Here is a 72,089-nt window from a genome sequence, read left to right on the forward strand (position 1 = left end):
ATGTGTTATCACCAGAATTTGACCGAGTCAGAGGTGGGCCGCGATCAAGATGGGCTTGAAGATTATACATTGAAGAATATACGTGAATCGGCCTTGAATACGAGTTTGGGCTAGTTTGCCTTTGTATCTGTAACATAGTAGGATACGTGTCGGTTAGTTAGAGTTTGGCCCGTGCCCGGTTGGGACTATTCCCACGATTAGAAAGTCTACGGACTATAAATATGTATCTAGGGTTTATGAAATAAACAACCAACGTTCACCACCAACCAATCTCGGCGCATCACCAACTCCCCCGACTCGAGGGTTTGTTCCGGGTAAGCATCATGCTGCCTAGATCGCTCCTTGCGATCTAGGCAGTACAAGTTTTACTCGCTATCCATGCGTTGCTCGTGCTGAAGCCTTTTTGATGGCGAGCAACGTAGTTATCTTAGACGTGTTAGGGTTAGCATTGTTCTTCATATCATATGCTATCGTCGTGCAACCCTGAGACGTCTAGCCGCCCTTACACCTATCCTAGGTGTAGGGGCGGCACCCCGCTTGATCGTTATTCAGTAGATCCGATCCGTTATGATTGCTCCTTGTTCTGGTATCTGCATAGTTAGGCCTTACAAACAGGTTGAAGGATCCAGTGGCGCGTAGGGTGTAGTTTGCTAGCCCTAGACAGGATGTTCTGAGGATCAACCTCGTGTTGGTTTTTAGGCCTTGTCTAGGGTCGGTTTACGATCACCGTGCGTGGCCGCGAGGCTCAATCACGAGTAGGATGTTCCGATTATGCGGTGAAAACCCTAAATCGTAGTAGGTCGTTTTAGCTTTATTTCGATCAAGCAGGACCACCATATATTCGTGCACCTCGTACGAATCATGGGTGGATCGGCTCTTTGAGCCGATTCACAGGACAACCTGAGAGCCGATCGAGGCTCGTATTTAATGTTTACGTGTATGCCATGCAGGAGACTAAGCGAGGCATCATCCATCACCTTCCTGACCAGGTATACGGTCAGGTGGCACGCCCTTGCACCAGCATCGGCGCGTGCGTACCAGAAGCCTTGCGGGCCGTCGCTCGGAGGGACCAGGGCCAGCCGCAGCCCTAGGTTGTTCCCGGCTCTACTGTGTTGCCCGTCGCTGCTCGCCGGTGGGTTTCTGACGCCAACACATTCTGGCACGCCCGGTGGGACAATCTTCGACATCAACCCCATCGCCATCTACATCTGAGATGGCGGAAGGCACGCCAGTCACGTACGACGATCTGCCAGAGGAGCTCGAGAAGAAGTATGACGATGTCAAAGCTCTCCTCGAGGCCGACCCCTTCCCCGCCGTCAACACGGTGGAGTGCACCTACCCTAAGGGGTGCCAGCCAAGTTTTGCGTTGAGAATCAACATGGTCGAGCCTGGGCACCACTCTGGGAAGGACAAAAGCGAGGGCAACCGCTCTCGTAGCGAGGACGAGGAGGAAGCCGTTCTACATGATCGGCCCCGACAATCCCAAAAGGTTCCGGTTGAAATCAAGACAAAGGCCGATTCCAACGATCGGCCCGCGTTATCTTTGCCACACGTCCCCCCTGTACTTAGTATCGACCTTACAGGCGACGGGAAGCTAGGGTATGGGTTTACATCGGCTTGCGAGCTCGAGGAAGTCGGCATGGATCTTGTCGGCAGAGCCGATGTTTCAAGTATAGTTTTGTGGATAACTGCAGAGCCGATATCTGCAGTAACCTGACAGATTCGGCTCGGGGGGCACATAATTAGACAGACAGATGAATTAGACAGACAGATGCTGTGAACATGTGCGATACATGGGCAATAAAATATTAAGGGGGCCGATATAAAAACAAAAGGGTAACAAGTACAGCCGATGCAAGGTAAAGAGCCGACTCACAGTCATCGACCCTAGAGGTACAAGTTCAACAAAGCATTCGACAGTTTATACAGACAGGCTCTACTGAAGAAACGCGCTGAGGGCGTGAAGGGCGTCGGCTCGGATGTGATCCACCTCGGCGATCTCGGCCTCGTCGTCCTCGTCTTTGCCCATCACCAGCTGACTGCTCAGGGCACGAATTTCGGCCAGATCGGTCTTCGGATCGGCTGTGAGGCCCTTAGCTTCCTCTTGAGAGCGGGCAATTAGGGCTTCCTTGTCTTGGATAAGCTGCTTGGTCACCCTGACCTTCTCTTCGAGGTTCTCCAGTTCCTTACGCAGGGTCTCGAGTTCGGCACTATTGGCAGAAGCGTCAGTTTTGGCGTCTAAAGTAGCTTTCTTCTCGTTGAGCCGTTGACACTTGTCCGCAATTTCAGCTCTCAATGGAAGCTGGGTGTGGCGAAGATTGATCCTTTGACGAGCCGACTGCACCCTTGATTTAAAGACCGACAGAGTCACAGCTGGCCAAAGCTTCACTTGCAGTATCATAGGGAGATAGGGCTGGATATCTTCGAGGACACCTTTAACTTCCTCAGAATTTTCAACCAGGATCTCAATTGAAGAAGAGAGCAAATCCTTGAGACGCTGGAGGGGACCACGGACCGTGCTAGGACTGGGCTCTTCACTTGCCTTGGAAGTGGTTGGTTCAATAGATTCAGGATCGAACGTCAGCAAGCTTGAAGGATCACAACCCTGGCAAGACAAGCAGAAACGGTGTTATATACAGCGAAGAGAGTGATAGAGCCCAGGAAGTAGGACGTACCTCTCCCAATGTAGGAGGAGCAGCCGATGTTGGGGTAATCGGCTTTGCCGGGGACTGAGCTAGGTTGGCCACTTGGCCAGCCGCGATCGTCGAGGTGGCTAGGTCTAGCGGGGCAGACGGCATCAGTACCTCCTCGACGTCGCTGCTAGAGGTATCATTGGTCTGCAGAAGGAAATAGTTAGCCGATCCAAGCGCCACTGGGTTAGCAAGGAATATAAACCGGGGAGATGATTACATTTGAGACCTCCTGGCTTGAGAGAGAAACTCGTGAGTCTTTGCGAGCCCTTTTGACGCATCGACGCTTCACGCGTGACCCTGATTTGGTTAGGACTTGGGGAGGAGGAGACTCAGGAATCGACCTTTTCTTCGAAGCCGGCGTTGGCGAGGCCGTCTGGCTCTGTGTGGTGGACCTCTCGGAATTACTCGAGCTCGAATCCCTCCGGCTGGGTTCTGCTTCCCCGCCGGAGTTCTCTTTGGTGGAAGTCTGTAGAAGAAAATACAGGCATGTTGCGAAAAACTGAGAAGGCAGATAACTGGAAAACAGATAAATGCGGACAGGACAAGCCAACTTACGTGTGAACTTTCTTGGACAGGGGCTTTGCGCTTCAGGGTCTTCCTGGCAGCCACCTTCCTCACTCCCGTCCTCGCCTGAGTCGAGGCTCGGGGGGCAACTGGCCCCGAAGATGCTTTACTCTTGGGAGCCGATTGCGGCGAAATTGGCTGACTCTGCATTATGACTTTCTTCAGGGGAGGCGAGCTCTGACAGAAGAGAACCACTGGAGCCGGAGGAAGGAATGCGAAGGGGGAACCATCGTCTTGCGTGGGATCCGGGCCGTCTTGTTGCTGCCAGGGAATGGAGTCAGGATACAGATAATTACCATGGGCCATTATGAAATTTATGGGAAATGGTACCTGGTCTGCAGGAACGTCATATTCGGCATCAAGCTGTCTCAGCAGCGGTCCTAGAGCTCTTCTAAAGGCATGGGTCTTCCACATGAGCCACCAAGTCTCAAAACCATCGGTAGTGAAGGTGAAACGGAGGTTGTGGGGAATCGGGATGGCCAGATCGTCGAAGAAAGTATAGCACCTTTGGCCAGTGAGGATGTCAGGCAGTTCAGCTCTGCTTGCTGTCAGGTGGTGTAGGAAGAAGTGTGGAGGCACTTGCCCAAGACCAAGCTGTCGGGCTACTACTACCGGTTGGTAAGATTGATAACCAGGCTTGATAATCCGGTTTGAGGTACTCATGCCAACTGGGAGAAAGCAAGGGCGAAGCATGATAGAGTACAAATGCCGAGTGCTAGCATCATCGGCAAAGTTATCCAATCGGAAGGAGACTGGGTTCTCAAAGTTCTCCGATTCAGTATAAGGAAAGAATAGAGGGTTGTCCAAACCTTGGAAGAAAATCTTGAACCACCCTGCTGCTTCTTTTGGGATTAGCCTGCTGCCTGGGAGACCATACAAAGCTTGGCCATAGCTGGTGCAGCGGATCTCCTTTCCATTAACATCCGGGAAGGTGCAGGTGGCCAAAGGTGGGAAGTCTGGGATCTGGTTCTGAAAGTACAGCTGAGCCCATAACTGAATAAACCACCAGGGACCTCCAGTTTTAACTGTCCTCTGAGAGAACAGCTTGACAGACATCAATTGAAGAGATCGATAGACCTCTCCAAGAAACAGTTTGCCGAGACCAAGTTGGGTGCCTTTGGCAAGTTCATAGGCCAGGGAGAGGTAGTTCTTGGTAGGGGCGAGTGATGGGCCACAGAATATGAAGTGCTCCAACCAGAAGTTCAGGAAGGCTGTGTGTTCTCTCTCTATCACAGGGCCTTTGGTTTTCATATAACGATGGAGGTAGGCACCCCAGCTAGTACATTCTTTTTTAGAGGAAAGGGTGAAAGGAACTTTCGGCAGCTTGAACGCAGAAGGGCTTGGGGATGCAATGTCTAGGCCTGTGATCATGGCTACATCCAGCAGAGTTGGCGTCATAGGGCCATGGCCAAACATAAAGCAGTTCAGTGCATCAGACCAGAAGTAGCCGATGGTCTTCAGGATGTTTTCATTCTTTTCAAGGGGAGACAATGATAATGACAAGGCATCGGCTATCCCTATGGCTTCCCAGGTGGCATAGTGGGTTTTGGATACTCTGTTGTACCATGCCACCCAACCCTCAGGAGGATTAGGCCAGGCTCGCAGGCAGTCGGCCCAGGAAGACAGATCTAAGTTCTGGTTCACGAAGGGGATTCTGTTAGCCTCGCATGAAATTAAGAGAGCGGGACTCTCGGAAGAACGTGGACCAAGGCACATGGAATTTACGAGAGAAGGATGTGGCAGTAGGATGTCTGAGACCTAAGATCAATAACGGAACAGAACATTAATTCAGGTGTTTGCCATTAATCCTAACGTTGATTCGAATAACGAGAGGGGGTTAAAGATTACCTTCAGACCGGAGACCATGGCGTTAGTATTGGAGGATTCCTCCATTGGAGGCGCTGTGGAGCTGGGGTAGCGCGGTCGAGATCTGGGATGCGGGTGGCCGTAAGGTGGAGTTGCTCAGGCGGCGATTTGGGGATCTGAGTTTGCTTCTCAGATGGAGGTCGCAGGTTACCGTTTGGTAGGGCAGCTGGGTTGGCCTTATTCGTGTTTTTATGGTAGAGATCGATGCGATGCCATCGGCTCTTTTGGGGGCTCGTTTGACTTTGACTGTCGGCAAAGAGTTGATTGGAATACTCTTTCCTTAATAAAAGGAGGGTTTTTTACAATGAAGAGCCGATTGCTCGAGTACTACTCTACTAATTCTTGCTGCCCTCACTATCGGCATCGTAGCTGCCGCCGGCGCTACTTCCGGAGAATTCTTGGTCACTGCTGCCCCAGCCCTCGGCCGGGGCTTTATCCTCCTCGTCATCTCTTCGTCGTCATCCGACTAGGCCCAGCCACGGAAGCACTTCGCCGGCGGTTCGTCGGAGGAAGTGATTGGGAGGAAAGGGCTGATGAAGCTGAGAAGGCCAGGCATCATGGTGAAAGATGCTGCAACGATTTTGTTCTGCCATGACATGACCCGACGAAGGAAGGACAGAGTGATTTTGGAATTATCAATTCCAAAACCAGGGGGGCATGTGTTATCACCAGAATTTGACCGAGTCAGAGGTGGGCCGCGATCAGGATGGGCTTGAAGATTATACATTGAAGAATATGCGTGGATCGGCCTTGAATACGAGTTTGGGCTAGTTTGCCCTTGTATCTGTAACATAGTAGGATACGTGTCGGTTAGTTAGAGTTTGGCCCGTGCCCGGTTGGGATTATTCCCACGTTAGAGAGTCTACGGACTATAAATATGTATCTAGGGTTTACGAAATAAACAACAACCAACGTTCACCACAAACCAATCTCGGCGCATCGCCAACTCCCCCGACTCGAGGGTTTCTTCCGGGTAAGCATCATGCTGCCTAGGTCGCTCCTTGCGATCTAGGCAGTACAAGTTTTACTCGCTATCCATGCGTTGCTCGTGCTGAAGCCTTTTTGATGGCGAGCAACGTAGTTATCTTAGACGTGTTAGGGTTAGCATTGTTCTTCATATCATATGCTATCGTCGTGCAACCCTGAGACGTCTAGCCGCCCTTACACCTATCCTAGGTGTAGGGGCGGCACCCCGCTTGATCGTTATTCAGTAGATCCGATCCGTTATGATTGCTCCTTGTTCTGCAAGGATTAGTTTAATATCTGCATAGTTAGGCCTTACAAACGGGTTGAAGGATCCAGTGGCGCGTAGGGTGTAGTTTGCTAGCCCTAGACAGGATGTTCCGAGGATCAACCTCGTGTTGGTTTTTAGACCTTGTCTAGGGTCGGTTTACGATCACCGTGCGTGGCCGCGAGGCTCAATCACGAGTAGGATGTTCCGATTATGCGGTGAAAACCCTAAATCGTAGTAGGTTGTTTTAGCTTTATTTCAATCAAGCAGGACCACCATATATTCGTGCACCTCGTACGAATCATGGGTGGATCGGCTCTTTGAGCCGATTCACAGGACAACCTGAGAGCCGATCGAGGCTCGTATTTAATGTTTACGTGTATGCCATGCAGGAGACTAAGCGAGGCATCATCCATCACCTTCCTGACCAGGTATACGGTCAGGTGGCAGGCCCTTGCACCAGCATCGGCGCGTGCGTACCAGAAGCCTTGCGGGCTGTCGCTCGGAGGGACCAGGGCCAGCCGCAGCCCTAGGTTGTTCCCGGCTCTACTGTGTTGCCCGTCGCTGCTCGCCGGTGGGTTTCTGACGCCAACAGAAAGATGGCACAATGCTTACGGCCCAGCGCCGGTTTCCTCCACCAGTGACGGTTCCTCCGCCACCGGCAACATATACCGCGGTCACGTAATCCGCGAGCCAATCTTCCGGCTTGGTGGTGCCATCATAAGTTTTAGTGTCACGGGGCAACGTGAAGTTGCGAACCGGTGGCTCTTCTTTCATGATTCTTGGGCCAAAGCACTTTGGGCCTGGAGGACCTTCTGCCTCCACTATCTCAGACAAATACACCCTATCCAGACGGTGCCTCGCATCCCGATCTTGTAGGCATCTTTCGCCTAACCGACCCCCCAATGGGTTCCGGTAAGCTACAACTTTCTCAGCTCCTGAGCCAGCCTCTTCGTATCTTTCCGGTACCGCGGCTCTTGCCTGCCGGTACCTTGGTGGAGGCATTTCCTCTTCCACGTACACTGCTTTTGCAGCGCGGAAGTTTTGCCCACTTCCTTCTCTGCCGGCATAATCTTTTGCGGCGTAGCCGTTTCCGGCATGGGCACCTGTTTCCCCTTGATTTTTTCTACCGGCCTCGTACCGCCCGGCTTGTTATTTTCCGGCACCGGCTTGCTGTTTTCCGGCAAGGACCGGGTCGTACACAGTCATTTGCTGCGCATTCGCTTTTTCTTTTCTTTTGTCCGGATGGGGGGACGATGCCTGCCCATGGGACTTGCTACCGGCATTCCTTGCGGAACGCAGAGATTTTGATGCCACAACCTTGTTTATTTTAGCCTGCTGCTCAGCATTCTGCACCTCAATCATGTCAAGCAGCTTTTTAACGCGATCTTGCTGCTTTGCCAAAGCATCTCCGGTAAGCGATTCACACAGCTCTACTGCAGCCCTAGCAGCTTTTAAGGTTTTATCCGGGTTACTGTACTTGGGTTTCTCTACGATGCTAACAGATGCAGAGGCACTCTTCCCGGTAAGAATCTCTTTGCGCAAATCCTGATCTAGATTGCGACCTCTAAGCCTGTTTTCCGATTGCCTAGCCGATGAGCGCTAACAGAAGCAAAGCCATGGGCAGCGTTGTACTCACGTAGGGTTAGGTTCAGCTCGCGCTGCGCCCGGATGATGTCCTTGCCGTTCTCGAGCAGCTTCTGGCGTTGTGCCTCCAGCTCCGCCTGAGCCGCTGCCGGGTCGATGTTCTGCGCGATGGGCGTGGCGAGGACGCTCATCGCCGCCTGAAGTGGAGTTTCCGGTGGCGCCGCGGAGGTACCGGCAACCACCTGGTCACGCTCGGTTGGCGGTTTGGCCGTGCGCGTGGACTTTGTCGTTGCAACCGCTTCTGTCGCAGCTCCTTTGCCGGCGTCGCCCGCGCCAACGACCAGCACCTCGACGCTGCCGGCAGCGCGGCCGCTGGAAAGCGCAGATCTTGGGGGGTCCGGAGCTACCAGCACCGGCGAGAGGCGCTGGCGCTCAGGGACGGTGCCGTAGTAGACGCGGAAGCTCCCGAGCTCGACGGTGTGCTTCTTCTTGGGGTACTTACCGCCGCTGGTGAAGTAGCCGGTGTTGTCGTTGATGTAGTCCAGGCCGAGGACGCGGTCGACGAGCGCGGTGACGACACGCTCGCCGTCGATGGTGAGGAGGCCCGCCCGAATATGTACTCCAGCAAGCGCAGCTGCTGGCCCCACGGTGGGCGCCAACTGTCGTCGTGGTGAACGAGCAGATGCCATGGGATGGCTTAAGTTGGGGCCGAATGTGCGCTAGAGAATTCGGGGGAGGGTTTGTGATTAGACTGGATGAACTTCCGGATGCTTTCCTCAAGAACACAACAAAAGGAAGCGATACAAGAAGAAGAACACAAGGAAGAACTCTGCTCTAGATCTTTCTCTTTATTGCTCTTAGCAAGTTACAGGTTTGTGGTTACAGCATAACGGCTTACACATGATCGTGCCCGTAATGGGGCTACCTCCTCTCCTTATATAGGGGAGAGGTGGCTTACAGGGCAAGAAACCCTAATGGCATCTAATGGCATCTGATGGCATCTAATGGCATCTTTGACTAGACAAACTACTTTTACAAAGTTACTTTAATCATAAACGGCGGCGCCGGTATCTTTAATCAGGGAGGCTGACGTCCTGCGGCTGCTTTTGGCGTCATCCTCCTCCTTTGGCGTCAAGGCTTCGCTTAAAGCTACTTTGCTTAGCTCATCCTTGTCTTCTAGCTCTGGGAGAATCTCTGACCGGCCTTGCCGGCACGCTCTCCTTACCGGTAGCCCGGTGTCTTCTTTATCCGGTTCCGGTATACCCCTCTTGGGGATACCGGCTTAGCTTTACTTAGCCAAATTCTTAGTTTCGGCCTCCGGTATCAACATTAAACCGGTATCTTGATGGCTCAAACCATCCGGTTTGGCATGCCTTTGGCATACCGAGGGTCATCCCCCCAACACAACGTATCAAGATCTTTTTGGCGTTGTTGCTGGGGAATAATTAAGACACCTCATCAAGCCCATCGACCATCATCGCTGGAGTGGCCATCGGTTAGGGTTTGGTGGCCGCCAGGTCCATACGGGCTATCGGCGGAGGCTAGGAAGGTGTCGCTAGGTCGCGGAGGCAAATGTAGCAGGTTTGATCAGGAGTCTCTCCTCTTATTTTATCTAGGGAGTAATCAGCCGTGCCGGGAGAGATGGATTGGTTCCATGCACGGGCCCACCTGTGCTCTCTTCCCTATTTTACACATTGTGTGTCACTTAGGTTCCCTATTGTAGTCGCATGCCACACTATATTATTACATCCAAATTTAAAATTTGAAATCGCCATAACTTTTTAACCACAATTTCAATTTGTGAACCATTTGAATATATAAGTTCCTAAAGGAGCTACAAAACAAGACTAATATAAAATATCTTGATAATTTCTGAAAATCGACTTCTAAAACTTAATAAAACCTAGTAAAACTTGGTGATATTTTTCTTGGAAACAGTTTGTTTCACTCAGTTTCAAACTTGTTTCATCATACTTAGGAAATATTTGGCAATTGTCTTAGATTTCAATTTTTGTGTATCACGTTTTATTGAGTTTCATTGTGTATCATAGTGTTTCAGAATTCAAATTTTGATTAAAAAAAAGTTTGCTTGTTTAAAAGATATTGTTGAAAGAAATTAGATTGTCTTGTTAATCTGATATGTATTCCAATAAATATGACGCTTTCAAATTCAACACTAGAAATTAAATCAATGTACTAAAAAAAGTGAGAGAGTACCAGAAGTGTGGGTAGGCTACATGCAAAAAATTCCTACAATGTGTCAATCTCAAAGCAGATAGTACAATAGAATGGACGGCAGATGCGTGCAACAAATGCCGCTAGCTCTCCTCTGTCTATTTGCTGACCACATGCATAGTTTGTGCTTGCACATGCAGGCCTACTGGGCTACTGGTGTATGTCCGTTTTTTCACAATCTTTTCGTTCTGAAAACCCTTGTTGGTTGTTGCGAGAATGATCGGCTTGTTTCCCGGCCTCACATTTTTCGTCCTCCTCCTATCCAACTTCCAACAAACAGAGAAAACCTCCCTGGGAAAAAAGAGAGATGTCATGCTTCCACTGATTGATGCTCCACACTCCAGTCACAAATTGATACTTCAGTCACAAACAGTCAGTTGAGCATTAATTCATTGCTCCGAATAGAACATGACACTTGATAGCCACATGTGTTGCCAAGTAGTTGCGGGGTTACTCACACAGATCTCGCCGGAACGCTCTGACATTTCAGTTCGGTAATCCTACTCCTACAGACAGACCGCATAACAAAGCTGCGGCACTAGAGGATTTAAATTGGCATCGGCAGTGGCTAGATTGTCTGCAAGAATCCCTAAAGCTTCTTAGCACACGCGCGACGTGCTCCCACCCGGGAAAAGGAGTAAAGATGGGCAGCAACGGCGCTCTCCTCTTCCGGCAGCATCAGCAGCCGGCATGGTTCGTCTCCTTCACCATCCTCGGCGCAGTCTACGTCTTTGCCGTCTTCTCCCGTCTCCTCGCCCACCTCGCGCTCCTGCTGCGCCGCCCCACGAACCTCCGTCGCCGCTACGGCGCCTGGGCCGTGGTCACCGGCCCGACGTCGGGCATCGGCCGCTCCGTCGCCCTGGAGCTCGCCCGCCGCGGCCTCAACCTCGTCCTCGTCGGCCGCGACCCCGCCAAGCTCCACGACATCTCCGAGACAATCTCCGCCACCCATGGCGTTGACGCCAAAACCGTCGTGCTCGACCTCGCCCTAGTCGCCACCCCTCAAGGCGACGCGGCGCTGCGGCAGCTCTGGGAGGCTGTGGAGGGGCTGGACGTCGGGGTGCTGGTGAACAACGCTGGCCTGGCCAAGCCGTGCGCGGTGTACCTGCATGAGGCGGACGTGGATGCATGGGTCAGGATGATCCGGGTGAACCTGTGGGCGCTCACGGAGGTGACGGCCGCGGTGCTGCCGGGGATGGTGGAGAGGGGCAGGGGCGCCGTCGTCAACATCGGCTCCGGGTCCAGTGAGGCCATCCCGTCGTTCCCGCTCTACTCCGTCTACGCTGCCTCCAAACGGTACGACCGCTCTGTCATGTTCGCTAGAGTAGACATGTCGGGGTAAATCTTGCGCGCGCTAAACGTTTCTGTTCTTGATTCTCTATGATTTTGATTTGCTTTTCTTCCATATATTTCTCCGTGGTAAATACATGAATAGATACATCAGAGAGGGTTTAAAACTTCAGATTCCATTTCCAGGTACGTTGCTCAGTTCTCCCGGAGCCTTTACATCGAGTACAGAAGCAAAGGGATCGATGTGCAATGCCAGGTAACTTCATGTTTCTATGTTTCATACTTCCATTGTTTTGACCTTTACGACCAACTAGTTATCACGAGAAGGAAGAGTAAAATAGAGGAGTCATCCTTTTTTGCAGTACATACATGATTCATATAGTTTCAACATTTGTAAATAAATGGTTGATCGTGCTTGCCACACGATAAATAGAGGAGTCATCCTAGTGCAGAGTGCAGATCCCATATCTGGCTGACTAGAGAAACAAAACAATACCGTTCTGAGCAGTGCATGTGCATAGCCGCTCCATATCACAAATAAATATGCTTTGAAAACGTTGACAACAAATACTGTTCCAAACATTTAGATCGAAAACCTGTAAAATTATGGTCTGATTACTGGAAAAGTTATTAATAGCATAATATTTTGTGTTTATAATATCTTACCGTACAATTAGCGCTCCAAGATCAATCTTGAAAACCATATTGATATCAAAAACGAGTTTTTTTTTTGTGATCGAGAGTGTAGATGACATTGCAAGTCCACTGATTCAAGATCATGGTCAGGTTGTTTTACCCACTAGACACAGAACTAGCAAACTGTAATAGTTTATGATTTGCGAGAACCAAGCGTTAGCTTGGCAGCTAGAGCTTAGTGTGCCGAGCCAGCTCACTTGGGTTCGAGTCTTAGCAGTCAACATGTGCTCCGACTAAACGAGATGCAATCCGCGTGAAAAACATCAGAGATGTCTCATCTATCTAATATTGTATAGCTAAGGGAGGAATTCTTCGCCATTGGTCAATGTTTACTGTTTATGCTTTGCACACTTGTCTTGATTAGTTATGCACACCAAGCCTCGAAAACTGTGATTTCATTACAAATATCCTTGGTCTTATTTGAGATTGACGAAGAACACTCTTGTTACAACTATCATTTTTTATGAAGTATGCTCCCCTATGTAGCTAATGGCTAGCCACGTCGATCTTGGATTCCATAACTCTTAACTAAATCGACCTAATAGCATATGTGGTGCAACTACAGGCCCCTCTATTCGTGGATACGAAGATGACGGCAGGTGTGGGGGGATCAAGGAAGCGGCAAGGCCTCCTGTCACGGCTGACGGTGCCTACATCGGACGTGTACGCCGATGCGGCAGCACGCTGGATCGGGCATGGCCAAGTCTGCATACCCAACCTCGTCCACCGGCTCCAGTGGTGCCTCTGTCGCGTCGTGCCGGACCACCTCCTTGACGCGCTACGACTCCGCAAGAACCTCCGGCAGCGGGCACTCTTCCAGCAGCTCCGGTCGGTGAGGGTCAAAGGTGGCCTAACGGGCAGCGAACAAAGCTAGTTTGTTGGTGTTCTATGGTTGAAGAAATCTACGATACTCTCTCCATTCACAATTATCGCACGTTCTGGATTGAGTTAAAGTAAAGTTTGTAAAATTTAGCCAAAAATAGAAGAAAAAAAAAGTCAATTTCATAACATCAAATGCATGTAACTTAAGCATATACTTTATTGCGATTGTAATACAGTACATTTTACAGTGTATATTTTAATATGTTTTTCTACATATTGGTCAAACATTACAAAATTTGATTATGACCAAACCGAGAAAGCAGTTAATTGTGAACCATTGGAATATCTGTGTGATCGATATGTTCCTTTGACGTCTGAACCGCACTTTGCTTCAAGTCGTTGTTATAAGAAGCTATAAGATGATAATTTCATTACCAATATGTGACAACTTTATAAACCGTTGTCCGACAACTTTGAAGAAAAAGCACCAGAACATATCAACATCCGCTCTAATTTCGAGTATCTCATTGAGGAAAAACTGACAATGAAGATGGTTTGTAAATCAGATTGAGTTGTTAGATAAAAAATAAATTTCAATTCTTTGCACAAAACTATATAATTTTGACATCATCCTGCATGCATGTGAATGCATGCCCACACCACCGTCTCGCTAGATTGCAAGCACCAGCACCTCCACGTCCTATTAGCACAGTGGTGAGAACATTAACAATCCAAAACATATTAATGTGAGGCCAGACTAAGAGGCATTCAACCGCAGGTAGCAAACCATCAGTCTTTCAAGACAACGCCTTCATCAAAAAGAAAATAGGCATATTGTCATACGCAGCCAACAAAGGGCAAAGTCGTGGGTTGTCACTTCAGGGAGACGTTACTACTTACTGGAGGCATTCACCTCAAATTTCAATCCTACGAGCCATCTCTAGTCGCGTCCCCCAAACCATCCCCTAAAAAGATTTAGAGCGCGTCGGACAAAAAAAACGTTTCCAGCCGTGTTTCCCAAACCCATTTTTTGTCCGGCGCGCCCGATACGGTGTCCGGCGCCCCGAGCCCGTCCCCGCCCCACAGGGGACGCTACGGGTACGCCGAACACAACGAAAAGCGAGGCGAAACGTGGCGGGACCGACACGTCAGCGGCTCGTAAGCCTAAAACCCCGTCGTCTACCTTTGGTCAAGCGACGTTAATGGCGTCCCAGTTTTCCCAGGCGACGCAGGGACGCGCCTAGTCGTGCATGGCCGCGTGGCCGTCCGCGCCGGCGTTATTGCGTCCAACGACCCGCTGCCGCTTCGCCTGCCGTCGCTGTACATTAAGAGGCCCTGCGGTTCATCCCAATCTCTCGCCGCTCCCAAATCTTCTCCTCGCCGCTCCCAGATCTTCTCCTCGCCGCTCCCAGATCTTCTCCTCGCCGTTCCAACCAATGTCATCGTCCTCCCGCAAGATCGCCGCGGCGAATGGCTTCGGCCGCGGCAGCCTCACCGTGAAGGAGGCGTCGGCGCTGTACCGCGCGGGATATCCCGTCCCGCCGGACATGCTCCTGCCAATCAGCTGTGGCTGGAGGATGGCCGTGAACGGCATAGGCATCCCGCCGCCGCCGTCGCCGGGCGCAGAGCGCTGGAGGGACGCCATCAGGGCCCGGCGGTCTGCACTCGACACCGAGGAGCGGGCCGATCCAACCTGGGCGGCCACTGACAATGACTCCTGGTGGATCGCCTACTTCCAGGCGTAGTACGACATGGAGATGCACAACACCACCGGCCTCGTCGGCGGGCCGAACAGCTGGAACAGGGACGGGCTCCTCCTGTTCTGGGGCGTTCCGGGGCGCACCCTGCAGAACATCATCGACGACATCCACAACGGCGCTCCAAGGTTGGAGGCGCCGTCCTCGCCGCCACCGTCTCCCGCAGCGCAATGGTAGCCGACGAGGACGTACTCGTCCTCCTCCAATTCTTCCTTCTCAGGACCGGACCGATCGACGCCGTCCTTTTCGTACCGCTCCGCGCCCTACACCGTCCCCAAGCGCGTGGTGAAGGAGGATCCGGCGACGCCCGTCAATCCAAGGCGCGGCGGCAGCGGCAGCCGACAACAGCAAAGGTGCGGCGGCGGTGCCCTCCTCATCCTGAAGCCGGAGGTGAAGGAGGAGCAGGACGACGAGGAAGCGGTGAAGGCGGCGCTACTGGCGGAGTACGAGCGGTAGCAGCGGCTCATCGCCAGCAGCGACGACCCCGAGGACTGCCCAGGGCTGCGAGCGGCGTGTTTGGTGTCGCTGAACGATAAGGACGCCTGGAGGGTCGACCTCGGCACGGCGATCGCCATGTCCATCCGCGACACCGGCAAGCCGCTCGTGGACCTCACCGATGACGGCGAGGCAGGACCAAGCGGCCTGGTGAAGGACGAGCCCGACAAGCGCGTCAAGCAGGAGGTCGTCACCGATGACATGTACAGCTTCCACCAGTACTACGACACCTCCGGCCGCCGCAAGTACTTTGTAGATTAGGTTTGTTTAAATTTAGTCGAATCTCGTTCGAATCTATGTAATATATAGCAAGTTTGGATGAATTTAATCGAATCTCGGCTCAAGTTTTAAATTTCTAAAATTTTGTTTGGGGGAAGCGACCGGGGAGCGACGCCCCCCAAACGCGGCACGAACAAAACACGTCCCCCAAACGTTCGATGCGGCGCCGTTTGGGGGACGGTTTGGAGAACACGACTGGAGAGGGTCTAATTCAGAGATGCTAGTGGGCTTTCCGCTTTGGTTAAAAAATGAACTTTTTTTAGATGATGTATTATTTTATTTCATTTTTTGCACTAAAGAGGGTAAATGTATCGTGTGATCGGTGGCATGGCAAGTTAAAAACACACCTCCAACTAATATTGGTGGCGTGGCCACTTTTAGTGAGTCACCGGTATGGGCCTACAATAGTGTGCCCAAAACTATGCTACCCCACCTGTGTATGGGACCCATTAGTCCACCAGCCCAAAAAATACATGTGGCGTCGCAAATTTCTACACGCCACTAAGTAGTGGTGTACCGCTCCCACACACCACTAGCTAGCGGCGTGTCGTTATTTTGATACGCCTCAGACAATTCTAGGATGGTCCCATTTCATGGGCCCCACTTGGCTGTGGGAATGTTTTCCCACGCTCATGCACACCACTAGCCAGTGGCGTGTCATTATTTTAGTATGCCACAGATGAAAGAAGCTAAGAAAATAGAAGAAAACATAGAAACCAACCAATCCGTGGAAACTAACAGAAAAACTGAAACAAAAGACGGAGCGAGAAACGGAAAAAACGATGTGACGTTGAAACATAAATAGGCCAACCTAGGATGCCAACAGGGTGCCCGGCAGGAGCTGCCCACGTCGTTGTAGGCGGTGCATAGGATTTATGGAAGATGAAATTTGTCGAGATGGGAGCAAGTGAAAAAGGTGAATGCGGGCGACTTCTTTTGAACTCCTGCTTATGCATAAGCCAACTTATATGAAATGGTGGGGAGAAACTGTGGCGGGAAGAAGCTCATATAAGCTAGTTCCCCCTATTATTTTGGGCTTCTAGAAATTTAGCTTATTTAATGTGTTGAGTTCTGAAATGTCTGTAATGTCGCGAAAATTGAATTTTGTCCTAAATAAGTTACAATACCATACATATGGTAGCTTTTAGTGAAAAAGAAGCTATAAATGAATCAAGAAATTTTGGGAAAAGTCTAATAATAATTAAAATATGGTGTTATAGTATAATTAAGTACATTGCAAAAATAGAAAAAATGTCTTAGTGTTTTCATAGCTACAATACAAGAACTGTTCACACAACCAAACTTTCAGCAATGTTCTTTCCTAGTTGAGCCATGGCACCATCAGCAAAAGAGGAAGTGTGTCATTGATAAAATATGAGCAAATGGTCATGACAAATGCTAGTTCAAATCAAATAAGCAAATACAAGTTCCTGGGAGATACAAGTTCATGGCAAATAGACATTTTGTTATCAACCAAATGTTATACAAAACCACCAATGTACATGTACATATTTGATACCAAAAGTGCCCAGAATCATAGTGTGCATGGACAGAAACTAAAACATAGTGTTCATGGACATATAAATCATAGTGTCATTCTGGACATAAATTAAATTAGTAGAAATAACATATATCACGAAATTATAGACAGAAAATTGAACTATCACAGCCATGACCATCTACACAATAGCATGAACAAACTGACATGAAGTAGACCATGGTGCAAAAAGATGTCTGAAAATGGAAGGGTAAAGCTAGTTACCATGGGCACAAGGGGTCATCAACCGAGTGGCCGAGATGTCAACACCTGAGGGGCAGGTTGATATACCGGTTCAGCTTCCTCAACGAGAAGCTCGGGAAACTGGTCTCTGACAGTTTCTCGATTTGCACTATCGGCTCGCTTCTCGGTCAGAATAAGCCAGACATAAGCTGGATAGTTCTTTTGAGCTTCTCTGGTTTAGCACCTAGAAGCAAAGTGGCCCCGCAATGTTTGGTGAGACGGGAGTGGGCTAGCCGGACCTTTAAAAGGACGGGGCTTTTTCTAGGACATCGTAGGATACTTTTCAATTTTCTAACGTGCTAAAAAAGCCCAAGCCCAAAAGCTTTAGCCCACAGTAACATTGGCCTGACCCTAAAGATATACACAAGCTGCTACAGAAGAAAAAAAAAAGAGAGGAAGGGATCTCGGTTTGGGCCCATCGTACACCCCGAAGGTAGTGAGGGTGAGGGTAAGACATCCTACATTCACCAGCATCGTCAGTTGTACATGTGAAGAAGGGAAGCAGAGAGAACTCTCACGGGCTCATGGCAGACCAACGTTAATTAGCTACGCAAAACCAAGGAAAAAATAGCGCGCTAAATAAAATAGCGTGGCCTTCCAAAATACGCTATGAAGATTATAACGTGCTAATAGCGTGCTATTTTACAAAATAGCGTTCCACAAAAAAAATAAAAAATAACAAAATATAGTATGTATACTAAGGAGCTCAAAAATTATCCACATCACAACTATCAACAAATTAAATTGACAAAGTCCTGATCGCACTGAAAGATAAAGATTTTGTGAGTCTAACAAGTAGACAAGTGGACAAGTAGATAACTAATTAATATACCAACATGCAAACAATTAAAGAGCCAACTACATAGCGGAAGTAGTAATTAATTAAAATGAGATGAACTAGATGTAGAATGCATTCGGTCATCATCGGATTCATAAGAAGAACCGCATATTGCAGCTCATCATAATGAAAAATAGAAGTAACTTCTTCTTAGGCAAATTGCATCAGTAGCAGCTCTTACTCGTTGTGATATTGATTCTTCTTCTTCAACATGTACGCATCGTGTGAGGAGTGGGAATTGTCGATGTGCTTCTGTGGTTTTCAACGGGTTGAATGACTACGGTTAGAATGGGAATTTAGGAAGCTCGTGGGCCAAAAGATTCAAAATAACTTGTCGGCTGCTCGATTTTCCTATAAAAAATAGCACCGCTACACGTTATAAAAATAGCGCCGTTATAACGGTACAAAAATAGCGCATAGCGCCGCTAATAGCGTGATTAGCGCCATAGCGAGCCAAATATACATAGCGTAGCGTTCACTTTTCAAATACGCTATAGCGCCGTATAACGCCGAAATATCGCACTATTTTTTTCGTTGCGCAAAGCAGGCCAAGAGAACAAAAGAGAACTAGTAGTAACGAGCTATCATCCAAACTAGATTTAAATGTGCGCCTTGGCGCACGACCCCGTAAAATTTGCACCGATTTACAATTTGTATAAGAATGATGAAAATCGGGTGAAAAATGAAAATACGATTTTTAGATTTTACAAAACAAAGTCGGTAGGATGAAATCAATGAAGAAAAGAGGAAGTAGAGCAATATTTTGGGGCTTGCCATGGCTCGCGGCTCCGGTAAATAGTTTGTAAAGTACTATATTAAGCATCTATAGATATCGACGGTAATAAAACATCAAATAGAAAAAAAACTATTCGATAGCTAAAAACACTATGTAAACTGTCATTAGTACCACATGTCAAAGGTTGTTGGTTGTATAGTCGGACTTCTCCATCGGAATGATGTTTATGACATGTTGTCGGAGAGAATGTCACCGGCACTTCTCTATTCGCCCTTGGTGGGTATGGTGTTGTGAATGACTTTGGAAACTGCAGAGAATGCCGCCTTGATCATGACCCTGGATGGAATCTCACCGACATCCATAGCTTAAACCTGGTAAGAAAGGATCATAGATCATATTAGCTAAGGGTAAAAGTTTGTGAATCAGGAGCCCGACTTTGGCATGGGTTCCCCATCTTTGGTAAGCGATTTGGCAATCGCTATATTAAGTGTGCATAAAAATATAAAACTAACTAAACTATAAATGAAGAACACACATGATTTAGTCATTCCAAAATGAAATATAGAAACAACTGGTATCGATCCTTGGATTCAATTCTTAAATGGTAATTAGAAAACGAAATGTAAATGAAAATGGTACACTCTTATATTACAGATATTACAGATAGACATGTAGCAATGTGTTTTTGGCTGTGTTTCTAAAACTATTAATTTCTCCTATGCATTGTGCCTAGCGATGGAACAAATAGAACTCAACTTAGTAAAAAAATGATGGGTCTGGCTCACTTCTAAAAACAGAGGTATGCAAGCCACAACTTTTCCCTGTTCATTTGCCTTTGGAGACATCCTGAGATTTACAGTTTGTATAACAATGATGAAAATCAGGTGGCAAAATGTTAATATGGTTCTTTGGTTTTACATTTTTTATTTTGATCAGGTCACAACGATTTACAATTTTGCGATCCCGTATTTCACACTGTTTATCATTTTGTAATAAGGTGAGAAACATGGTAGGTTAGCATTTATACAAATCAGTGATAAAAAGGTATTTCAAAATCTTCCTATTATTCTTGGTTCTTTTCATTGGAGTTTTCGAGAAGATTTTCTTCCATTTGAGTAATACTGTAGTATTCACACTTATTGTGTCTACATTAAGATTTGGTAAGAAGAATGTTAGGATAGTTTCCTTGTAAAAAAATTCAGTAAGAACCTAAGTGATCACGCCGTGACATCAATAATTTATATGGAATATAAGACACTATTTATATAGCAAGCAATATTGACTTGCGCATAGAATTATCTACATAAATTCCTCGTCAATATAGAGTACAATTATCTGCATCTCAAAAAAAAAATCAGTATGGAAACATGCACCAAATATAGTGCTTTTTTTGTACAACTTACACGATTTGGCACACGGCCCCGTGAAATTCGCACCACCTCCTCATGGAAAAGGATGTGTTAAGCTTTGTTAAGAAGACCAAAATAAGCCACAGGTAAGCCTACATTTCCAACGTCACTATGACAAAAAACATCATTATAAGGCAGCGTTGATGCTATCGCAATAAGCTTAAGCACAAGGCGCTGGCACAGAGCTGAAGGATAATCTGTACCATCTAGCTTCGTCCATCTAGTTTGGTGCAGCGAAAATAGACCCTGAAAACAGAGGACCAAAAACAACATCAATTCACTCGGTACACATACACATTGAAAGCATGCGAACATAAACGATCATACTTGTTTCAGGGAACTGTAGATTGTAGGTAATCTCTCTAGAGGTGGTCAAGGAATGAACTAACATGATGCAAGAAAGTTGTCATGTGAGATCATCAGAAAACTGAAAGAGCAGTACATGTAACATACATAAATATTTCAGGTGACCAATAGTCTGATTCTATGAAATAGGTTGTCACAAAACTAAAAAAGCAATGCACACATGCTCTTTCATCCAAACACCAAAAATATTTTATGGCACATACTGAGGAGATTAAAACTCACACTTCGGACTAACAGATACCTATTTTACAGAAACAGAAACTCGATTATGTACTATGTGAAAATGAGCAAATTAAACTTCACCTGCAATTGAGAGGCATTACATTTCAGAAACTCTAACTAACTTATGTGATATGGTATTTTCACCTATTTGAGGTGCTTGTGCTCATTGTCCGTCTTGTAGCGTCCCTGTCACTCTACCCGCTACGCACTATCGAGGTGAGTCTCCTTGCTGTAGGCCAACTTTGATACTGCCTTTTGGCCTATTCAGTCTGTACACACCATCCAACTGATCAGAGCTCATCTCTGCTCAGGTAGCTAACAATCTAGCTCTAATGGACATGTTTACTGTGTACAATGTTGTATAAATAAGCACGAGTGATGTGCCCTAAAATCAAATTAAAGAAAAATACAAAAAAAGATCTAACGTGCTCGAGAGATCAGAACGGCGGACACGCGAAAGAACACAACCAAGAATCATTCGGTTGATTATAGTAATTCAAATTGCAGCGATCCTTTAGGTAAGCAAAAATTGTAACTATCATATTGTTATATACAGCACTGCTTAAATAGCATCCATGCCTAACTGTAACTATCATATTGTTATATACCTTATACTATACAGATCAGCTAGAAAAGGGGGAACACGATCATCAGAAACCACGACATGCAGTCAACAGGACACAAACATTTGCCTTTTGCACCGGTAAACCATTATGGACTGGATCGGCTATAACGAATGTGTGTTTCACATCACAATCCTGAAATTGAAAGTGAACAAAGAAAATTTGATAGTTCTATAGGTGGTAAAATGTTATGTGGATCGGATATGTTACAATACAAACCATTGATAAACGAAATCTCAATAGATAGTTCTATAAGCAGCCTAATGTAGATGACATCAGGCTCCATACAACAAAGATTCGTAGTGGTAGATAACACCAACCTAGCACTCTGTAGATCTCTGTAGCCAATTCCCTGAATGTAGTTTCGCTCCGGCAGTGAAGTGATGGTGGAAGTAAGCCCTGAGAAAACGAAAATTAATGAAACACAGTAGCCATCTAAATGCATCATACATTGGGAAAGAGGTGCACAATAGAGCTAGCCATACCAAAAAAAATACCTACATGCATATCAAGTAGAGATTATCAAGCTTCCATCTGAAAACCCACACACACATTGAACACCAGCGCACATTCCATGGAAGAACATGACACTTTTCTTACCTGCATGGTTGCCGAAACACAGTGCATACACATTCTAGTTCATGCCGGCTAGGTTTTTCCTAGACTATGATATATACATGACATTACCGGAAAAAAAAGCAACAAGCGGGAGAAAAAAAATAGCCATCACCCAAGCTGTAACACATAATGGTAATGGCCAGGCCATTGACATGAACGAATAAAACATGCATAAAGAGTAAATAGAGCAGTCAGGAAACTTGTGCCAATGTGATCATGAACAAGCATTAAATAAAGAGTGAATAATTATTCTTTTCATTTTACTGGATATAGGGAAATATTATTAGTTGACGATGAAGAGGAAAATAGCACAATATATCATGTGTCTTGCATTCGCTTTCTTGGGTGGCCCTCCACGACGCCTAATATTAGGATTGTAGAGATCAGACACACGACACAAACATTTGCCTTTTGCACCTTTGTGGACTGGATTGGCAGTAACGTAGTCAAGTGCGGCCCAATCAATTCCTTATCATGTAAGTAACATTTAATCAGCCCATTAATTTAAAAGCCATTGGCCGTCGGTGGTCAGCCAAGGTGCACAATTCAGAGAAACACTTACATATATACCTCTTAGAAGCGACTAACTATGCCACCAGCAACATATATATTGCATCAGAGAACAGAAAGCTTTTATAGTTCAGGGTAACTCTAAAAATGCACAATCAAGTACAGGTCTAGCCAAGTAAGCGTACAATCTACAGGTAAGAAAGAAATGTATCGTAAAGATAAATATACAGAGAAGTACCTAGTCATGGTATAGATGAGTATGCCAGATGCATGTACGGCTCCTTGTGGAGCTCAAACTGAATCTGCACTATAGGTTCACAACCTTTGAACTTCTTGTGCTCCTTGTCCGCCTGGGTGCATCCTCGAAAGGGTGCCATGACGTCCACCTTCGAGGTTGCCTGATCCGACCCATTCGTGTCAGAGAGGAGGAGACTGCTAGCTGTAGGTTCAGCTTTGGTACTTACATTTCTTCACTTCAATGTTAATAATTACGGTTGACGAAATACTAACTCAGCTTGCTAACAATGAAGTTCACATGGGAACATCCACCATCAGAGCAATCAGGTTGCAGCCATGCAAAATTCAGCAACAACACACATGCAGTTCCCAGGCCATGCATATCACACACAAGACACCAACCAAACATGCTACTGGATTCAGTTTGACTTTATCTGGATGCAAGTTGGTAGCCATAAAATACACATGCCGGCTATAGAAATAAACCGAAAATAAGTAATTTCAATGAACCGTTAGGCAAATAGTGAACTGCACAAACAAATTAATGAAAGATAGTATGTAGTGATGCAAAAAAAAGAGAATAGGCTACCTGTATCTTGCTATCCAGGCATGTAGGTCATTGTATACTCTTCATTTCGTTCTGTAGAAGACCTTGTGCATAACCTCCTCAAGGATTCTCCCGCATCTGTAAAGACTTGCTTCGGTTCCTTTGAATAAACTGTCATTTTTTATAACTGAGACTCAAAAGGTACATCATAAATCTCTAGAAAGTATTATTTAAGTAAGTTTGAAACTACTATCAACTACTTCAGGAAACACGAGGTGAGGCCCGCTGGCTAATTTACTAAGGCTGGTGCCAATGCACCGCCCGACTCCCGCCCCGCCACGTCAGCTTTTCTCTCACTCTCACCCCACTCTCACCCCACTCTCACCCCACCTTGCCAATGCATGGGCTATAGTCCCCACTCTCACTTCTCTCTCCTCCACATCACCATTTCTTTTCCACATTAAGTTATTTCACTCGATTTTGTTTAGACATTCAAAATAATGCAAGAAATTATTTTATTCAACTTAAAATGTTACCAATTACATAATAATTAATAAAGGAAAGAAAATAAAAGAAGGAAAGAAAAAAAGAAGGAAAGAGTGTGTACTTGTGTTTGTATTTTGAACTGAAAGAGTAAAAAAAGGAAAGAAAATAAAAGAAGGAAAGAAAATAAAATAAAAACTGACATTTAAAGAATAAAAGAAGGAAAGAAAAAAAGAAAAAAAGAAAAAAACCGACCACCGCGTCTTCTTCTACCTCTCGCCCGCGTCGCCCCGCCTCTCGCCCCTCCTCTCGCCCGCGTCGCCATCGCGCCGCCCCGCCTCTCGCCCCTCTCCCGCCTCCCTCTCGCCGCCAACGCGGGCGCCAGCCGGGCGGGAGCGGGCGCTAGCGCCGGGCGCCCCCGCCGGCGCCCCTCCCTCTCGTCCCGGCCCGCCCCCCCCCCCCCTCCCGCCCCCCCCCCGGCGGTACCGCCCCGCCACCCGCCCGCGTTGGCACCGGCCTAAGGAAACAACTCAATTCTGTTATTTTTCCTATCTCTCCTGAACCAAAAGATAAAAAATGCAGAAAATCAAATAGATGAATACATCAGTTATTTTTAAAGGGAACCAAAGAAAAGTTTGATTCATGTAATTAATTAACATATCTAGGCAACTACTAAGAAAGAGGCAGCTATCTCACTATGGACAATTGTAGCTTGTCACATTACAGAAGCAAGGTTAAAGACCATGATCAACGGAGGATGATTCATCTATGCATGGACATTGTTTTAACAAATCATCTTGATCGGTTCAGCCAATGAACTATGGTTAACCAATTTTCTTAACCCTTTCTACTAAGAAACTTTTGTAAAAAAAAAGGTGGAGCTCATAATGTGCTTTCTTTCATAGATCAAATAGCTGCATGTTCCTTTTTGTGGGGAGGATACGTACCTGATAGCCTGCAAAAGGTCAACAATCTGAACTCTTTATGCCAACCTACAGGTTAGTTATCTAAACAAGAACCACATAGCATATGATCCAAACTGACCTGAAGAACTGTTTATTACTCCTTGAAAAAGAACCAGAACACATCCAAATTATAATCCTCTGAACAGAACAGTAAACGGACAAGAACAACCAACGGACAAGTGTTTCCTTGGTAGAAGTAAGCATAGTAAAAAAACGTATGTTTTCTAGGTGATATTATTTGGTATGACCAATTTATGTTGCAAAAGCATCTCAATAATATAAGAAGTGTTTTTAAAATAGAACCACCTGCATGAATATAGCCATTTGTACCATCCCTGAAGAAATGCCAATGCCCATGCAGAATATCAGAAGTTCAGAAATAAGTTAATTTAGAATAATTATTCATGTCTGGGAAAGAAAAGGGTAGTCGCAAAGGATCATAATCATTAGAAAAGAGCTTAGCAATCATGTTTTTAGCCAGGATAAATAGTAGTAGTAGACATCAGAAGATATGGCAACCCACTAACTCAGCATACAAGAAACCATGTTAACCATCATGAGCAGGTTTGACAAACAAAACCTTTTTTTACCCAGGCATGTGACTCTTTGTGCTACACACGGAAGATTTTAAACTAAAGAGCTGTCATCAGCGGAGTTAATCACATTGTTACTGCCTACACAACTTACATGTTAATAATTGTTATTCAAAGAAAAAGTTTAGTTCTAAAGCTGCTGCTTATATCTCGTCCGTTGTTCTTATATTGGAAACCGGTATGATGGAATATCAAAGAGCTTATATTTAGCTAAGAGAATACAGGGGGCCTCCAGGATGCAGCACATGTTAAGGGGGCCTCCAGGCTGCAGCACATGTTAATGGAGTAACATGCAACAAATCATGATTCCTGTCACCAAACATCGATATAAAAATGATCATAGAGGATGGAAGTATATTGTTGAAGCAGATCATGATCCACATGCTGAATTCGATTAAACCAGAAAATAAGGACCTTACCATAGTATGATGAACCACAAACTGTGCACAAGTTGATTAAACGATTGTCATCTGGGACAGATCTAGAATCCCAAAATACAAGTCTAGTGGATGCTTTTTTATCTTACCATGGTTTTGCTTAATATCTTTACCAAAAATCAAAGGTGGATGCTTTTTGGAAAACAGAAGTTGTCCATAGGTATGACTATATACAATGAAATGTTCCAAAACAATGGAGACAGCCAGAAGGTACAAACAACCATAATTCAGTATACCTCGGAATACTACAGACTGAACACAGTTATTAACCATCATAAGCCATGTGGGTCTTCAGAAACCGGAATCAGTTTCACCTCGGGAAGCAGCTTTCTTAAGGACAAACATACAATTTTTGGCCTGAAAATAACGATAAAACATGGCTATAAAATTGAACATTCAGAGCTCACTAAGCTACCTGCCTAATTACGAAGGAATATAATAATGCTAAACTACACATGAATGAGAGTTATTGCTGACTCTTTATACCATATATCCCTAAAACAACAGTGATTCGAATCTAGGTAGGATCCTGAGGCACAAGAAGCTGATTCTTCCTCTAGCATACTATCAAAGGAGGCCATAACTTGCCATGTACTAATAAACAAGAAAACAGGGTTGCCATAATTTGTTGGCAAGCAGAATAATACGAATTGAAGGGGTAAATTTGGGTAGCTATAAACGACTTAGTGTGAGATGAAGTGAGCACAATAAATAATTTACTATAAACCTAGGAGTAGTTGTTGGTTTTGTCCAATGGATTTTGACAGAATCTTGAAACAATTCATAATGCAGGGAAAAAAATTACAACTGAAAGTCACAATCTTGAAATAAACCTAGGCGTTTGGCAAAATCCTGAAATAAGTCATAATACAGGAAATAATAACCTGAAAGCAGCCACAATCAACCCGTCTTGCAGCTTAGTTGAATTACAGAACCGGGAAGGCAGTGCACATACATATTTGATGTTGATGTCGATGAGACCTCCGTGGATGCAGCGGTAGCAGGAGATGCGTGTCCGATTAAATTGCTGAGACTTGTCCTAGGATGTGGTCCATGCGGTGGTATGCAGTATGCACACAAAAGAAGCAGACTAAGCAGCAGCGACCCAAGCTAGCAATTGGCCACATCCATGAGCTGGCCGCGCACCACCACTGGGCTGCTCATTCGTGGACCGCTGCGTGCCGGCCGCTGCCGCGTAGAACCGCCCCGGTCACTCCCTCAGCCGTCTCCCATGGTGAACCGTCCCGTAGCCGTGGTCCACGCAATCATCTCCATCCACGCGACCTTGCAGCCTGTTGCGCTGCCTGAAAAAGAGACACAGAGAGTGGACGTGAGATGGAAGAAGGGCACCCAGATCCAGAAAAAAATAGAGAATATAGGTCTGAAGATGGACCGGTAAAGAGGAGCTCAATAAGAAAGCTATTCGGCTGTTCCCCAAAGTCGCGATGAGAGGAGCTTGCGGAGAGAGAGGATGGGAGGCGGCCAAGCTCGCCGTTCCCCGCCGCTGCGAGCGCTCGCCGTTCCCCGCCACCACCGACCGAGAAAGGGCACGACCTCTCCACGGCACGAAATCGAGGCCGCCGGTGCACCTGCCCTTCCCGCCGTGGTGGTTCCTCCGCCAGGCCCAGCATCTACTTCACCGGCGCCAGCGTGGGTAGGCTGTGGAGAGGGCTTGCTGCAGCTCCTCCCAGCGTTCCACGGCGCGCGGCAGCGGCTGCGCTGCTCCCGCCGACCAGCACCCGCTGCTCTCTTTTGTGGCACGAGAATGACCAGAGAAGGTGGGAGGAGGGAGAGGTTGGAGGACGAGGTGGAGATGGAGGGGATTGGAGGAGGAGCGAAAGGGGATTGGGGAGGAGCCTGGCGGCGGCGGCAGCGATGGGAGGGCACGAGGGGTGAGGAGGACGTGGGAGGCGGGTGAGAGCGGAGCGAATGAATGGGCCGCGCGGGCTCGTCACACGACCCGTGGATAAAATGTGGGTCTGCGGGAGGGCCTCGCGCCCTGGACGAATGGCCGGTCGAGATCGCGCCACATCAGCTCAATCGGACGGCCGAAAATCCAAAGCGCTGTGAGAGCCCCATGGGGGTGCCACAATTATACCTTTAGATTTCCTTCGCTTTCCTTCCTTCATTTATCTTCTGCACAAAATCTTCACCAGCCACAATCAATGGACGCGCTTGCTTTATCTTCAGTTTGCAGCGACCATCCTCACTCCCAATCTCAACCCTTGAGCATCTCAGAAGACCTCATTTGCCACTTGCTCGAAAAGTTTTACCCTCCAGATCAGTGCCTCGCGATTTTTCCTCCCGCTTTCAAGGCAGCATTGTTTAAAACTTTCCAGAAATGTTCAGAAAGCAGTAGCAAAGCCCACGGTAAAAAGTTATTTCTCGTGTTTTCAAAATCCAGGAAGACAGACACGAAAAAAAATTCAGTAATAATTTTGGATGGATTTAAAACCAAAATCACACAAATATATAACATCGTACACAATGTGGTACAAACATGGCAAGTAGCAAGTCACAATACAAAGGTTGACCAACAGGAAAAGATTTCCTCCCTTGTATATATGTTGTTAGATAGACGAGATCTCTCCAATAATCGGATTTATACGCGCTAGATAACACCCGAACCGTTTAAATTCGGTCCTCTTGCCTCTTGGAACTTAAACTCGGGTAGCCTAGTTGCGCTTTCGCAAGCACTGCCACTCAGTTCTCACAAGTCACAATACAAGACCTGACAATAAGCCGAACCATCAACCTTATCTGTTGCCTGTCTCCTAAAATATGTTATCCAACTCTTTTCAGCCGTTCAAACTTTTGAAAAACATAGCTAGCGCATTTGCCTTTATGGTATCAAAGTCTAAGCTCTCCATGGAATTTTGTCTCAAAAGAATTATTAATATAAAATAGACCAGAGCATTCAGTTACTGTTGGATAGAACAAGCCAAACGAAAAATGCGTTCTCGCTACAGCTCCGTGGTTGAGTAGATAGGGAACACCGGAAACAGAGATGCAGTTGCACATACCCGGATACACTGGTCAAGTAACATGCAAGGACAAACGGGCGACTGATCTGGACTAGTTTGAAACCAAGACGAGACCCGTGAAGCATTCGTGGCCTATGCTGCATTTTGCTTCGAGTCTCCTGTGCTCTCTGTATCGGTGTTATGACACACAGTGAGTCATTGACCCCTTGTGAAAAACATGGCATCAGATGCTAATCTTGTCTTGCTATGCGTCGCCATGCTGCCGAGCGCGACCACAATGAAGGCGGTAATCAATGGACGTGATCATGAGCGGCTGCTGGTCGATGGCAACCGGATAAGAAAGAATGCTCGAGTTGTTCTTCAGCTTTTCCGAAGCTGAATATGCTCGAGACCTGATGAATGTTCTCACGGCTTTTCAGGAGGCGAAAGTGACGCCACGGAACCAATGCTTCGCTCGTCAGGCGTCACCAGCCAGACTTTAACTGTCACCACGAACGATCGGACAGGTTTCAGTTCTCATTTTCTTGGTGAGGCGTTCAAGCCCAAAATTAGTTCTGAATCTGCATTAGTTGTACTGCTGCAGAACAATTTTGAATTCCATCTTTACAGGTTACTGCAAACATTTTACTGATTCGGCAATAAAGCAGACTAATTTTGAATGCAAACTCGACAGGCCGGTAAAACTCTACAGGAGTACCTTTACTCCCTCCGTTTGCAAGCTTATGGTTCTACCTCTATATACAGTACGGGTTTCACGAGCTACCGCAAACAAATCCTGCTCCTGGACAACTCCACGGCCTATTGTGCAGGTACGCTTATCCGAAACAGAGCAATTGCCAGGAATATGGGTCGCAAACACGGAGGTGGATCCGTGCACGCACTACATTACGATTTACAGGCGCCTGGGCATCATCTGCTGGAGCTATTGTTCTGACCAAAATGATATACTATATGGTAGTTGTTTTACATCACATCATCCGATGCTCTCAGTCAGCATAGTAAGTATGGATGCGTGCCGTGCCCGCGCCGTGCGTTGCATACTTGCATGCATGGATACGCTGTGGCAATACGTGAAAACGCATACACGGTAAAGCCCTAGTAGGTAGCGCGCCGTTCGACGTTCGTCGCCTTGCTTAGCTGAGGTGCTTTTTTTTCGCTAGCTCCAAATGATTGATACAATTATCATTCGGGACGGATCGGCACCTGGTCCTTGACGATCAGAGCTTTCGTCGACTCCATCGGCCGGCATGCACTCCTTTCACGACCGTGGAAAATAGTGTAGCTGTTTATGTAGGACTAGGATTCGCTTGACCAACTGCATGTACTCGACTGGACTGGAGTTTATCCGAAAGCGATGTGGTGACGCCCAAGTTCGAACCACTAGCTGCATGAAAAGCACACGGCGTATAGTATGATCGGCCGATCGCATTGTTAGGACATCTCCAACGAAGCGACGCAAACGGACGCTCAACAACCTACCGTCCCAGACTTCATCATAGCCACCACCACAGCCCCAATGAAAACCATATCTCCGGCCGACTCAAAGCGTGCCAACACTGACGTCCGGAAAGCTAAGCCAAAAGCGCCAAAAAGCTGTTGTCGAAGGAGGAGAAAGCGTCTAGGGCGTGAAGCGTCGCGACCGGAGCAAGAATCTGAAGGAGGGGAATGCAGCGACGGCGGCCGCCCAGCAGGTACATGCCGCTGCCCAAATGGCGTGGCAGATGCAGGTGAAAGCGGACGCCCACGTATGCCTCCATCCTGGCCTAGCGGAGGCCATGCTCTTCGTCAAGCAAGAGAGGATCGTGGGCGTCGCTCCCCCGGCCTCGTCAGTGAGCTCAGTAAGTTTCCAGCTACATCCTGGAACATCTGCACCCTCGCAGGTCCACGCGGCTTCGCGGTTCGCCTCCGACGCCGCCCCAGTTCCCGACCTGAACTGGACGCCGAGGAGCGGTGACTCATGCCCGACCGCGACACGGAAGACGCGACATGTCCCGGAAGAGAGCATGTCGGTGCCCCGTACCCTATTTGAGGAAATTACACCATCTGCCCTAACAATGGACGACCCGGTACGCCTGATCTGCGGCGCTATTGTCAACCACCATGGCATTTTTTGGACTATATTAAATGTTCTGGCCATGTTTAGGCACCTTTTGGACTATGATGAGGATATCCAGGAAGCTTGGTACACTCGGACAACCCGTGATATGATGATTAAGTTTAAGGTTGTACCAGTATTTTATTATAGTCTTATTATTAGAAAATAATATAGCCAGGTCATGTGGGTCATTAGGGTTTTAATTGTGTTTGTTTGACTTGGGCTTGTCCAAGTCAACTAGGTTAGGGCCAATAGGGGCTGGCTGGCCACCTCTCCCTCATATAAGGAGATGGTGCGGCCTAGGATTTAGGAGGTTAGAATTGATTCAGAATAATGTAGAACCCCAAGTTCATATTATCACCGTCCCTATGGGATCGGCATGTGCGACGGCGTCTCGGACGTTCGTCCAGTTATCGATCAATAAAGGCATGAGAGTTCTTGAATCTGTCAAGAGTGATCGTGCGTGCGTGAAGGTCCTCGAATTGTTGAGGGTTGTCGAGCTTGCCTTGTCTATCCAGCCCGAGGTTCGTCGTTTATCATCGAGTTGCTCGCTGGATTGGCGTTCCCCATCTTCAGGTTACGTGTATCGCACACGTGATTGGGAGAGTTGTCGGTTCTATGGGATCGATGTGGTGCACCGTGAAAGATCGGGCCAACGACTCGTATCATCTTGGTTACAGTGGGCTAGGTTGATCACGGTGCAGATTGATTGTTGTTGGGTGTTGTTTTTCTCGATTTGGAGTGGATACCATTGGGTAATCTATCGCCATACTGTTGGTGAAGATCGAGGAAGCCTTCGTTCGTGCGGAGGAGGTGGCGGCAACAAGGAAGAGGAAGAAATCGCGAAGAACATGAAAATCGCGAGGAAGGAGATGCAAGTTCCGTCAGGCGGCCGGCGCAACGACCCGGTAGGCCGGCTCTACCACCGGTTGGGCCGGCACCACGGCCGGTGCACCGGCCCCCACACCGGATGCTTCGGCGCCTCGGCCGGCATGGCCGGTTGCCAGACCGGCAAAAACCGGGCCCAACACCGGTGCACACCGGGGCAGATCCAGGGAGAAGAGGAGTCTCGTCCGGCGTCCAGGCCGGTTGTACCTGCCCCCATGCCGACTGTACCGGCATGCAGCCCGGCATTACCAACGACCAAGCCGGCAGCACCGCCTGTGCTGCTGCTGTTTGTTCGTCACAAAGCGTATAATTTTTTTTTCTTCAAGGAGGAAGACATTAGATTTTCAGAAGAGTGCATACTCAGATGTTTTCAGCTTATTTGGATCTAAGGCGGACATGAAATTGTTCTGTTTGTTTTGGGTGATATGCATGGTGCATTTTCACTTGCATTTGGAAGGATGCTTGTGTCTCAATCAGGTTGATGGCATCGAAGACCAAAGGGCGCCAAGGTCAAGTCAAGCTAGTCGAGAGGGAGGATGAGGTGTGGAAGACTGTCAAGGCTTGAAGATGAAGACTGGCGATGTTGCTTATCTGACGCCACCCCTTTTTCCAGCAGACCCTCACGCGTTGGGGACAACACTTCTTGTAGGTGGGGAGGATGATGAGGATATCCATGTAGCTTGGTACACTAGGAAAACCCGTGATATGATGATTAAGTCTAAGGTTGTACTAGTATTTTATTATAGTCTTGCTATTAGGAAATAATGTAGCCAGATCATGTGGTGGGCTATTAGGGTTTTAAGTGTGTCTGTTTGACTTGGGCCTGTCCAAGTCAACTAGGTTAGGCCCAATAGGGGATGGCCGGCCACCTCTCCCTCATATAAGGAGATGGTGCGGCCTTGGGTTTAGGAGGTTAGAATTGATTCACAATAATGTAGAACTTCAAGTTCATATTATCACCGTTCCTATGGGATCGGTGATACGTCTCAAACGTATCTATAATTTCTTATGTTCCATGATACTTTTATGATGATACTCACATGTTTTATACACATTATATGTCATTATTATGCATTTTCCGGCACTAACCTACTAACGAGATGCCGAAGAGCCAGTTGCTGTTTTCTGCTGTTTTTGGTTTCAGAAATCCTAGTAAGGAAATATTCTCGGAATTGGACGAAATCAACTCCCAGGGTCCTATTTTTGCACGAAGCTTCCAGAAGTCCGAGGGAGAGACGAAGTGGGGCCACGAGGTGGCGACACCACAGGGCGGCGCGGCCTGGCCCTTGGCCGCGCGGCCCTGTTGTGTGGGCCCCTCGTGACGCCCTTTGACCTACCCTTCCGCCTACAAATAGCCTTCGTCGAGAAACCCCCAGTACCGAGAGCCACGATACGGAAAACCTTACTGAGACGCCGCCGCCGCCAATCCCATCTCGGGGGATTCAGGAGATCACCTCCGGCACCCTGCCGGAGAGGGGATTCATCTCCCGGAGGACTCTACACCGCCATGGTCGCCTCCGGATTGATGTGTGAGTAGTTCACCCCTGGACTATGGGTCCATAGCAGTAGCTAGATGGTTGTCTTCTCCTCATTGTGCTATCATTGTCTGATCTTGTGAGCTGCCTATCATGATCAAGATCATCTATCTGTAAAGCTACATGTGCGTTTGTTGGGATCCGATGAATAGAGAATACTATGTTATGTTGATTATCAATCTATTACCTATGTGTTGTTTATGATCTTGCATGCTCTCCGTTGTTAGTAGAGGCTCTGGCCAAGTTTTTGCTAGTAACTCCAAGAGGGAGTATTTATGCTCGATAGTGGGTTCATGCCTCCATTAAATGCGGGACGATGTGAGAAAGTTCTAAGGTTGTGGATGTGCTGTTGCCACTAGGGATAAAACATTGATGCTATGTCCGAGGATGTAGTTATTGATTACATTACGCACCATACTTAATGCAATTGTCTGTTGTTTGCAACTTAATACCGGAAGGGGTTCGGATGATAACCTGAAAGTGGACTTTTTAGGCATAGATGCATGCTGGATAGCGGTCTATGTACTTTGTCGTAATGCCCAATTGAATCTCACAATACTCATCATGTCATGTATGTGCATTGTCATGCCCTCTCTATTTGTCAATTGCCCAACTATAATTTGTTTACCCAATATGCTATATTTCTTATGGGAGAGACACCTCTAATGAACTGTGGACCCCGGTCCATTCTTTTACATCGAATACAATCTACTGCAATACTGTTTCTACTGTTTTCTGCAAACAATCATCATCCACACTATACATCTAATCCTTTGTTACAACAAGCCGGTGAGATTGACAACCTCACTGTTTCGTTGGGGCAAAGTACTTTGGTTGTGTTGTGCAGGTTCCACGTTGGCGCCGGAATCCCTGGTGTTGCGCCGCACTACACTCCGTCACCAACAACCTTCAACGTGCTTCTTGGCTCCTACTGGTTCGATAAACCTTGGTTTCTTACTGAGGGAAAACTTGCTGCTGTACACATCATACCTTCCTCTTGGGGTTCCCAACGGACGAGTGCTTTACCGTCACAAGGAAGCTACTACGCCCACGTCAACTGTGCGCAAGCAGCTCTTTTTCTGGTGCCGTTGCCGGGGAGATCAGGACACGCTGCAAGGGGAGTCTCCACATCGCAATCTCTTTACTTTGTTTTTGTCTTGCTTTATTTTATTTACTACTTTGTTTGCTGCACTAAAACAAAAACACAAAAAAATTAGTTGCTAGTTTTACTTTATTTACTATCTTGTTTGCTAATATCAAAAACACAAAAAAAAAAATAGTTACTTGCATTTACTTTATCTAGTTTACTTTATTTACTGTTGCTAAAATGGGTACTCCTGAAAATACTAAGTTGTGTGACTTCACAACTACAAATAATAATGATTTCTTATGCACACCTATTGCTCCACCCGCTACTACAGCAGAATTCTTTGAAATTAAACCTGCTTTACTGAATCTTGTTATGCGAGAGCAATTTTCTGGTGTTAGTTCTGATGATGCTGCTGCCCATCTCAATAATTTTGTTGAACTTTGTGAAATGCAAAAGTATAAAGATGTAGATGGTGACATAATAAAATTAAAATTGTTCCCTTTCTTATTAAGAGGAAGAGCTAAAGATTGGTTGCTATCTCTGCCTAAGAATAGTATTGATTCATGGACTAAATGCAAGGATGCTTTTATTGGTAGATATTATCCCCCTGCTAAAATTATATCTTTGAGGAGTAGCATAATGAATTTTAAACAATTAGATACTGAGCATGTTGCACAAGCATGGGAAAGAATGAAATCTTTGGTTAAAAATTGCCCAACCCATGGACTGACTACTTGGATGATCATCCAAACCTTTTATGCAGGACTGAATTTTTCTTCGCGGAACCTATTGGATTCAGCTGCTGGAGGTACCTTTATGTCCATCACTCTTGGTGAAGCAACAAAGCTTCTTGATAATATGATGATTAATTACTCTGAATGGCACACGGAAAGAGCTCCACAAGGTAAGAAGGTAAATTCTGTCGAAGAAACCTCTTCCTTGAGTGATAAGATTGATGCTATTATGTCTATGCTTGTGAATGATAGGACAAATATTGATCCTAATAATGTTCCGTTAGCTTCATTGGTTGCACAAGAAGAACATGTTGATGTAAACTACATTAAAAATAATAATTTCAACAACAATGCTTACCGGAACAATTCTAGTAACAACTATAGGCCATATCCTTATAATAATGGCAACGGCTATGGTAATTCTTATGGGAATTTTTACAACAATAATAGGAATACACTCCCTGGACTTGAAGCCATGCTTAAAGAATTTATTAGTACACAAACTGCTTTTAACAAATCTGTTGAAGAAAAGCTTGGGAAAATTGATATACTTGCTTCTAAAGTTGATAGTCTTGCTGCTGATGTTGATCTTTTGAAATTGAAAGTTATGCCTAATAGGGATAATGAAAATAAAATTGTTACTACAGCAAATTCCATCCAAGTTAGAATTAATGAGAATATAAGATTAATGGCTGAACTGCATGCTAGGTGGGAAAGAGAAGAAAATGAAAAACTAGCTAAAGAGAGTAATGTAGCTAAAGTTTGGACTATTACTACCACTAGCAATGCTAATGCTACACATGTTGCTGCACCTCCTACTAATAATGGTAAAAAATTGGTGTTAGCAATGGTTCCACTTCTAATGCAAAGCGCGAAAAACTGCCTGAAACTGCTAAAACTGCTGAAACTGCCTGTGATAAAACTGCTGAAATTTTTTCCAACATTGAGGATAATGATCCCATTGCTTTAGATTATAATGGTTTAGACTTTGATGATTGTCATATCTCTGAAGTTATAAAGTTCTTACAAAAACTTGCTAAGAGTCCTAATGCTAGTGCTATAAATTTGGCTTTCACGAAACATATTACAAATGCTCTCATAAAAGCTAGAGAAGAGAAATTAGAACGCGAAACTTCTATTCCTAGGAAGCTAGAGGATAGTTGGGAGCCCATCATTATGTAGGATAACGTTGCATAGAAAACAAAAATTTTCCTACCGCGAACACGAAATCCAAGCCAAGATGCAATCTAGAAGACGGTAGCAACGAGGGGATTATCGAGTCTCACCCTTGAAGAGATTCCAAAGCCTACAAGATGAGGCTCTTGTTGCTGCGGTAGATGTACACTTGCCGCTTGCAAAAGCGCGTAGAAGATCTTGATCACGATCGGTTCCGGCGCCACGAACGGGCAGCACCTCCGTACTCGGTCACACGTTCGGTTGTTGATGAAGACGACGTCCACCTCCCCGTTCCAGCGGGCAGCGGAAGTAGTAGCTCCTCTTGAATCCGACAGCACGACGGCGTGGTGTTGGTGGTGGTGGAGAAATCCGGCGGAGCTTCGCTAAGCGTGCGGGAATAGGAGGAGCGGGGCGGCTAGGGTTTGGGAGGGGGTGGCCGGCCACTCTAAGGGGGTCGGCCAGGCTGTGGTCTTGGGGTGGCCGGCCCCCTCCCCTTGGCCCCTCATTATATAGGTGGATCCCCAAGAGTTGGTCTCCAAGTCTTCGAATAAGACCCGAACCAAAAACCTTCCATATGGTGGGGAAACCTAGCCAAGCTAGGACTCCCACTAGAGGTGGGAGTTCCACCTCCCATATGGGGGGGTGGCCGGCCCCCTAAGGGGGAGTCCACTTGGGACTCCTCCCCCACTAGGGCTGGCCGGCCATGGAGGTGGAGTCCCATGTGGACTCCACCTTCCTTGGTGGTTTCTTCCGGACTTTTCTAGAACCTTCTAGAACCTTCCATAGAACCTTCCGCGTCAATTTTATTCACATAAAATGACATCCTATATATGAATCTTATTCTCCAGACCATTCCGGAACTCCTCGTGATGTCCGGGATCTCATCCGGGACTCCGAACAAATATTCGAACTCCATTCCATATTCAAGTTCTACCATTTCAACATCCAACTTTAAGTGTGTCACCCTACGGTTCGCGAACTATGCGGACATGGTTGAGTACTCACTCCGACCAATAACCAATAGCGGGATCTGGAGATCCATAATGGCTCCCACATATTCAACGATGACTTTAGTGATCGAATGAACCATTCACATACGATACCAATTCCCTTTGTCACGCGATATTTTACTTGTCCGAGGTTTGATCTTCGGTATCACTCTATACCTTGTTCAACCTCGTCTCCTGACAAGTACTCTTTACTCGTACCGTGGTATGTGGTCTCTTATGAACTTATTCATATGCTTGCAAGACATTAGACGACATTCCACCGAGAGGGCCCAGAGTATATCTATCCATCATCGGGATGGACAAATCCCACTGTTGATCCATATGCCTCAACTCATACTTTCGGATACTTAATCCCACCTTTATAACCACCCATTTACGCAGTGGCGTTTGATGTAATCAAAGTACCTTTCCGGTATAAGTGATTTACATGATCTCATGGTCATAAGGACTAGGTAACTATGTATCGAAAGCTTATAGCAAATAACTTAATGACGAGATCTTATGCTACGCTTAATTGGGTGTGTCCATTACATCATTCATACAATGATATAACCTTGTTATTAATAACATCCAATGTTCATGATTATGAAACTAATCATCCATTAATCAACAAGCTAGTTAAGAGGCATACTAGGGACTCTTTGTTGTTTACATATCACACATGTATCAATGTTTCAGTTAATACAATTATAGCATGGTATATAAACATTTATCATAAACATAAAGATATATAATAACCACTTTTATTATTGCCTCTTGGGCATATCTCCAACAGTCTCCCACTTGCACTAGAGTCAATAATCTAGATTATATTGTAAGGTACCTAACACCCATGGCATTCTGGTGTTGGTCATGCTTTGCCCTAGGGAGAGCTTTAGTCAACGGATCTGCTACATTCAGATCAGTGTGTACTTTGCAAATCTTTACTTCTCCATCTTCGATGTACTCGCGAATCGAGTGGTAACGCAGCTTGATATGCTTCAGCCTCTTGTGTGACCTTGGCTCTTGTGCATTGGCGATGGCACCCATGTTATCACAGTAAATGATTAATGGGTCCAATGCACTAGGAACCACACCGAGCTCTACAATGAACCTCTTCATCCATACCGCTTCTGATGAAGCCTCAAAGCCGCTATGTACTCGATTCAGTTGAAGACTTCGCCACCGTGCCTTTGCTTCGAGCTTGCCCAGCTTCTGCAGCACCATTCAATATAAACACGTACCCGACTTTGTGACTTAGAGTCATCGGGATCGGTGTTCCAACTTGCATCGGTGTAACTTGTTACAACGAGCTCTTGGTCACCTCCATAACAAAGAAACATATCCTTAGTTCTTTTCAAGTACTTCGGGATATTCTTGACCGCTGTCCGATGTTCCATTCTGGATCACTTTGATATCTGCTAGTCAAACTAACAGCATGTGCTATATCCGGTCTGGTACATAGCATGGCATACATGATAGAGCCTACTGCCGAGGCATAGGGGATCTGACTCATCCTTTCTCTTTCTTTTACCGTAGCCGGACCTTGAGTCTTACTCAAGACCTTGCCTGGTAACATAGGTAAGAATCCTTTCTTACTTTCGTCCATTCTAAACTTCTTTAGAATCTTGTCCAGGTATGTACTCTGTGATAGCCCTATTAGGCGTCTTGATCTATCTCTATAAATCTTGATGCCTAATATATACGATGCTTCACCAAGGTCTTTCATTGAAAAACTATTATTCAAATAACCTTTAACACTGCTTAATAGTTCTATATCATTCCCGATCAATAATATGTCATCTACATATAATATCAGGAATGCTACAGAGCTCCCACTCACTTTCTTGTAAATACAGGCCTCTCCATGACACTGTATAAACCCGAAGTCTTTGATCACCTTATCAAAATGTCGGTTCCAACTTCTTGATGCTTGCTTCAGTCCATAGATTGAACGTTGAAGTTTGCATACTTTGTCAGCATTTTTAGGATCGACAAAACCTTTGGGTTGTACCATATACAACTCTTCCTCAATGTCTCCATTAAGGAACGCTGTTTTGACATCCATCTGCCAAATCTCATAATCGAAAAATGCAGCTACTGCTAACAAAATTCTCACAGACTTTAGCTTCGCTACAGGTGAGAAAGTCTCATCGTAGTGAACACCTTGAATTTGTCGGAAACCCTTTGCGACAAGTCGAGCTTTATAGACAGTAATATTACCATCAGCATCTGTTTTTCTCTTGAAGATCCATTTATTCTCGACAGCCTTTCGGCTATCGGGTAAGTCTACCAAAGTCCATACTTTGTTATCATACATGGATCCCATTTCGATTTCATGGCTTCTTGCCATTTGTTGGAATACTGGGCTCATCATCGCTTCTTCATACGTCGCAGGGTCCTCATCATTGTTATCTACAATCATGACATTTAGACAAGGATCATACCAATCGGGAGTGGCACGTTCCCTTGTCGATCTGCGAGGTTCGATGGTTTCCTCGTTCGAAGTTTCATGATCATTATCATTAGCTTCCTCTTGTTGCCGGTGTAGGCGGCATGTGCAGTACAACTTCCGGTACTGCGCTACTCTGATCAACGAGTATAGATTCATCAATCTCATCGAGTTCTACTTTTCTTCCAGTCACTTCTTTAGTGAGAAATTCTTTCTCAAGAAAGGTTCCGTTCTTAGCAACAAAGATTTTGCCTTCGGATCTGTGATAGAAAGTGTACCCTATAGTTTCCTTAGGGTATCCTATGAAGACGCATTTCTCCGCTTTGGGTTCTAGCTTGTCCGGTTGTAACTTCTTTACATAGGCTTCGCAACCCCAAACTTTTAGGAACGATGACTTAGGTTTCTTATTAAACCATAATTCATACGGTGTCGTTTCAGCAGTTTTGATGGTGCTCTATTTAAAGTGAATGCGGCTGTCTCTAATGCATAACTCCAAAATGATAACGGCAAATCAGTAAGAGACATCATAGAACGAACCATATCTAAGAGAGTTCGATTACGACGTTCGGACACACCGTTTCGTTGAGGTGTTCCCGGCGGAGTCAATTGTGAAAGTATTCCGCATTTCTTTAAATGCATGCCAAACTCATAACTCAGATATTCACCTCCGCGATCAGATCGTAGAAATTTGATCTTCTTGTTACGTTGATTTTCTACTTCACTTTGGAATTCCTTAAACTTCTCGAAAGTTTTGGATTTATGTTTCATGAAATAGATATACCCATATCTACTCAGATCATCTGTGAAGGTTAGAACATAACGATAACCACCGCGCGATGCTACGCTCATTGGTCCGCACACATCGGTATGTATGATTTCCCAATAAGTCAGTAGCTCGCTCCATCATACCAGAAAATGGAGTCTTAGTCATTTTTCCCATTAGACATGCTTCGCATCTATCAAGTGACTCAAAGTCAAGTGATTCAAGTAATCCATCAGTATGGAGTTTCTTCATGCGTTTCACTCCAATATGACCAAGACGACAGTGCCACATATAAGTAGAATTATCATTCAATTTAATTCGCTTAGCATCAATGTTATGTATATGTGTATCACTACTATCGAGATCTAACAGAAATAAGCCATTCTTTTCAGGTGCTCGACCATAAAAGATATTATTCATAAAAATAGAACAACCATTATTCTCAGACTTGAATGAATAACCGTCTTGCATTAAACAAGATCCAGATATAATGTTCATGCTCAACGCGGGTACAAAATAACAATTATTTAGGCTTAAAACTAATCCCGAAGGTAGATGTAGAGGAAGTGTGCCGACAGCGATCACATCGACTTTGGATCCATTTCCAATGCGCATTGTCACTTCATCTTTCAGTAGTCTTCGTTTATTCTTTAGTTCCTGTTTCGAGTTACAAATATGAGCAACCGAACCAGTATCAAATACCCAGGTACTAGTACGAGAACCAGTGAGATAAACATCTATAACATGTATATCAGATATACCTTCTTTCTTCTTCTTGACAAGGCCGCTCTTCAGATCTGCCAAATACTTGGAGCAATTACGCTTCCAGTGTCCCTTCTCCTTGCAGTAATAGCACTCAGCATCAGGCTTAGGGCCGTTCTTAGGTTTCATAGGAGGTGTGGCAGCTTTCTTGCCGCCCTTCTTGAATTTTCCCTTAGACTTGCCCTGTTTCTTGAAACTGGTGGTCTTGTTGACCATCAACACTTGGTGCTCTTTCTTGATCTCAATCTCAGCAGCTTTAAGCATGGCGAAGAGTTCAGGTAACTCTTTGTTCATGTTCTGCATATTGTAGTTCATCACAAAGTTCTTGTAACTAGGTGGCAGTGATTGAAGGATACGATTAATCCCCAGTCTGTTAGGAATAACTATTTCCAAGTCTTGAGTTTCTTCGCATGCCCGGTCATGGCGAGCATGTGCTCACTAACGGAGCTACCTTCTTCCATCATGCAGCTGAAAAATTGTTTCGATGCTTCATAGCATTCCACGGCCGCATGAGTTTCAAAAATAGTCTTTAACTCTTTCATCAACTCATGAGGATCGTGGTGCTCAAAATGTTTTTGAAGATCGGATTCCAGACTGCATAGGATGGCACACTGAACTTGAGAGTACCGAGTTTTCCGAGTCGCGTAAACATTCTTTACTTCATCGGTTTCTGTTTCTGCTGGAGGGTCACCTAGCGGTGCATCAAGCACATATTGCAGATTTCCGCCAGAGAGGAAGATCCTCACATGACGGAACCAGTCGGTGAAGTTGCTACCGTTGCTCTTAAGCTTTTCTTTCTCTAGGAACTGGTTAAAATTGATTGGGGACGCCATATCTACAACATATATTTGCAATAGTTTAGACTAAGTTTATGACAAATTGAGTTCAAATTTTAATTCAACATAATTAAAAATCTAGGTGAACTCCCACTCAAAACAATATCCCTCGCATTGTCTTAGTGATCACACGAACCAAATCCACCGCACCTAAGCCCGATCATCATGAGACAAGGTGTGATTTCAATGGCGAACACTCAAAGTGTTCATCATATCATCCATATGATTCATGCTCTACCTTTCGGTATCACGTGTTCCGAGACCATGTCTGTACATGCTAGGCTCGTCAAGGCCACCTTAGTATCCGCATGTGCAAAACTGTCTTGCACCCGTTGTATGCACTTGTTGATTCTATCACACCCGATCATCACGAGATGCTTCGAAACGACAAGTCTTGGCAACGGTGCTACTAAGGATGAACACTTTATTATCTTGAGATTTTAGTGAGGGATCATCTTATAATGCTACCGTCGTGATCTAAGCAAAATAAGATGCATAAAAGGATTAACATCACATGCAGTTCATATGTGATATGATATGGCCCTTTTGTCTTTGCGCCTTTGATCTTCATCTCCAAAGCACGGACATGATCTCCATCATCCTCGGGCATGATCTCCATCATCGTCGGCGTAGCGTCAAGGTCAATGGCGCCGTCTTCATGATTGTCCTCCATGTAGCAACTATTACAACTACTTTGAAATACTACTCAACATGAAATTTAAAGACAACCATAAGGCTCCTGCCGGTTGCCACAATACAATAATGATCATCTCATACATATTCATCATCATATCATGGCCATATCACATCACCAAACCCTGCAAAAACAAGTTAGACGTCTCTAATTTGGTTTGCATATTTTACGTGGTTTAGGGTTTTCGAGAGAGATCTAATCTACCTACGAACATGAACCACAACGTTGATACTAATGTTGTCAATAGAAGAGTAAATTGAATCTTCACTATAGTAGGAGAGACAGACACCCGCAAAGCCTCTTATGCAATACAAGTTGCATGTCGAACGAGGAACAAGTCTCATGAACGCGGTCATGTAAAGTTAGTCCGAGCCGCTTCATCCCACTATGCCACAAAGATGCAAAGTACTCAAACTAAAGATAACAAGAGCATCAACGCCCACAAACCATTGTGTTCTACTCGTGCAACCATCTATGCATAGACACAGCTCTGATACCACTGTAGGATAATGTTGCATAGAAAACAAAAAATTTCCTACCGCGAACACGAAATCCAAGCCAAGATGCAATCTAGAAGACGGTAGCAACGAGGGGATTATCGAGTCTCACCCTTGAAGAGATTCCAAAGCCTACAAGATGAGGCTCTTGTTGCTGCGGTAGATGTTCACTTGCCGCTTGCAAAAGCGCGTAGAAGATCTTGATCACGATCGGTTCCGGCGCCACGAACGGGCAGCACCTCCGTACTCGGTCACACGTTCGGTTGTTGATGAAGACGACGTCCACCTCCCCGTTCCAGCGGGCAGCGGAAGTAGTAGCTCCTCTTGAATCCGACAGCACGACGGCGTGGTGTTGGTGGTGGTGGAGAAATCCGGTGGAGCTTCGCTAAGCGTGCGGGAATAGGAGGAGCGGGGCGGCTAGGGTTTGGGAGGGGGTGGCCGGCCACTCTAAGGGGGTCGGCCAGGCTGTGGTCTTGGGGTGGCCGGCCCCCTCCCCTTGGGCCCTCATTATATAGGTGGATCCCCAAGAGTTGGTCTCCAAGTCTTCGAATAAGACCCGAACCAAAAACCTTCCATATGGTGGGGAAACCTAGCCAAGCTAGGACTCCCACTAGAGGTGGGAGTTCCACCTCCCATATGGGGGGGTGGCCGGCCCCCTAAGGGGGAGTCCACTTGGGACTCCTCCCCCACTAGGGCTGGCCGGCCATGGAGGTGGAGTCCCATGTGGACTCCACCTTCCTTGGTGGTTTCTTCCGAACTTTTCTAGAACCTTCTAGAACCTTCCATAGAACCTTCCGCGTCAATTTTATTCACATAAAATGACATCCTATATATGAATCTTATTCTCCGGACCATTCCGGAACTCCTCGTGATGTCCGGGATCTCATCCGGGACTCCGAACAAATATTCGAACTCCATTCCATATTCAAGTTCTACCATTTCAACATCCAACTTTAAGTGTGTCACCCTACGGTTCGCGAACTATGCGGACATGGTTGAGTACTCACTCCGACCAATAACCAATAGCGGGATCTGGAGATCCATAATGGCTCCCACATATTCAACGATGACTTTAGTGATCGAATGAACCATTCACATACGATACCAATTCCCTTTGTCACGCGATATTTTACTTGTCCGAGGTTTGATCTTCGGTATCACTCTATACCTTGTTCAACCTCGTCTCCTGACAAGTACTCTTTACTCGTACCGTGGTATGTGGTCTCTTATGAACTTATTCATATGCTTGCAAGACATTAGACGACATTCCACCGAGAGGGCCCAGAGTATATCTATCCGTCATCGGGATGGACAAATCCCACTGTTGATCCATATGCCTCAACTCATACTTTCCGGATACTTAATCCCACCTTTATAACCACCCATTTACGCAGTGGCGTTTGATGTAATCAAAGTACCTTTTCGGTATAAGTGATTTACATGATCTCATGGTCATAAGGACTAGGTAACTATGTATCGAAAGCTTATAGCAAATAACTTAATGACGAGATCTTATGCTACGCTTAATTGGGTGTGTCCATTACATCATTCATACAATGATATAACCTTGTTATTAATAACATCCAATGTTCATGATTATGAAACTAATCATCCATTAATCAACAAGCTAGTTAAGAGGCATACTAGGGACTCTTTGTTGTTTACATATCACACATGTATCAATGTTTCAGTTAATACAATTATAGCATGGTATATAAACATTTATCATAAATATAAAGATATATAATAACCACTTTTATTATTGCCTCTTGGGCATATCTCCAACACATTAAGATGAAGGTCAATGACTTTGGTTGTAATGCTTTATGTGATCTTGGTGCAAGTATTTCTGTTATGCCTAAGAAAATTTATGATATGCTTGACTTGCCACCATTGAAAAATTGTTATTTGGATGTTAATCTTGTTGATAATGCTATAAAGAAACCTTTGGGGAGAGTTGATAATGTTCACATTACCGTTAACAATAACCTTGTCCCCGTTGATTTTGTTGTCTTGGATATTGAATGCAATGCATCTTGTCCCATTATATTGGGAAGACCTTTTCTTTGAACTGTTGGTGCTACCATTGATATGAAGGAAGGTAATATTAAATATCAATTTCCTCTCAAGAAAGGTATGGAACACTTCCCTAGAAAGAGAATGAAGTTACCTTTTGATTCTATTATTAGAACAAATTATGATGTTGATGCTTCATCTCTTGATAATACTTGATACACACTTTCTGCGCCTAGCTGAAAGGCGTTAAAGAAAAGCGCTTATGGGAGACAACCCATGTTTTTACTACAGTACTTTTGTTTTATATTTGAGTCTTGGATGTTGTGTACTACTGTAGCAACCTCTCCTTATCTTAGTTTTATTGCATTGTTGTGCCAAGTAAAGTCTCTAATAGAAGTATGATACTAGATTTGGATTACTGCGCAGAAACAGTTTTCTTTGCTGTCACGAATCTGGGTCTAATTCTCTGTAGGTAACTCAAAAAATTATGCAAATTTACGTGAGTGATCCTCAGATATGTACGAAACTTTCATTAGTTTTAAGTTTTCTCATCTGAGCAAGTCTGGTGCCTGTTAAAAATTCATCTTTACGAACTGTTCTGTTTTGACAGATTCTGCATTTTATTTTGCATTGCCTGTTTTGTCATGCTTGATGGATTTTTCGATTCCATTGACTTTCAGTAGCTTTGTGAAATGTCCAGAAGTATAAAGAATGATTGTGCCACCTCTGAATATGTAAATTTTAATTGTGCACTAACCATCTAATGAGTTGCTTTGAGTTTGGTGTGGAGGAAGTTTTCAAGGATCAAGAGAGGAGGATGATATACACTATGATCAAGGAGAGTGAAAGCTCTAAGCTTGGGGATGCCCCGGTGGTTCACCCCTGCATATATAAAAAAGACTCAAGCGTCTAAGCTTGAGGATGCCCAAGGCATCCCCTTCTTCATCGACAACATTATCAGGTTCCTCCCCTGAAACTATATTTTTATTCCATCACATCTTATGTACTTTGCTTGGAGCGTATGTTTGTTTTTGTTTTTGTTTTTGTTTGAATAAAGTTGGATCCTAGCATTCATTGTGTGGGAGAGACACGCTCCGCTGTTGCATATGGACAAATATGTCCTTAGGCTTTACTCATAGTATTCATGGCGAAAGTTTCTTCTTCGTTAAATTGTTATATGGTTGGAATTGGAAAATGATATATGTGGTAATTGGTATAATATCCTGAATAATGTGATACTTGGCAATTGTTGTGCTCATGTTTAATCTCTTGCATCATATACTTTGCACTTATTAATGAAGAAATACATAGAGCATGCTAAAATCTGATTTGCATGTTTGGTCTCTCTAAGGTCTAGATAATTTCTAGTATTGAGTTTGAACAACAAGGAAGACGGTATAGAGTCTTATAATGTTTACAATATGTCTTTTATGTGAGTTTTGCTGTACCGCTTCATCCTTGTGTTTGTTTCAAATAACCTTGCTAGCCTAAACCTTGTATCGAGAGGGAATACTTCTCATGCATCCAAAATTCTTGAGCCAACCACTATGCCATTTGTGTCCACCATACCTACCTACCACATGGTATTTCTCCGCCATTCCAAAGTATATTGCTTGAGTGCTACCTTTAAAATTTCTATTCTTTACCTTTACAATATATAGCTCATGGGACAAATAGCTTAAAAACTATTGTGGTATTGAATATGTACTTATGCACTTTATCTCTTATTAAGTTGCTTGTTGTGCGATAACCATGTTTCTGGGGACGCCATCAACTATTTCTTTGTTGAATATCATGTGAGTTGCTATGCATGTTCGTCTTGTCTGAAGTAAGAGTGATTTATCATGATCAAATGGTTTGAGTATGCATATTGTTAGAGAAGAACATTGGGCCACTAACTAAAGCCATGATCCATGGTGGAAGTTTCAGTTTGGACAACAAACCTCAATCTCTTATGAGAATATTATCTGTTGTTGAATGCTTATGCATTAAAGAGGAGTCCATTATCTGTTGTCTATGTTGTCCCGGTATGGATGTCTAAGTTGAGAATAACCAAAAGCGAGAAATCCAATGCCAGCTTTCTCCTTAGACCTTTGTACAGGCGGCATAGAGGTACCCCTTTGTGACACTTGGTTGAAACATGTGCTATGCTATGATAATCCATGTAAATCCAATCTAATTAGGACAAGGTGCGGGCACTATTGGTATACTATGCATGAGGCTTGCAACTTGTAGGATATAATTTACATAACTCATATGCTTTATTACTACAGTTGACAAAATTGTTTCTTGTTTTCAAAATAAAAGTTCTAGCACAAATATAGCAATCGATGCTTTCCTCTTTGAAGGACCATTCTTTTACTTTTATGTTGAGTCAGTTCACCTATTTCTCTCCACCTCAAGAAGCAAACACTTGTGTGAACCGTGCATTGATTCCTACATACTTGCATATTGCACTTGTTATATTACTCTATGTTGACAATATCCATGAGATATACATGTTACAAGTTGAAAGCAACTGCTGAAACTTAATCTTCCTTTGTGTTGCTTCAATGCTTTCTACTTTGAATTTATTGCTTTATGAGTTAACTCTTATGCAAGACTTATTGATACTTGTCTTTAAGTACTATTCATGAAAAGTCTTTGCTTTATGATTCAGTTGTTTACTCATGTCATTACCATTGTTTTGATCGCTGCATTCATTACATGTGCTTACAATAGTATTGATCAAGATTATGTTGGTAGCATTGTCACTTAAGAAATTATCTTTGTTATCGTTTACCTACTCGGGACGAGTAGGAACTAAGCTTGGGGATGCTTGATACGTCTCAAACGTATCTATAATTTCTTATGTTCCATGCTACTTTTATGATGATACTCACATGTTTTATACACATCATATGTCATTATTATGCATTTTCCGGCACTAACCTATTAACGAGATGCCGAAGAGCCAGTTGCTGTTTTCTGCTGTTTTTGGTTTCAGAAATCCTAGTAAGGAAATATTCTCGGAATTGGAAGAAATCAACGCCCAGGGTCCTATTTTTGCACGAAGCTTCCAGAAGTCCGAGGGAGAGACGAAGTGGGGCCACGAGGTGGCGACACCACAGGGCGGCGCGGCCTGGCCCTTGGCCGCGCGGCCCTGTTGTGTGGGCCCCTCGTGACGCCCTTTGACCTACCCTTCCGCCTATAAATAGCCTTGGTCGAGAAACCCCCAGTACCGAGAGCCACGATACGGAAAACCTTACTGAGACGCCGCCGCCACCAATCCCATCTCGGGGGATTCAGGAGATCACCTCCGGCACCCTGCCGGAGAGGGGATTCATCTCCCGGAGGACTCTACACCGCCATGGTCGCCTCCGGATTGATGTGTGAGTAGTTCACCCCTGGACTATGGGTCCATAGCAGTAGCTAGATGGTTGTCTTCTCCTCATTGTGCTATCATTGTCTGATCTTGTGAGCTGCCTATCATGATCAAGATCATCTATCTGTAAAGCTACATGTGCGTTTGTTGGGATCCGATGAATAGAGAATACTATGTTATGTTGATTATCAATCTATTACCTATGTGTTGTTTATGATCTTGCATGCTCTCCGTTGTTAGTAGAGGCTCTGGCCAAGTTTTTGCTAGTAACTCCAAGAGGGAGTATTTATGCTCGATAGTGGGTTCATGCCTCCATTAAATCTGGGAGAGTGACAGAAAGTTCTAAGGTTGTGGATGTGCTGTTGCCACTAGGGATAAAACATTGATGCTATGTTCGAGGATGTAGTTATTGATTACATTACGCACCATACTTAATGCAATTGTCTGTTGTTTGCAACTTAATACCGGAAGGGGTTCGGATGATAACCTGAAAGTGGACTTTTTAGGCATAGATGCATGCTGGATAGCGGTCTATGTACTTTGTCGTAATGCCCAATTAAATCTCACAATACTCATCATGTCATGTATGTGCATTGTCATGCCCTCTCTATTTGTCAATTGCCCAACTGTAATTTGTTTACCCAATATGCTATTTCTTATGGGAGAGACACCTCTAGTGAACTGTGGACCCCGGTCCATTCTTTTACATCGAATACAATCTACTGCAATACTGTTTCTACTGTTTTCTGCAAACAATCATCATGCACACTATACATCTAATCATTTGTTACAGCAAGCCGGTGAGATTGACAACCTCACTGTTTCGTTGGGGCAAAGTACTTTGGTTGTGTTGTGCAGGTTCCACGTTGGCACCGGAATCCCTGGTGTTGCGCCGCACTACACTCCGTCATCAACAACCTTCAACGTGCTTCTTGGCTCCTACTGGTTCGATAAACCTTGGTTTCTTACTGAGGGAAAACTTGCTGCTGTACACATCATACCTTCCTCTTGGGGTTCCCAACGGACGAGTGCTTTACCGTCACAAGGAAGCTACTACGCCCACGTCAACAGCTCTGTCCTGGGTAGCACAAACACGTAAACATTAAATACGAGCCACGTAAACATTAAAAAGTCCACTTTCAGGTTATCAAAACAATGGTAATGACATGAGTAAACAACTGAATCATAAAGCAAAGACTTTTCATGAATAGTACTTAAAGACAAGCATCAATAAGTCTTGCATAAGAGTTAACTCATAAAGCAATAATTCAAAGTAGAAAGCATTGAAGCAACACAAAGGAAGATAAAGTTTCAGCGGTTGCTTTCAACTTGTAACATGTATATCTCATGGATATTGTCAACATAGAGTAATATAACAAGTGCAATATGCAAGTATGTAAGAATCAATGCACAGTTCACACAAGTGTTTGCTTCTTAAGATAGAGAGAAATAGGTGAACTGACTCAACATAAAAGTAAAAGAATGGTCCTTCAAACAGGAAAGCATCGATTGCTATATTTGTGCTAGAGCTTTTATTTTGAAAACAAGAAACAATTTTGTCAACGGTAGTAATAAAGCATATGAGTTATGTAAATTATATCCTACAAGTTGCAAGCCTCATGCATAGTATACTAATAGTGCCCGCACCTTGTCCTAATTAGCTTGGACTACCGGATCATTGCAATACACATGTTTTAACCAAGTGTCACAATGGGGTACCTCTATGCCGCCTGTACAAAAGTCTAAGGAGAAAGTTCGCATTGGAATTCTCGCTTTTGATTATTCTCAACTTAGACATCCATACCGGGACAACATAGACAACAGATAATGTACTCCTCTTTAATGCATAAGCATGTAGCAACAGTTAATGTTCTCATATGAGATTGAGGATATATGTCCAAAACTGAAACTTCCACCATGATTCATGGCTTTAGTTAGCGGCCCAATGTTCTTCTCTAACAATATGCATGCTCTAACCATAAAAGTGGTAGATCTCTCTTACTTCAGACAAGACGGACATGCATAGCAACTCACATGATATTCAACAAAGAATAGTTGATGGCGTCCCCAGAAACATGGTTACCGCACAACAAGCAACTTAATAAGAGATAAAGTGCATAAGTACATATTCAATACCACAATAGTTTTTAAGCTATTTGTCCCATGAGCTATATATTGTAAAGGTAAAGAATGGAAATTTTAAAGGTAGCACTCAAGCAATATACTTTGGAATGGCGGAGAAATACCATGTGGTAGGTAGGTATGGTGGACACAAATGGCATAGTGGTTGGCTCAAGGATTTTGGATGCATGAGAAGTATTCCCTCTCGATACAAGGTTTAGGCTATCAAGGTTATTTGAAACAAACACAAGGATGAAGCGGTACAGCAAAACTCACATAAAAGACATATTGTAGACATTATAAGACTCTATACCGTCTTCCTTGTTGTTCAAACTCAATACTAGAAATTATCTAGACCTTAGAGAAACCAAACATGCAAATCAGATTTTAGCATGCTCTATGTATTTCTTCATTAATAGGTACAAAGTATATGATGCAAGAGCTTAAACATGAGCACAACAATTGCCAAGTATCACATTATTCAAGGTGTTATACCAATTACCACATATATCATTTTCCAATTCCAACCATATAACAATTTAACGAAGAAGAAACTTCGCCATGAATATTATGAGTAAAGCTAAGGACATATTTGTCCATATGCAACAGCGGAGCGTGTCTCTCTCCCACACAATGAATGCTAGGATCCATTTATTCAAACAAAACAAAAACAAAAACAAACAGACGCTCCAAGTAAAGTACATAAGATGTGACGGAATAAAAATATAGTTTCAGGGGAGGAACCTGATAATGTTGTCGATGAAGAAGGGGATGCCTTGGGCATCCCCAAGCTTAGACGCTTGAGTCTTCTTAATATTTGCTGGGGTGAACCACCGGGGCATCCCCAAGCTTAGAGCTTTCACTCTCCTTGACCATGGTGTATATCATCCTCCTCTCTTGATCCTTGAAAACTTCCTCCACACCAAACTCAAAGCAACTCATTAGAGGGTTAGTGCACAATTAAAATTCACATATTCAGAGGTGACACAATCATTCTTTATACTTCTGGACATTGCACAAAGCTACTGAAAGTCAATGGAATAAAGAAATCCATCAAGCATGGCAAAACAGGCAATGCAAAATAAAAGGCAGAATCTGTCAAAACAGAACAGTTCGTAAAGACGAATTTCTAACAGGCACCAGACTTGCTCAAATGAAAAAACTTAAAACTAATGAAAGTTGCGTACATATCTGAGGATCACTCACGTAAATTGGCATAATTTTCTGAGCTTCCTACAGAGAATTAGACCCAGATTCGTGACAGCAAAGAAAACTGTTTCTGCGCAGTAATCCAAATCTAGTATCATACTTTTATTAGAGACTTTACTTGGCACAACAATGCAATAAAACTAAGATAAGGAGAGGTTGCTACAGTAGTAAACAACTTCCAAGACTCAAATATAAAACAAAATTACTGTAATAAAAACATGGGTTGTCTCCCATAAGCGCTTTTCTTTAACGCCTTTCAGCTAGGCGCAGAAAGTGTGTATCAAGTGTTATCGAGACATGAAGCATCAACATCATAATTTGTTCTAATAATAGAATCATAAGGTAACTTCATTCTCTTTCTAGGGAAGTGTTCCATACCTTTCTTGAGAGGAAATTGATATTTAATATTACCTTCCTTCATATCAATGGTAGCACCAACAGTTCGAAGAAAAGGTCTTCCCAATATAATGGGACAAGATGCATTGCATTCAATATCCAAGACAACAAAATCAACGGGGACAAGGTTATTGTTAATGGTAATGCGAACATTATCAACTTTCCCCAAAGGTTTCTTCATAGAGTTATCAGCAAGATTAACATCAAAATAACAATTTTTCAATGGTGGCAAGTCAAGCATATCATAAATTTTCTTAGGCATAACAGAAATACTTGCACCAAGATCGCATAAAGCATTACAACCAAAGTCCTTGACCTTCATCTTAATGATGGGCTCCCAACCATCCTCTAGCTTCCTAGGAATAGAAGTTTCGCGTTCTAGTTTCTCCTCTCTAGCTTTTATGAGAGCATTTGTAATATGTTTCGTGAAAGCCAAATTTATAGCACTAGCATTAGGACTCTTAGCAAGTTTTTGTAAGAACTTTATAAATTCAGAGATATGACAATCATCAAAATCCAAACCATTATGATCTAAAGCAATGGGATCATTGTCCCCGATGTTGGAAAAATTTTCAGCAGTTTTATCACAGGCAGTTTCAGCAGTTTCAGGCAGTTTTTCGCGCTTTGCATTAGAAGTGGAACCATTGCTAACACCTATTCTTTTACCATTATTAGTAGAAGGTGCAGCAACATGTGTAGCATTAGCATTACTAGTGGTAGTAATAGTCCAAACTTTAGCTACATTATTCTTTTTAGCTAGTTTTTCATTTTCTTCTCTTTCCCACCTAGCATACAGTTCAGCCATTAATCTTATATTCTCATTAATTCTAACTTGGATGGCATTTGCTGTAGTAACAATTTTATTTTCATTATCCCTATTAGGCATAACTTTCAATTTCAAAAGATCAACATCAGCAGCAAGACTATCAACTTTAGAAGCAAGTATATCAATTTTCCCAAGCTTTTCTTCAACAGATTTGTTAAAAGCAGTTTGTGTACTAATAAATTCTTTAAGCATGGTTTCAAGACCAGAGGGTGTATTCCTATTATTGTTGTAAGAACTCCCATAAGAATTACCATAGCCGTTGCCATTATTATAAGGATATGGCCTATAGTTGTTACTAGAATTGTTCCGGTAAGCATTGTTGTTGAAATTATTGTTTTTAATGTAGTTTACATCAACATGTTCTTCTTGTGCAACCAATGAAGCTAACGGAACATTATTAGGATCAATATTTGTCCTATCATTCACAAGCATAGATATAATAGCATCAATCTTATCACTCAAGGAAGAGGTTTCTTCGACAGAATTTACCTTCTTACCTTGTGGAGCTCTTTCCGTGTGCCATTCAGAGTAATTAATCATCATATTATCAAGAAGCTTTGTTGCTTCACCAAGAGTGATGGACATAAAGGTACCTCCAGCAGCTGAATCCAATAGGTTCCGCGAAGAAAAATTCAGTCCTGCATAAAAGGTTTGGATGATCATCCAAGTAGTCAGTCCATGGGTTGGGCAATTTTTAACCAAAGATTTCATTCTTTCCCATGCTTGTGCAACATGCTCAGTATCTAATTGTTTAAAATTCATTATGCTACTCCTCAAAGATATAATTTTAGTAGGGGATAATATCTACCAATAAAAGCATCCTTGCATTTAGTCCATGAATCAATACTATTCTTAGGCAGAGATAGCAACCAATCTTTAGCTCTTCCTCTTAATGAGAAAGGGAACAATTTTAATTTTATTATGTCACCATCTACATCTTTATACTTTTGCATTTCACAAAGTTCAACAAAATTATTGAGATGGGCAGCAGCATCATCAGAACTAACACCAGAAAATTGCTCTCGCATAACAAGATTCAGTAAAGCAGGTTTAATTTCAAAGAATTCCGCTGTAGTAGCGGGTGGAGCAATAGGTGTGCATAAGAAATCATTATTATTTGTAGTTGTGAAGTCACACAACTTAGTATTTTCAGGGGTGGCCATTTTAGCAATAGTAAATAAGTAAAATAGATAAAGTAAATGCAAGTAACTAATTTTTTTGTGTTTTTGATATAGAGTGCAAGACAGTAAATAAAGTAAAACTAGCAACTAATTTTTTTGTGTTTTGTTTTAGTGCAGCAAACAAAGTAGTAAATAAAATAAAGCAAGACAAAAACAAAGTAAAGAGATTGCGATGTGGAGACTCCCCGTGCAGCGTGTCTTGATCTCCCCGGCAACGGCGCCAGAAAAAGAGCTGCTACCCAGGACAGAGCTGTTGACGTGGGAGTTGTAGCTTCCTTGTGACGGTAAAGCACTCGTCCGTTGGGAACCCCAAGAGGAAGGTATGATGTGTACAGCAGCAAGTTTTCCCTTAGTAAGAAACCAAGGTTTATCGAACCAGTAGGAGCCAAGAAGCACGTTGAAGGTTGTTGGTGACGGAGTGTAGTGCGGCGCAACACCAGGGATTCCGGCGCCAACGTGGAACCTGCACAACACAACCAAAGTACTTTGCCCCAACGAAACAGTGAGGTTGTCAATCTCACCGGCTTGCTGTAACAAAGGATTAGATGTATAGTGTGGATGATGATTGTTTGCAGAGAACAGTAGAAACAGTATTGCAGTAGATTGTATTTGATGTAAAAGAATGGACCGGGGTCCACAGTTCACTAGAGGTGTCTCTCCCATAGAAATAGCATATTGGGTAAACAAATTACAGTTGGGCAATTGACAAATAGAGAGGGCATGACAATGCACATACATGACATGATGAGTATTGTGAGATTTAATTGGGCATTACGACAAAGTACATAGACCGCTATCCAGCATGCATCTATGCCTAAAAAGTCCACTTTCAGGTTATCATCCGAACCCCTTCCGGTATTAAGTTGTAAACAACAGACAATTGCATTAAGTATGGTGCGTAATGTAATCAATAACTATATCCTCGAACATAGCATCAATGTTTTATCCCTAGTGGCAACAGCACATCCATAATCTTAGAGGTTGCTGTCACTCCCCCAGATTCACGGAGACATGAACCCACTATCGAGCATAAATACTCCCTCTTGGAGTTACAAGCAATTACTTGGCCAGAGCCTCTACTAGCAACGGAGAGCATGCAAGATCATAAACAACGCATAGATAGATTGATAATCAACATAACATAGTATTCTCTATTCATCGGATCCCAACAAACACACATGTAGCATTACAGATAGATGATCTTGATCATGATAGGCAGCTCACAAGATCAGACAATGAAGCACAATGGGGAGAAGACAACCATCTAGCTACTGCTATGGACCCATAGTCCAGGGGTGAACTACTCACTCATCAATCCGGAGGCGACCATGGCGGTGTAGAGTCCTCCGGGAGATGATTCCCCTCTCCGGCAGGGTGCCGGAGGTGATCTCCAGAATCCCCCGAGATGGGATTGGCGGCGGCGGCGTCTCAGTAGGTTTTCTCGTATCGTGGCTCTCGGTACTGGGGGTTTCGCGACGAAGGCTTTAAGTAGGCGGAGGAGATAGGTCAGGGGGGCGCCCGAGGGGCCCACACCACAGGCCGGCGCGGCCAGGGCCTGGGCCGCGCCGCCTGGTGGTGTGGCCACCTCGTGGCCCCACTTCCTTTCCCCTCAGGTGTTCTGGAAGCTTCGTCCAAAAATAGGGCCCTGGGCGTTGATTTCGTCCAATTCCGAGAATATTTCCTTACTAGGATTTCTGAAACCAAAAACAGCAGAAAACAGCAACTGGCTCTTCGGCATCTCGTTAATAGGTTAGTGCCGGAAAATGCATAATAATGACATATAATGTGTATAAAACATGTGAGTATCATCATAAAAGTAGCATGGAACATAAGAAATTATAGATACGTTTGAGACGTATCAGTTTGCCATGCAGGAAATTAATCGAAGCAGTCCATCACCTTCCTGACCAGGTATAGGTCAGGTGGCACGCCCTCGCACCGGCTAGGACGTGCGTGCCGGAGCATTGCGGGCTGTTGCCCGAGGGACCAGGGCCCACCAGCAGTCCTGGGAGCCTCCCGGCTCTCCGTGTTGCCCGTCGCTGCTCGCCGGTGGGTTTTGTTAGGCAACACATTCTGGCACACCCGGTGGGACACTCTTCAGCAACTACGTCAACATCTGCCGCTGAGATGGCAGACGAACCAGTCACGTACGAAGATTTTCCTGAGGAGCATAAGAAAAAATATGACGAGGTTAAGGCTCTCTTCGAAGTCAATCTCATCGGCTCTTTCACGAAGACCCGTTCACATGGCATTAGGTGGAAAGGGTTCTCGCCCGAGGGTGCTCTCGATCAAGTAGATCTGTCTACCTCTTCAGAGGAACGCACCAGAGCTCTACGCCAGGAAATTAATTACCTGGTGGCTCATTCTCTATACCGTCATTCGGAGAGCTTGGTGAACGCTTTCGAGCGTGTTGCGGTTCGCGTGGTTCAGGAGATCATGAAGCATCAGTACTCTCCGTCGGGGCCTGCCCTAGGGACTATTCGGGGGGAAATCCCGTTCCAAACCAGACCGCAGCTGCCGTTTGCACTTGCCGCTCCAGAGCCGCCGGGTTCACCGGCGTACGTCGTCTACAAGATTGGAGGCGACCCTGGCGATTGCCAGTTCCTGTACGAGTCACCTAAAGACATCCCACATGGATATGTGTGCACGTACGTACCGGACTGTAATAACTTCGCGCGCACGAACCAGATTGCAGCAGGAGGGATTTCTGGAGCTTTAGCAGTGATTCCTGGAGCAGACGCCGATAAACAGGCGTGGCTAGCTAAATATGCCACCGGAACAAGTCATGACAGCTCAGCTCCTGCAGATAATACAGTGGAACAGATCAGTATGATCTTGAGAGACCAGTTCGGCATACTGCCAAAGAGGAAAACAATCGGCTATTCCAAGCCGTATCCCAATGATTATGATTTGATTCCACTGCCACCCAAGTATCGGCTCCCTGAGTTCTCAAAGTTCAATGGATCAGAAGGGTCTACCTCAATTGAGCATGTGAGCCGATACTTGGCACAGTTGGGCATGATTTCAGCATCAGACCCGCTACGTGTAAGGTTTTTTGCGCAATCTCTCACAGGACCAGCTTTCGGGTGGTACACCTCGTTGCCACCAGATTCCATCCGGACATTGAAGCAGCTGGAAGAGCAGTTTCACATTCAATATCACTCAGAAACTACCGAAGCCGGCATTGCCGATCTAGCGCAGGTGCGGCAGAGGCGTGGAGAAACGGTGTCAGAATATATCCAGCGTTTTAGGACTGTCAAGAACCGATGTTATTCGGCTCGTATAACTGAGAAAGAAGCAGTCGAGCTAGCAGTGGCAGGCCTCGCAGCACCAATCAAGGATCTGGCTTTCCAAGTGGAGTACAATTCACTAGCGCACATAGCTCAGAAGTTAACGGTGTATGAGCAGCACCACCCGGAATTGTACCAAGACAAGTTCAAACGTCCGGTGGGCCTGGTCGAGACCGACGAAGGTGGAGATTCTGCAGAAGACCAGGAGGTAGCCGTGGCTGAATGGGCTCGGGGCGCAGCTCCCGTGTCCTGTACATGGGTGAAACAACAGGGGCCTGCAAAAGGGTTCGACTTCGATGTAAGCAAAGCTGAGCAAATATTTGACCTGTTGCTTAAGGGAAAACAGCTGAAGTTACCCGAAGGCCATAAAATCCCTACGGCGCAAGAGATAAACGGGAGACCATACTGCAAGTGGCATCACTCGTTCACCCATGTCACCAATGACTGCAAAGAGTTGCGTCGTCTGATCCAAATGGCGATAGAGCAAGGCCGTCTGATCTTTGGGTAGTTTGCCATGAAAGTGGACACACACCCGTTCCCTGGCGTCAACATGGTAGAACCCAGTCGCTCCGCAAGGCGTCGGCTAGATTTCTCTTTCGATGTTAACATGGCAGGGCCAGTATACCGCCATGGCAAGGATAAAGAAGAAAGCAGCCACTCCCGTGGCAAGGACAAGGAGGAGGCCGGTTCACGCGACCGACCCCGATATGATGACAAAAGGTACATCACTGAGGAACAAGTGAGGAACGTGCGGTATCAGCGACCACTCTCAGACCATCTCCTCAACAAATACGAGCGTCAGTACGACCGACGTCAGCGGTACGACAGAGATGACCAAAGATATCATCGGTCTGACATAGACAATGGGAGATATCATCGTTATGATAGAGATGACGAAGGGTATGAACACCGCGCAAAGGAGAAGCCAAGAGAGCAGGAAGACATGGACATACACTGGGATTGTCCTTTCTTTAAGTACCGCTGGGATTCAGGAATGAGCCGATTTCTCACAGTCGACAACTGCCCAGAATGCAGGCAGAAGAAGAAAGACACCAGTGACGTGTCAATATTCAAACGCCTAGGGCCTATCCCATCTCACAACAGGCGAGCTGAGTCAACTCAGGGGGAAGATCTTGAAGAATTAGAAGATGAATTAGAAGAAGAAGAAGATAGATACCACCGGCCAAGGTGGTGCCCTGATGGACTCAGTCACTCCCAAAAGCGTAGGGTTCAGCGGCTACGAAGCTTGGAGGAAGCCGAGGCGCAGTACCTGCACACATTGAGAAAAGCGCGGCCCGATCTGGCCGCGAAAATTCAGCAAACCTTGGACGCAGAAGATCAACCACAGAAGAAGGAATGGCGCCCAAAACAAACAAAAGCCGACGCGAAGGCGTCGGCTGGCACAAATATGGTGTTCGTACTTCCTTCGGAGTTTTGCGCTCCAAGAACTGAAGAGGTGCCGATAGCACAGTTTGACTGCGGCCCACGGCCAGTTATCTTTGAAAAGCCACGAGAGAAGAGCTACAAACATTTGAAGGCTCTGTACCTCAAAGGTTATATCAATGGGCAGCCTGTCGGCAGGATGATGGTTGACACGGGAGCGACAGTCAATATCATGCCATACTCCATGCTACGGCGTTTGGGACATTCTAATTCAGATCTGATCAAAACCAACGTCACGCTAAGCGACTTCAACGGCCAAGCATTAGAGACGCAAGGTGTTCTGAACGTGGATCTAACCGTAGGCCGGAAAACCGTCCCTACATCATTCTTCATCGTCGACAGCAAAAGCACTTACGCTGTCCTGCTAGGGAGGGATTGGATTCACGCCAACTGCTGCATTCCATCCACAATGCATCAATGCCTGATACAATGGGATGGAGATGAAGTGGAGGTCGTCCATGCAGATGACTCGATCGAGGTCTCTATAGCTGGCATGAACATCTGGGACGCGGAAGACCAAGGGCCGCTCTCTGGAGTTAGTTTGGACGGCTGTGAGCGTATCGAGGTTACAAAAAACGGGGTGAGGCTAGTCTTATCCACTGGCCTGACAGAGTAGCTACACCAAAGTCACTAGACGTACGTGGCAAGGCCGATCCCTGCGATCGGCCCCAAAAAATAAAAATAAGTTGTAAACCTTTGTTGAGCAATGCAATCAAAAAGGAGGCCGATTCTAGCAATCGGCCCAAATTATCCTTGCCATATGTTTTGCCTGTGTTCAGCATTGACCTAGCAGGTGACGGAAAGCTAGGGTATGGGTTTACATCGGCTGATGAGCTAGAAGAGATTGACATTGGTCCTGGGGATAAGCCACGGCCAACATTTATCAGCAAAAAGTTAGATCCGCATCTGAGGAGTCTGATGATAGCGTTGTTGAAAGAATACCCAGATTGTTTTGCCTGGGATTACACAGAGATGCCCGGGTTAGACAGGAGCATCATTGAGCATCGGCTCCCTCTTAAGAAAGGATTTCGGCCATTCCAGCAACGAGCACGACAGATGAAGGCCGAAATTTTAGAAGAAGTCAAGAAAGAGATCGAGAAAATGTTGGCCGCCGGGTTCATCAGGCCATGCAGGTACGCTGAGTGGATTTCTAGTATAGTACCTGTGGAGAAAAAGGACGGCCGATGGCGCGTTGCCATAGATTTTCGGGATCTCAACAGAGCCACTCCTAAGGATGAGTATCCAATGCCAGTAGCAGAGACATTGATCAACGCAGCTGCTGGTCATAAGGTTTTAAGTTTCATGGATGGCAATGCCGGTTACAACCATATTTTTATGGCTCCAGAAGATATAAACAAGACTGCATTCAGAGTACCAGGTGCAGTGGGCTTGTCGAATATGTGGTCATGACATTCGGATTGAAAAATGCCGGCGCAACATACCAACGAGCCATGAATTACATCTTTCATGATCTGATCGGCAAGTTGGTGGAGATCTACATTGATGACGTGGTAGTCAAGTCTGTCTCGGTAGAAGGACACTTGGAGGATTTGCGACGCATCCTGGACCGAACTAGGAAATTCGGACTAAGAATGAATCCAAAGAAGTGCGCCTTTGGTGTGACGGCCGGTCAATTCCTGGGCTTCTTGGTTCATGAACGCGGGATTGAGATCGGCCTAAAAAGTCAGGAGGCAGTGCGAACAATGAAGCCGCCTACCACGAAGAAGGAGCTCCAGTGCCTCATCGGCAAAATCAATTTCGTCAGAAGGTTCATCTCCAACCTGTCAGGATGAATCGAGCCGTTCATGGGGTTGGTAAAGATTAAAGCTGATGAGGAATTTCACTGGGGGCAGAGCAACAGCGAGCGTTCGGCGAAATTAAAGAGTATCTCACGAAGCCGCCTGTGTTGGTTCCGCCCCAGCAGGACAGACCATTCTATATTTATCTGTCAATAGCCGACACTTCCATCGCCTCAGTGGTGGTGCAAGTTTATGATGGTCTGGAGAAAGTCGTTTTCTACCTCAGCAGAAGGATGTTGGATGCAGAAACTAGGTATCCCGAGATCGAGAAGTTGTGCCTCTGCCTATTCTTCACCTGCACCAAGCTTCGTCACATCTTGCTGACCGCAGAAATCATCATCATATGCAAATCAGACGTCGTTAAACACATGCTGTCGGCCCGTGTGCTGAAAGGCCGACTCGGTAAGTGGATGTTTGCGTTATCGGAATTCGACCTCCGGTATCAACCTGCGAAAGCGGTCAAGGGACAGGCATTGGCCGATCTTATTGCTGAACGAATCAACACTGACATAGCAGCATTGTCTGTGTGTGCATGGGCAATGTTTTTCGATGGATCGGTTTGTGATGATGGTTGCGGCATCGGAATTCTACTCGTGTCGCCTCGGGGGGCAAAATTTTCCTTCTCCATCAGGCTACCTACCCCTTGCACCAACAATGTCGCTGAGTATGAAGCAATACACAAGGGTATGGAGTTGCTTGTGGAAGCTGGGGCCGAAGCAGTGGAAGTTTTTGGAGACTCCAAATTGGTGATTTCCCAGCTCACGGAGGAATACAAATGTGAGAGCGAGTCCCTCTTCCCATTATGGATGCAATGCCGTGAGCTGATGGCCCAATTTAGGTACATAAACTTCAGTTCGATCCCAAGGTCGCAAAATACCGAGGCCAACGATCTTGCACAGATGGCGTCAGGTTATAGGGACGTAGCAAATGGAGCCGATGTTCAGGTACAGTTCCTGGAACCGGATGACTGGAGAGCCGATATCTTCAATTACTTGAAAGATCCGTGACGTGGGCATTACCCTACGGGTAACCAGTATTGCCCTATCCGGTACTGACAAATCGGAGGCCCATGAAGATACCTGAAGGCGAGATGGGCCACTAGGTCGGCGCACCAGAAGATTCCTTGACGGGCAAGACAAGGAAGCGAACAAACAAGGGAAGATTGGATCTAAACTACTGTAAACCTAGTCGTATACGGTTAGATCTCTTGAGACCTGGCCTCCTATATAAAGGCCAGGAGAGGGGCTGCCGAAGGACACAATCAATTTTAGCAGCAATAGCCAACATAAGCTTAGAACTAGGTTACCCTAGCAACTAGCATCTCGACGAGATCACAGCCGAACTATTCGGCACCCCATTGTAATCTGTTTTCATCATAATCAAAGAACAGACAGGCAGGACGTAAGGGTTTTACCTCATCGAGGGCCCCGAACCTGGGTAAATCGCTCTCCCCGCTTGTCTGTGTACCGATGTCTCGTGTCAGCTTGCAGGATTCCATCAACCCTAAGCCCCTATCGGAGGGCATTGCCGAGGAGCACCCTCGACAATTGGCGCCGTCTGTGGGAACCCTGTTAGCACAAGGCAGGGCATCGGCAGATCCGATCATGACATCGGCACCCTCATCGGCAAACTTGCTGGCAATTTCGCCAGCAAGTTCGCCAGTAACTTCATCAGCAACCTCATCGACGCCATCGTCGCCCGTCTTGGGAAGCCCGATTCGATTCGGCTCCTACGAGTTTACTCCACACAGCGAGTCCTCCCGTTCAAACTTTTCGGATCTACAAGGGAACATGGAGATGACCTTCGGTAGCGTCCATTACAACGTCAACGCAGAAGGAATCCTTCAACTGCTGGAATCCCCCACGTCCGGATCGACAAGTTCGAACGCATCGTCTTCAGTCGATCTGTCGGCTGGCCTAACGGGATCAACGTGCTCTCCTACACCATCGGCTCCCCGCTCGACGTCCTCTATGTCAGTAGGGTCGGACGATTCTTCATCTTCGAAATTAACCTCGTATTATTGCCTGAACTGCGACACCAGGCACGGACTGGGATCTACCGACACGCCGTTCATCTGCAACGCCCAGTACTTATCGGGAGAAGACAGTATCGACAGCACCATCCTACGAACCAACCAAAGGGCGGCACGCCATCAGGTCTATGTCGCCAATAACACAGGGAACGCAAGGCGCAGAGGAGACGAGGACCATACCCCCCGCTCTAGCAGAAGGGCAAGTTTTGAGGACAGCGCCAGCAACCGCGATAGTGATTACACCATTGCGGATGAGGAGTGGGCGGCAGCTCGGGCAGCAGTACTCAACAACACGCCGCTCCCCGCAGGAACCTCGGTCGGAACCCTCAATGCTTACCGCTCCATACTAGAGAAAAACCGAGAACACTTGTCGAAAGAGCAAGCCTCCCTCGAGAGACGCTTAACTGCTGCGGATCGATCCAGCGAACGACGAAGGGGTTCACAGGGGAGTGCCTCCCGAAACACCCAGGGAGCAGGCAAGCACCGGTCGAGGATGTCCAGGCTTTCGGAAGATGACGCCAGAGAGATAACGTCAAATCTGACTAAATCTTTCATGACCACGGATACCGCGGGCATGCCACGGCCAAAAACCATTGCAGCAGCAACGGCCAACCTCGCTGCTTACCTCATCAACCAGCGCCCTGAAGGATCTATGGCTCAGGCTCACCGAGGTGCCCTCGAGAGTCTCGCGATATTGGGAAACAACCTGGTCCCGCAAAGGAAAAAACTATGGCCCAAGGCAGTGGGTCAAAACATCATGCGAGAGACGCTCGGGACGAGATCACCCAGAACAGGATCGACAAAGCAAGGCGTCGACGCGCCACCAGGAAAGACGACGATAGCGATTCTTCGGATGAAGACCAGGAGTACGACGGCGAGCTCAGGGGAGCCGACTGCCTAAGTTACAAGATACGCGAAGCAATGCCGCCTAAAAAGTTGAAGCCTACCCCTACTGACGCCGCCAAGTACGATGGGTAGCAAGAACCAAGATCTTGGATAGATGATTACCTGCAGACAGTGATCTTGCACAAAGGAAACCAGATAGCGGCAATGCAATGCTTACAACTTTACTTGAAGGATTCAGCACGGGCCTGGCTACGGGGTCTGCCGAAAGGTTCTGTCAAATCATGGGATGACCTAGTAGACGCCTTCGTTGCCAACTTCCAAGCAACATATAAGAGGCCCGTCGGGATCGAAGAGCTACGGAATTGTCGGCAGAAGCAGAAGGAGTCGATGCGTTCTTACATTGGGAGATTCACAAAGCTCCTGAATGCTGCCGAAGACGTATCTGTCGATAGAGCAATCGACGCTTTCAGCGACGGCGTCCAGCGGGAAAGTTACATAGAAGAACTCGGGCGCAAGAAGCCAAAAACCATAACCAAGTTAATGGAAATTGCCAACAGCTGGGCCGACGGCGAAGATAACGTACGAAGGCCACGGCAGCGCAGCGATGACGAAGACGATGATCAGCCGAAGCACGACTCGGGTAGCCGAAGGGATGGACACAAGAGGAGGAAAAACCGCAACTACGATGATAACAATCTGGTAGCAGCAGGGTATGCCAATCGGCAGGACGACCGAGACGACGGGCATGATGGTAACCGGAACAACTCTGGGAACCGTGGTAACTATAAACCACGGCAGCAGAGGACTCCCGAACTACCCTACGCTGAACAGGTCAATGCCCCTTGTTACCTACATTCGTATGTCGATTCCAAAGACGGCAAAACGAAGTCGAGTCACCTGCTCAGGGATTGTCGACAGTTCCTTGACATGCACAAACTCATCCAGCAGTCAGGCCAACAATAGCTACCACCACCGCCACCACCTCCACCGCAGCACCAAGTCCAGCAGGCTCAACCCAACGAGGCATTCCCACCGCCACGTGGGCAGATGAGTATGATCCACAGGACAGGCGTTTCAAAAAGAGATGAAGAGGCTCACCCGAGAGATCAATTTGGCAGAAAGCATCATGGCAAACATCCCTGAGTACGTCGACTGGTCTTCTCAGAGCATTACGTTCAGCCGAACAGATCATCCGATGACCATACCAAAACCAGGACATGCCGCTCTGGTAGTCGAGGCACAAATTGGAGGGTTCAAGATGAGCAAAGTGTTTATGGATGGCGGAAGCGGGATAAACCTGATATTCGTCGATACAATCAGGAGTATGGGAATCACCATGAGCATGTTGGAAGAAACAGACACCTGCTTCCACGGGATCCTCCCAACCGCACTGGGATACTCTCTTGGCAAAGCTTACCTGAATGTCATCTTCGGCAAAGCCGATAATTTCAGGAAGGAGAAAATCGAGTTTGAAGTGGTGAACTGGGAATCACAGTATCACGCTATACTCGGAAGACCAGCTTATGCCAAGTTCATGGCTGTGCCGCATTATGCATACCTCAAGCTGAAAATGCCTGGGAACAATGGGACAAACCTCACAGTCCATGGAAGTTTTTCACGCTCGGACAATTGCGATCGCGACTTTCAGAGGATTGCTGCAAAGTTTGGGCCACAGCGAGAAATCGTCGGCCCTCCGCCCAAGCTGTCCTTACGAGAGATCAAGGAAGAAAAAGATGGCAGGGAAATCAAGAAGAAGCCAGCCGCTCTCGCCCTTAAAGCATCGGCAGCTGAGGCTTCGGTAGCAGAAGCTTCGGCAGCAAAAGGCTCGGCAGTTGACGGCACAGAAGGCCTAGGAGATAGCAAGACGATGGCAACCACCGTTCAAACCCTTGATGAAACCAGCAACGCTGCTGCAAATACTAACGCGGTGAAAAAGCCAGAAGAAGAGAAGAATCCCTTCCTTGCCTAAGCAGCTTACTAGCTTTTATTACGTTTTTTTTCCTTCATTATAAACAGGGCCTCCCTCCCTCCGCCCTTTAGCACCATCCTTATTTTACCAATAAGAACTTAAAGCTTCGATTCTTGTTAAACATTGCAGTACCTATAAACTTCTAAACCCCATCACTATGTAAACATAGTACAGGGCCGAAGATTGAGCTCCAAAAAGCCTCTGCGAGTGCTAAAATGACGACATCTTTCCCTCTGCTTTAGATGCCTCTACGAGCGCCGAAAAAAGCAAGAGTTTGGGAAAACTTACACACAACCCACGCTCGATATTTCACTTATGGAAATACCAAAGAGCAACGGGCCCATCGACAGAATTATTACACCCGAAAAATTCGGGAATAACTGTCGAACTTTACAAACGGTTGAAAGCAAAGTTGCGCATACAACAGGTTTAGCAAAACCTGCAACACGAGCTGATCACTCATAATGATTTGCTAACCAACTAATACTCATACATCCAACGAGCAATTAAGCTCCGCCCCTTTTAACATTTGCCAACGGCATGGTAAAAATACATATTCATGTATCAACCAGACAAAAAGTTGCGGCTCAAAAATCCGAACACTCGGATGGACTAGCCAAAACAATTTACAGAAGTAATTTTACACCTTTACATCACCCTTGCGGAGTTTCCTTTTCCTCAGGTACCTTTGACATCTCCTCCAGCCTATCGACAATTATATGGGCAGGTGCTAAAACCTTCGGGAACAGTTCTTCGAGATCACTAGTTGCATTGGCGATAGACAACAAGCAAGCCGAAGGATAGCAAGCAAGCACAAGGGCAAGCGTGCACTTAGCACCTGCAAAGACTTGAGATCTTACCAGTTCCCGAACCTTCTTGGCGCTACCAAATTCAGACATCAAAGTCAAAAGGGTAGGAGGAACTGCATTCAGAGGAAACATTGTTTTCCAAACTACCCTCATAGCCCTGTAGCACTTGTCGAAGAACTGGTGGACCTGTTGCACTCGATCTTGAAATTTGACGACAGCCGAGGCCTTCGAGTGTTCCCGCCAGAAGATCTCCTCAGATGAGGAAAGCTGAGTCAAAGCATGCACTCGTTCGTGTATCCGCTTGTTCTCCTCCGCATGGTTCAACGCTATGACTGCCAAAAGAATTAGTAAAGACTCAGGCAAGAAGTTGCTAGCAAACAAGCTAGGGGATCAGGGAACTTACAGTTTAAACTCTCGGAAGCCTTATACAGTTCGCCAAGAATGTACTGCTCCATGTCGGCTGCAATCTCGCTCTTCTTATTGATGATGGCAGCTAAGGCATAAGTGCTGCGTAAGTCCTTTTCCATCTGCGTGATCCGGTCTTTCATGCGCTGGATCCGATCGCTTTCAGGAAGAGCACCCGACGAATCGTCTGCGAACGAGGGTACTGGGAAGACCTGCAGAAAATACTGATTATAAAAAGGTAATGGATATGGTACAGCCGAACATCCAAAATAACTCCCATCGGGAGGAGTGCAAGATGGTGATATCATAACAAAAGTGTGCTAATAACAATGCTAGCACGGAGTTTATTACAAAGCATGAGTTTTGCGGACAGAGCAATGTTTCGCATCAGCTCAAGGCACAAGTTTATTACAAGAATCAAGGGAGCTGAGTTTGAGTCGATGAACTAGGGCCAGTCGATGATTTCCTTGATGAAACTAGTTCAAGGAGCTGACGGGCACAAGTAAGAGCAGACGCCTTAAAGGTGCTCAAATCAACAGGCTGCCCGTCTTGCTCTTTTGGAAGCCCCTTAGTCATTTCCTCGATGTCACCCTTAAAGCCGTAACCCATCATAAGCTGGAAGGCAAGGACAGCGCCAAAAGTACGCGAGGTATGCTTGAATACCTCGATGACCTCCTTGGTGTCAACCGCGAAGGTATCGATCAGCTGTCCCAAGGTTTTCTCTTGCTTGATCTTGGGGAAGATCATCGAATGCATCCGCGCCAGAGCACCCTTCCCCTTCACAAGAAGCTCTCGTGTAAGCTGGTGAGAAGCGAGAATTGTCGACACAGCGTTCGCTGGGGAGTTATTTGGAACTCTCTCCAGGGCATCGACAGGAATGTTTGCTGCTTCTGTAGTAGAAAGGAAGAGGAAAATTCAGTCATTGACAAAAAGTTTAAATCCATAAGAATGTCACTCGACAGAAGTATGTTAGAAATTACCAAGCAAGGCCAAAGAAGATTGGCGAAGGACTTCATCCTTTTCGGCTGCTCGAGCCTCAGCCACCAGCCTGGATGCTTCTTCTTCCTTCAGCTTCCCTTTCAGTCTGGCCAGCTCATCCTTCAGAGAATCAATCTCTTGGCGAGCCGCGGCAGCTATCTTGACTGCGCCATCCAGCTTTGAGGAGGAAGATTCGACTTCCTCTTGCAGCCGAACTTTGTCAGCCTCTAGAGAAGTGAATCGGGAGGCGAAAACCTCCAGAGAAGAGATAACACCACGCAGGTCCTTAAGAGAGAAAGAAAAACAATTAAACAGGGCACGCTCCAAGAAATCTGTATTAAGATCAGAAGAGGACTTACAGAAAAAGGAGCCGCAGTAGCAGCAGTCGGAGAAATATCCTTCCCTTTGGAAAGGGAAGACGCAGTCGATGCTTGAGCCACGGGGGCAGCCTTAGGAGCCGAAGCTTCGGAAGCCACCACGACTGGCGAAACGGCATCAGACTTGGCCTTTTTAGGAGGAGGCTCAACAAAACCCTCGTCACTGCGAAAGTAAACAGTCGGCCGTGATTAAAATAGGAGCACGACAGATAAAAAAGGCACAGTATAACCTTCGAAAGGAAACTACTTACGTGTCGAAGAGATCATCTTCATCGGCGAAGCCGCCGGTTGATCTCTTCGCGGGAGAAGCCTTGGCCCCATCCGCAGCTGCATCAACAAAAGTATCACGATCAGCGTCGACATTGCGCACTGATCCGTCTGCGGTACAGGTGTTATCGGCTGAGGAGGGAAGATCAGCATGGGCTACTTCAAGATTCATTGGATCATTATATTCATCCTCTAAACCTGTTCGATCCATGGTATGAAAATCTATGGGGATTGAGGAGCCTTTTCCCTCAGAAGTGTCATCCGGTGAGTCATGTGTATTATCAGAAGGCACGAGGATCTGACAAAGAAGAATGACAAATGAGAACAAAGATAATTATGTCAGCTAAGCAAAGAGTTGTAATAAGAGATATGAAAAAGAAAGGAAAGTACCCCTAATGGCGGATGATCAACGTCTAGGGGAGCATAAGAAGAAATCAGCGGAATCGAATCTTCCTGGTTAAAGGAAGTGAGGCGACGAACTTCATCGAGCAATTCTTTTTCTTATAGATCGGCAGCATTGATCCTGGTCACATCCTTTGGACCTGAGTACAACCACATCGGGTGAATTCTGGCCATGACTGGTTGGATTCGGCGCCTCAGGAAAACTGCTGCCACCTCCGTACCAGTCATAGTTTGGCCGTCAGCTTCTTTAATTTGAAGGAATTTGGCAAACAATTCTTCGGCTGAGTCCCTTTCATCGGTCGAGAGAATGTTCTTCCAGGAGTCTTTAGGTTTGGCTTCAGAAATGTCGGCATAGCAGGGGAGTCGACATTCGGGTGACGAGGAATCCTTAACGTAAAACCATTTCAGCCTCCATCCTTGCACGGACTCTCTCATTGGGAAATTAAAGTAATTAACTTCTGAGCGAGCAACAAAACCTACTCCTCCGGTGACAAAATGCCCATTACTACTGCTGTATCTTTTCACATAGAAAATCTTCTTCCACAGCCCGAAGTGAGGCTCAATGCCCAAAAACGCCTCGCAAAGGGTGATGAACACAGCAACGTGAAGGATCGAATTGGGGGTAAGCTGCCATAATTGAATTTCATACGTCCGCAAGAGATGGAGGAGGAATCCATGAGCAGGGAGTGAAAGGCCTCGATGAAGAAAAGATAAGAACATCACAGAAAATCCAGCAGGAGGATCAGGCCGAGAGATCGCACCTGGAAGGATTACATCTCCGGCATTGGAGGATATCAATCCTAGGCTTCGAGACCTGTTTTCATCACGCTTGGTGACGGTTGAAGCTACCCAATCCCCGGGTTTGGCCATCGAGCCCGACGGTGCTAACGGCGCCGGAGCTGGGGGAGGGGCGTTTGGAGCGTTCCCCTTCGGAAGGGAAGAAGAAGACCTGGCAGCGGCACCTTCGCTGGTGGAGCTAGCAGCGCCGGTGGTGTTCCTCTTCTTCACCATCGCGAGATCTGGAGAAGATTGGAACTGTGGCGGCGGCGCGACAATGGCGAAAAAAAAGGGGAGAACGAGGAGATGCTGTGGGAACCGTGGAGAAGATTGAGAATCTTTTGCCTTTGGGGATTTTAAGAAGAAGTTAAGAAAGCACGTGGCGCTTGAGGAAGGGAAGGAACTGACGGCCCACCACGCCCACGATTGCGCAAAAATCGAGGAGCCACCTCGGCCGTTACGCGTACAGTGGTCAAGCCCTAAAACACTGATTGAACAGGGCTAGGGCTAGCTCGTCATGATGGACCTGTCAAATTAGCCTGCAGCAGTAACACGTCAGCAATGACGTCATAATCTGGAAGCATTCGAAGGAAAAAGGACTGAGTCTGCTCTCGGTTACAAGCGGTTACACCTAGACACTCCCATCGGGAGCGCATGATGTGCATCCAATAAAAGTTTTTTGCACTCCAGGATCATGCCCGGGGACTTGATTCTGTGTAGAGTAACATTGTTTTGCCATCGGCAGTTAACCAACAAAAGTTGGGCACGTTGCTCATTATCCTTTGCGTGAGGAAAATATATCGGATGACCTATGAAGACTTGCGAAAAACTCGGCAGAGGAAAGCATTCGAGTAGTACAACTTGAGTCTACGCACGGACTGCAAGCATCCGTACCTAGACTCGGGGGCTACTCCCATCGGGAGCGCTGACGCGCACCCGATAAAAAGAAGATGAGCAAAATTAAGATGAACAAGAACAGTGAAGAAGAAGAATATCATAAGAGGACATGCATTAGTCTCTACCCGAATTATCTTCGGCTAGACACTCGGGGGCTACTGACGTGGGCATTACCCTACGGGTAACCAGTATTGCCCTATCCGGTACTGACAAATCGGAGGCCCATGAAGATACCTGAAGGCGAGATGGGCCACTAGGTCGGCGCACCAGAAGATTCCTTGACGGGCAAGACAAGGAAGCGAACAAACAAGGGAAGATTGGATCTAAACTACTGTAAACCTAGTTGTATACGTTTAGATCTCTTGAGACCTGGCCTCCTATATAAAGGCCAGGAGAGGGGCTGCCGAAGGACACAATCAATTTTAGCAGCAATAGCCAACAGAATCTTAGAACTAGGTTACCCTAGCAACTAGCATCTCGACGAGATCACAGCCGAACTATTCGGCACCCCATTGTAATCTGTTTTCATCATAATCAAAGAACAGACAGGCAGGACGTAAGGGTTTTACCTCATCGAGGGCCCCGGACCTGGGTAAATCGCTCTCCCCGCTTGTCTGTGTACCGATGTCTCGTGTCAGTTTGCAGGATTCCATCAACCCTAAGCCCCTATCGGAGGGCATTGCCGAGGAGCACCCTCGACAATCCGGCTCGGTGGGCACCTAAACGGATAAGGTACAAGGCCATGAAATATGTCCTCATAGGAGATGACATGTTCTATATGACTTTAGAAGGGTTGCTTCTCAAATGTCTAGGACCAGCCGAGTCAAATCGGCTCTTGCACGAAGTACACGAAGGAGCTTGCGGAACTCACCAATCGGCTCATAAGATGAAATGGCTGATCAGGCGATCAGGGTTCTATTGGCCCACCATGCTTGAGGATTGTTTTAAGTATTATAAAGGGTGTCAAGCATGTCAGGTGTTTGGGAAAATTCAGATGGTACCCGCATCAGCAATGAATCCCATCATCAAGCCTTGGTCTTTTCGAGGTTGGGGCATGGATATGATCGGCAAGATCCATCCTCCATCGAGCAAAGGCCATAATTGGATTTTGGCCATCACAGATTACTTCACTAAATGGGTGGAGGCCGTCCCTATGAAATCAGTGAAATCGGAAGATGTTATCAGTTTTGTGAAAGAACATGTCATTCATAGGTTCGGGATTCCCCAGACTATCACGACCGATGGAGGTTCGGTCTTCATTTCTAAAGAGTTTAGAAAGTTCTGCGAGGATATGGGAATCAAGTTGATCCG

The 72,089-nt window shown here is 45.8% G+C and overlaps 1 protein-coding gene and 1 long non-coding RNA gene across 3 annotated transcripts; one reads left to right on the forward strand and one right to left on the reverse strand.

Annotated features, from left to right (window-relative positions):
- Positions 1-10,683: 10,683 nt before the first annotated feature.
- Positions 10,684-13,256, forward strand: LOC127297341 (very-long-chain 3-oxoacyl-CoA reductase 1-like). Its single transcript, XM_051327652.2, has 3 exons — positions 10,684-11,472; positions 11,653-11,722; positions 12,728-13,256. Exons 1-3 carry the CDS (start codon positions 10,820-10,822, stop codon positions 13,034-13,036), a joined length of 1,032 nt encoding a protein of 343 aa, XP_051183612.1. The 5' UTR covers positions 10,684-10,819; the 3' UTR covers positions 13,037-13,256.
- An 8,560-nt stretch (positions 13,257-21,816) lies between these two features.
- Positions 21,817-23,679, reverse strand: LOC127297343 (uncharacterized). 2 transcript variants are annotated; one of them, XR_007849089.2, is made up of 4 exons: positions 23,444-23,679; positions 22,856-23,326; positions 21,991-22,089; positions 21,817-21,888 (listed from the first exon to the last, which is right to left on the reverse strand). It is a non-coding gene; the product is annotated as an uncharacterized lncRNA (long non-coding RNA). The 2 variants fall into 2 exon arrangements; XR_007849088.2 differs by having other exon boundaries at positions 22,856-23,672.
- Between the last annotated feature and the right edge of the window lie 48,410 nt (positions 23,680-72,089).

Source organism: Lolium perenne, chromosome 4, assembly GCF_019359855.2.
Source record: "Lolium perenne isolate Kyuss_39 chromosome 4, Kyuss_2.0, whole genome shotgun sequence".
NCBI lineage: Eukaryota > Viridiplantae > Streptophyta > Magnoliopsida > Poales > Poaceae > Lolium > Lolium perenne.

Bases quoted from the DNA above. Each gene is read 5' to 3' on its own strand.
- LOC127297341 (XM_051327652.2), top strand. From the start codon at position 10,820: ATGGGCAGCAACGGCGCTCTCCTCTTCCGGCAGCATCAGCAGCCGGCA. The intron at 11,473-11,652 runs GTACGACCGCTC...TTCCATTTCCAG, and splicing joins GTCTACGCTGCCTCCAAACG to GTACGTTGCTCAGTTCTCCC. The intron at 11,723-12,727 runs GTAACTTCATGT...GTGCAACTACAG, and splicing joins GGATCGATGTGCAATGCCAG to GCCCCTCTATTCGTGGATAC.